The sequence below is a fragment of the Tursiops truncatus genome, chromosome 15 (assembly GCF_011762595.2).
Source record: "Tursiops truncatus isolate mTurTru1 chromosome 15, mTurTru1.mat.Y, whole genome shotgun sequence".
NCBI lineage: Eukaryota > Metazoa > Chordata > Mammalia > Artiodactyla > Delphinidae > Tursiops > Tursiops truncatus.
In genome coordinates this window covers 66395276-66467364 of record NC_047048.1, presented here as the reverse complement: position 1 = coordinate 66467364, position 72089 = coordinate 66395276, and positions in this window count along the sequence as shown.

Sequence of the window (72089 nt, the reverse complement as noted above, 5' to 3'; positions counted from 1 at the left end):
AGGTCTTGAGTCTTGTGAGGGAGCAAAGGAACAAGGAGAAATATGAGGATAACTTCTCTAAAATACCCGTTCCTTCGTTCTTCCATCAGCTATGATCAGCTGTTTGGCAGGAAGAAGAGAGAGGGAGACAAAGTGAATGAGAAAATGAATCATTGAACTCACTTCTAGGTCAGGGAAACATTTTATTGGATTTGTTTCGCTTTGATGCCAATTAAGCCCATGAGGTAGAATAGGCCAGTAAGTGAACCTGTGGGCTGGGGGAGTGGATACAAGATCTCCCTGTGGTTGCTGGGCCATGTTTATAATTTATTATTAACTATCTCTTCCGTGCCATGGTCTGTTGGACCGTTCCAGGGAGCCAGCTTCTGGGGCCAGGACTGTGGTTCATCCAGGCAGATCAGACGGAACATTTTATTTACTTCTTCTTTCCTTAAATCTAGTATGACTCAACGTGGCTCAAGGCAGAAGAAGTTTTCTCGACCTTGATTGAAACAGTGAACTTAGGGAGAACTCAGAGTTAGACTACTGGCTACCCTGCTTCACTTATCACCTGACAAGATAGAAAGATCTTGCTGGAAGGAATTCATACCTTTGATGCCATGGCCTTGTTCTAAGAACCTAAATAAACACTTTTTAAAAAGCTGTTCATCTACCATATTCCAGATGTAGTGTTACGCTCCCTGAGTTCATTCTTTCACTCAACAAATATTTACTGAGGGTTGCTACTCATCCTGTGCTGTGCATACCAAGCGTGAGATATGCAACCTTGAACAGAACAGACAAGACCCCTACTTTGGGTGATGGGAAAATAAGGAGTGCAGAATATCAGCAATATCAAAATACCACAGTTTCAGATCGTGTTAAGCTCTGTGAGGAAAATGAAGAAACAGAAGTGAGTGACCTATGTTATAAAATTTAATCTTCTCAAATCATCACTGTAGGCAGTGGCTAATATTCCTATGTTATCCATGAGGGAAGGGATGTTCAGAGAGGTGATTTAACCTACTGAAGTTCCATTAAAACAGACAAGAATGAGGATTTGAATACAGGCCAATATTTGCACTAGTATGTCAACCTAACTTATGCCAAAATAGTTTAAAATCTCAGTTCAGCCCCCAATTACGGCAAGAGTTCCCACTCTCTGGTCTTTCTTTTGCACTGTATGCAAAAGAAAAACTGCAAGGATGACATTTGCTAAACGTCATCCTTGCAGTTTCTGAAAGAGTCGCAGCGTCCTCTGCCCCCAGTCCTGGGCCCAGAATGGCCAAGAGTTTCCCCAGGTGTCCGGTGCTCCCCCGCGTGGCTCTGGGTGATGAATTTGCATGGTATGCAGATACAGCTTTGAGCAATGCTGACTCACGTAGAGTTGCTAATTCTGATTATATTGAGAAGACAGTTTAGTACTAGGCAAAACTTTTTGACTACTTGCTGAGCTCCTCTTCTAAAAAAAAATGATTTATTGAGGCATAATTGGCACACAGTTATCACACCTTATTTTTTTATGTGTTTGCTCATTTTAACATCTCTGTCAGTTCTGGTTCCGTTTCAATTTATTTTTCTCCTCATCGTGGATCATACTTTGTTACTTCTTTGTATGCCTGGTAATCTCTGATTGAACGCAAGACATTGTCCATTTTACCTTGTTGTAATTGGAGATTTTTATAATCCTTAAAATATCCATTAGCTTGCTCCTGGATCTAGTGAAGTTATTTGGAAACAAGATCTGGAATCTTGCTTTTAAGACACGTTAAATAGGATCAGAGATGTACTCACTGTAGGGCTAATTATTCCCCACTCCTGATGCAGGATCCATTTGTGTAATTTACCCCATACCCCATGAATCGTGAGGTTTCCAGTCTGGCTGGTCAGAGCATCCTGTGTGAGCATAGGGCACTCTTAACCCTAATCCCTTCTTTACATAAGTGTACTGATCACTACTCAGTTGAATGCTTGTGGGGAGCCCTCTGCAAATACCTGGGGTTCCCTCTGTGCAGCTCTCACTCCTTCAGTACTCTGCCCTATGAATACTGGTTGCCTGACTCTCCCTGGACTCTCAGCTCTGTCTCCTCAGCTGTCAGGCTACACCTGGGCTTCCCCTCCCTACACTGCAGCCTGGTAATTTTTATATTCCTATAAATATTCTTTAACTTTGTTCTAGAATGAAGTTAAATTACGTGGAAACATTATGGTCCTTAGAGGTCTTGTTTCTAAGATTTGTAAAGTGGGATCAGAGCAGTTCTCACTGTCAGGCAGATTATTCCCTAGACAGGAAGATGGGGCAATCTCGGGGCTCACCTCATTTTTTTAACCACCTCTCAAGAATCAGTGTCCTTTGTTGCCTTGTTGCCTCTTGCCTAGGTCTTGAAAAACATTACTGCATATATTTTGTCGGTTTTTTTGGTTGTTTTAATGGAGAGCAGAAATAGTCCCTCATACTTCATCTTGGTCTGAAGCATAAGTTCCCTCTCCTCATTTCTTTTTTTTTGTAAACAAAGATATAGCAGACCCCAAAGCTTTGCACAGGCAAAAATATAGGGCTAGAATTGAATGACTTTGTTTTGTTTGCTTTGTATTTCTTTTATGGTAAATTTATTTATAACAATCCATCCTGCTTTTCCATTAATGCTACCATCAAGAAGTTCCAGAGGTAAATGAATTTGTTTAAGTTTAAAAAGTAAATCCATTTAAAGAAAATAGTAAAGAAACAGCAGGACAATAAATCAGATCATTCATCACTACGGAAGTAAAGGGATAACTAAAGTCCAGGGAAGGTTGCTCTCATTGGCCCCTGATTTCCAACCTGACTCCATCTCAGCCTCCTGCACTCTCCTTCAGCTGAATTCTTCTTTCTGGCTTTGAGGTCCCCACTTCACTACCTAGACCCACACTGTGCTAATCTTTCTGAGAGCAAATGTCACACTGCAGTGATATTTTCACCCCCTGCATCAGCCTCCTTTGTTTTCCTCTAAATCTGCGCCACCCAGTCCAACAGCCACAAGCCACACGTAGATGCTGGCCAGTCCTAACTGAGATGTGTCATAACATGGAATACACGCTGGGTTTAGAAGACCGTATAAAAAAAGAATTTAGAATATCTCATTAATGACGTTATATTCACTACATGAAGTAAGAATGTTTAGGATAAATTGGGCCAAAGAAAATACGTTATTAATATTAATTCCACCTTTTCCTTACCTTCTTTATACTAGAAGTTTTGACATTATCTGTGTGGCTTGCATTTTATTTCTTTTAGATGGCATTGCTCTTGTCGTCATATAGATGCATCCTCCATTTACACCTCCCAAATGCCAGCACAACACCTGATAGAGAATAGGAGCTTATCAAACAGCTGTCAAATGTTAGTGATTGAATAAAAACTTAAATGAGCGGCTTTAACCGGATGGGGAGTTCAAAGAGGGAATATTGGACCCCAGGAGACAGCCGCAGTTTCTTCATCCCTATAATGGGAATAATAGCACATTCTTCATAGGAATACTGAAGATAAACTGAGATCATTTATGGAGAACTCTTAACACTGGACCTGGATCAATAGACATGTTCAAGAGAAGTTAGACATTATAGGGGAAATGTCTCCACTTAGAATCATACCATCTGAAAGACCCTAGCAGCTGTGTACCAAGAATGAAAAGAAAAGATTCTTTTTGCTGAGTTTTCTCTTGCTTGTTATGCAAATGTGCTTCATATACTTCCCAGGGCTCATGTATAAGAGCCCAGCTCTGTGGCTTATAACACCTTCACCTCCTGCCCATCCCCCGCTACTCACTGGTGTTCTGGTATCTTGCTCCCATAAGTCATGGGGTGTGTGTGTGTGTGTGTGTGTGTGTGTGTGTGTGTGTGTGTGTGTATCAGTAAAACACTTTCTTCCAGGTCTTATCTTATTGCTAAAAATAATGTACTTGTAAATTGCTTTATAAATTATTTATCATGAGGGCCTTCATCATGGAACAAGTGCTACAACGTACTGTGAAATGGGGGGCAGGGGGGACTGGCAAGGAAGGAGGGAGAGAAGGAGGCATTGGAATCACTTATAAATAATATATTCATTGGTCAAAGAAAGTTATCGCCTTTTATGAAGTGTTTGGAATCTGTCTTGCATACTAAGTGGGCGTCCTCTTGCAGACTCCCGGGCGATCGGCCCCAGCCTCCTTGTTGCTCCATCCCTGAATTTGGTGATTAGGAGGCCATGTATTTATTTCAGACAAAGCCACAATTGCCACGTCTCATCACCTGGAAATAAACAGCAAACAGGGCTGACTGGTACCACCGAGGAAATACAAAGATGTGTTGGCAGCTCCTGGGAACGAAGTCTGAGTCTCTGAGTTGGGCTCTGCATTTGGTATTCATCGCGTAAGTGCTTCACCTAATGATGGCATTTGGTATTCATGTGGATGCCACACGTACTTCCAGAGATGCTGGGCTCTAATTTAGCACGGGTTAATGGACACCTCTATTAAAGTGTTATCGGAAGTTTGACATTCACATAACCCAGTTTGAAAATCAGACAAAGCTAGACATTAAATCTGAAGGGGAGAAAATGTAGAAGTCAAGTATATAAATGCCAACTTTAGACAGAAACATTAATCTGCCTTGGAGAGGGACAGTGGGTTGGTCCAAGCGCTTCTTGCTCTTTGCCTTTGCCTGGCTCCTCCCGTGCCTAAAGCCTTGGCATCTTCCCCAACTGCCTTGGCCAATATTTCTGCGATAAGTGAGGATGAGGGAACAGAAGAAAGGGCACAGTTATATTAAATAAATGTGCCACTCACCTCCTAAAATCCCCACCATATCCTTGGCCCTTCTGCCTTAATCCTTTCAGTGGCTGTCTAAGTCACGCTTTATTATTCCCAGATAGAATGAAATTGAAAACCCATAGAACTTAACTGATTCTCGAAGGGTCACGCTTCACTAGTAAGTAGTAGGAAAGGGTGAGAACATTCACTATACTAATATTTGTTTTCTCTATTCATTAATTTAACGAATATTTATTAGGTGCTTATTTTGTGCCAAACTCACTTACTAGCCCATTGATGTTAGTGAACAAAGCAGACTCTTCTACAACTACTTTGGGAAAAGGTCCAGCAGTATTTTATAAACGTAAACTTATACTTACTTTATGACCCAGAAACTTCACTCCTAGGTATTTACCTAAGATTAATGAATGTAATCAGATACGTGTGGCCTCTTTATTCATAATAACCAAAGAACAAAGTAAATGAATATAATAGAATATGTGCAGCCCCTTTATTCATAATAGTCAAAAATAGAAAATAGCCCAAGTGTCCATCAACAGAACAGATTGTGCTATACCCATATACCCATACAATGGAATACTACTCAGCAATAAAAAAGAATGAACTATTGATATATGTCACAACTTGGAAGAATCTCAAAAACAGTATGTTGAATGAAAGACATCTTGCAAAAAAGAATACATGCTCTATGGTTCCATTTATATGAAATTCTAGAAAAAGAAAAACTAATCAGTATCGAAAAAGATCAGAATAGTAGTTGCTTGAAAGGTGAGTGGAGTTGAGGTTTAACTAAGAAGGGGCATAAGGAAACATTTTGGGGTGACATTAATGTTTCATGTCTTGACAGGGGTTTGGGTTATATAAGTATATGCATTTTCAAAACTCATCAAATTGTACACTTAATACTTGTGTATTTCACTCTATGTGCATCTTACCTCAAGAACAAAAGAAGGATCATAAATGAATATTGAGCTCTGGTTAATAATGACATACATGCTGCAGTGCTTAGAGGTGAAGCATACTGATGTCTTCATCTCAGGTTGAAATGAGGCAAGTGATAAGAAGGATGGATAGATGGATGGATGGTAAGGAGGATGGAGGGGTTGATGGATGGATGGAAGATGGATGAAAGGATGGAGGAAGGGATAGAGGGAAGGAGGAATGGATGGATGGATAAATATGTGATAAAAATAATATAGTACAATATTACTTGTGTGCTATAAGGGATGTGTATAAGGAGGTTCATGTTACTATTCTTTCAACATTTCTGTATGTTTATATTTTTCCATTGAAACACACTGAGAAAAAATATTTTAAAATAAACAAAAAGGCTCTTTCTTTGTGTTCATGTTGCTGACATTTTAGCAGTGAAAAAAAAACATAAACAAGCTAAATACATGGACAAATATAAAATTGCTTATTTTGGTGACTGTTATGAGGAGCAGAGATAGGATGCAGCATGAGAAATATATTGGAAATACTTGTTAAATGGAAGATCAAGGGAAACCTCTTTTGGGAAGTGGGGTTGGAAGAAGTGAGACTTGAAGTTGAGAAAGAAACAATGATGAAAATTGTGGGCATCCAGGTGAGACGGAGGAGCATGCCCCAAAGAGAGGACAGAGGAAGTGAAGACCCCAAGGCAAGAAAGCACTTAGCACATGGAAAGACCTGGACAAAGACCAGTGTAGAGGGAGTGTGGCCAACCAAGGAAGAACCAGTGAGAGGGCTTCCCTGGTGGCGCAGTGGTTGAGAGTCTGCCTGCCGATTCAGGGGATGCAGGTTCGTGCCCCGGTCCGGGAAGATCCCACATGCTGCGGAGCGGCTGGGCCCGTGAGACACGGCCACTGAGCCTGCGCGTCCGGAGCCTGTGCTCCGCAACGGGAGAGGCCACAACAATGAGAGGCCCGCGTACAGCAAAAAAAAAAAAAAAAAAAAAAAAGAACCAGCGAGAGATGAGGGTGGAAAGGGAGGGACCATTCAGTAGTGCATAGACCCTGATAAGTTGAGGTCATCCCTGGGTTAGTCAGAGCACACCTAGTGTATTGTGCTCAAAGCCCAGTGACAAAACAACAACAGTAATGATCGCTGCTATATACCAAGTGCCTCTTACATGCCAGGCACTGTCTAAGAGCTTGTAATTTAGATCATTTAACTTCACATCTCTCCAAGTTATATACTATATTTTAAATCGATATATACATATGCATGTCCCATTTTAAACTCGAGGAAACTGAGGTTTGGGAGAGGTTAGGTAGTTTCCCCAAAGTCACGCAGCTTGTCCAAGGTGGAGCTGGGATGTGAGTCTGAGATAATAAAGGGGCCTGGGAATGCTCAAGCTGCCAGTAGAGAAATCTCCCTGGAACCACAACTGTTCTCTTCCAATCTATAAAGCTATCATGGGCAAGAAAGATTTTATTTGTACCTTATAATCACAAAGATCTGAATCAACATCAATAAGACGATATTCTGAAAAAGCAAATTTGAAGCCAATGCTAGGAAACAAACAAACAAAATTGTAATGAACAGCTTTTCCCAGAGACGGAAAAAGCCACAGCAGAAGTTATAACTGATGAAAGACTTCCTTCCCTTGGAGCCACTGGAGCCCAGGTTAGATGGCCCCAGGACAGAGGGACTCAAACATCAGACATGGGCTGGACCTGAGGACTTTTAAGTACCTCCCAGCCCTGAGACTGTGGGACAACACATCAAGCTCTGTATGTGGCTACAGCTTCTCCAGCAGGTTGGCAGCAGCTGTCTTCCTAGAGCTCTATTAATAACAACTCCAGGGATGCCGCATACACAAACAACATTTTCCAGTTAAGACACATTTATTGCTGGCCTTGTGAGAATCACCGGTGAGACAGGAGTGCAGGCTAAATAGAAAAAGTCTGAACTGGCAATGCAAGCACAATTACAGCTCACAAGGGGGAATCAGTGAGACTTTCCTGAGTGGGAAAGCTGCCTAGCATTTGCTGGTTTACGATGTTATCCTATGGGGGGCTAAACAGATAACCTGGAAGTGCCCAGTGCCTAGGGACAGATCTCTATGGACTCAGAGATTTCTCTGGTTTTGGGAATATAGGGTGTATAGCAGCCCAAGTGGAAAAAATATTCAAATCAATTGTAGCCCTGAACTCAGCCAGGGAGGCCAGCCAGGGTTGTCATCGCCATTCCCATGTTGTAGGTATCTCTCTGTTATGTTTATCGTTTGCTGGCATCCTAACTCATAAGCGGATAAGAAATGAGATGGTCTGAGTGTGTGCTATGTTCCAGGTTCTGTGTTAAGCCCTGCATCGTGGCATTTCACTGAATCTTCACAGTGACTTTGTGAGTCAGCTTCTATTATTACCCCAGTTTATAGATGAAGACAGAGCTATTAAGTAACTTTTCCCAAATGTCACCATGGCAATATGGCAAAACTGGTATTCCAACCTACCCAGGTCAGACTCCACTGCTGCATGAGTGAATGAATGAATGGCAGCTTAAAGTAAAATCTTGAATTCAATAAACCTGAACCATTAGCTGGGGATTTAAGAAAAATAAAGAAGGGAAAATTATTTCAAAAAAAATAAAAAAGTTAAGGCTGAGGAAAGCAAAAGCACCACACACATAATTGCTTTATGCTTCCTAGTAGCCAAGCTGGAGAGAAAAGGAACGGATATAGGCTAGCTGGCTCTCGTGCCCACTAAAGGGAGGAAGGTAACTCATCTAGAGAGAGTAGCTAGCAACCTGTCCCTGAGCCCCGTGTGCATGGACATCTCTGAGTAAGGTCCTAGCTCCAGGGATGAGCAATGTCCAAGCTTAGAATCCTATGTCTTCCCATCTAATGCATGTAACAGCCTTCAAAAAATTTTCATTTTGGGTATGAAGTGTATTGTTTCTTATCCAGCAATTGTCCTGGCCTTCTTAGGTATGGTTTGAATTCAGTGACACAGAATGATTACCATTATCTGGAAAAGAGAGTTGGTGTAGGTTGGCCAACACATGCATGCATCTATGGAGCAAACTCTAGGGTTACAACAAGTCCAAGGCTGCTCTGTTTATGCTGCTCAGCCTCCCCTGGGGTAGAGGACCAAGAGTCCATTGTCCTACGGTAGAAACGGTCTAACTCTAAGTGCCCTGATAAAATCTAGTCCCCAGTTTCTCATCTGTTCAGTTGATTCCAAAGTAGGCCTTAATTGTTCTATCTTGGCTCTTGTTAGCAATACACACCATCTCCTTCATTTCTGTTCCAATGAGATGATCTCTGACTTATACAATATCATGGTACCTGTGTCTTGCTGGAGAAATGTTATTTGAAGAATTCAAGCAGTAAGTTGTTCCAGTTTCTGTAGAAAGAAAACCGGGGCTCAGGGGAGGTAAGGTACTGTCCTCAAGTTCATATACATTGTAAGTGATGAAACTGAGTTTCAAACCCAAGTATGTCAGACCCTAAATCTTCTTCCACTTCTTCCACCACCCTCTCTCTCTAATGAGGACAATTAATAGCCTACTTTTAATAGGTTTCAGCCACAGTGACAACCTAGGCTTCTCTGTTGAGGCTTACATTTTCCATGTTATTTCAAAGTATGTGAAACTAAAGGATCAAGCCTCACACCAGAGTTTATAGTCTATGTTGCTTTCACTTTAGGCAAGATGGCTACTAAAACATCAGGCAAATGTCTTATTTGCTCTATTTTTTTTTCTTGCACTTGTTATTATTGTATTTCCAACAAAATACTGCCCCTTTAAGAGTCAAGACCCCATGGTTTCTTATAGATTTCCCCTGGCAACTCTGAGATCCTGCCCTCTTAGCATCTGATTAAATATAAATAGGGAGGTAGGGTGCTCACTCACTTGTGGTCCTTTCCCTGGAAACCCCCATTACAAAAACATGGCTGAAGAAGGCTGGAAATAGGGCCAGCCCATTATCTATTGATTCTTAATAAACTGATGGATTATAACAATACTTGGATGATGAATAAGGATGGGTAGACAAGATCCTGTCTGTACCTAAGATCCAATCTGAACGAAAGCCAAGAAGCTGAAATGATACACCAGAGACCTGAGGAGACAGTGGGTGTCCATTTATACTAAACCCAGACAGATCTGAGTGGGGGACTCCCTGGCCACGTCTGAGGGGCTCCCTGTGTTTCCAGTCTGACCCAAAGCAATAGGCTTAAACAGGTGCTGTTACCAAACCCTTCCGTAGGCTTGTGCCCAAAACTTTTATGTCTGCCTCTATCTGTCTTTACAGCTCATATTATCTCACCCTGGGTCTAAGAATCAAGCCTCAAACCACTTTGTCACCTACTACAGGAGGATCCTAAGGTTACATTCTAGAAAGGACTATAGATGAGACAACCCAGGAGCTAGTTGGGGAAATCAGTTTCCTCTTAAGCGCCATCTTTAATGGGTTGGGACTGGCTGTTTGGAAGGCTGTGTTGCAGACTCTGAAGCTTTGTCCAAGCCCAGTGGGAAAGAGGCAGTAATTGATTAGTGATGTTTTCCACAGACACAGGCAGTAGGAGTGAGAGCAGCAAATGTGTCTAACATTTGCCACATCTGAGAGAAGTTCTCTGTCTTTCTAATGTAGACTAGAGTTTCCCATCCTTGCAATTAGTTAACTGCCTGCAGCAAAGCTGTGAGGCAGGCAAAGTCTCTGTCTCATGAAAGAAGAAGATTATGGTCAGGACTTGGAGAAATTAATCTTCAGACGCAACTTCATGAAGATGCATGTGGTTTCCAGATACACTTCATTGTCATGGCAGGTCTTACCCACATTCTCTCTTTCCTGATCAGCCTGAGACATGAACACTTAAGTTCATTTTTAACTCCTGGCTTCTAGGGTTGGCTCCTTTCCTAATATCTTTCTATGCACATGCTCAGTATAATTCTCTAATAACCTTCCATGCCCTGATCAAAATCTGCCTTCTCTAAGGACCTCAAAAATGTTCTCTAGGGGCCTTTATGTTCTCCAATCTTGGCACGGTCGGTAATGTCCCTTCACACGTATTTATTTCAGTCCCTTCACTCTGCAAAAGAGAAGTCTGAGATGTAGAAAAGGCAAGAGATTTTTGAGAGACCACGCAGAGATATAGTAATAGGAGAGCAGTGATGCTGACTCCTGACTTCTAGTCCAAGTCTTCCCAGTGTGATGTGTGTGACGGATCTGCTCCCGAGACCAGCACCAGAGAGCAAGTCCATTCCTGTAAGGTAACACCTGATACTTACGACACACTGTATGACATATTCTTACTGTCATAACCACAGTGGGACCCCCTAGGCAAAGACTTAAGCTATGTACCCTCGAGAGGTCCTGGTATGTCTGGGGAACCACTGGGGAAAACCATCATGCTTTAAATTTCATATAGTCCAAGAACTCACAATTGAGTCCAAGCCAGAACTTTGAGGCTGAGATCTAGGATATATAAGCTATCAGGAATAAAGACTGCCTCTGAATCCCTCAGCCAGCTCATCTTAAGGTAGAGAAATAACACCGAGGGAAAGTTCATGAACTACGTTTGTTCATTTGATGTCTTTTTTCCCAGGTGGCATGCAAAGACATTTGAATTCTTTTCAAAATCCCTTGTTTAACTGACTAGGTGATCGTCGTGTGGGCAGGAATCGGTCTATCTTCTTTTTTTTTTTTTTTTTTTTTTCGGTACGCGGGCCTCTCACTGTTGTGGCCTCTCCCGTTGCGGAGCACAGGCTCCGGATGCACAGGCTCAGCGGCCATGGCTCACTGGCCTAGACGCTCCGTGGCATGTGGGATCTTCCCAGACCGGAGCATGAACCCGTGTCCCCTGCATCTGCAGGTGGACTCTCAACCACTGCACCACCAGGGAAGCCCCAGGTCTATTTTCTTGATCACAGAGTTCCCATCCCCCTCTCAAGTGTCTAGAACAGAACCAGGCATGTGGCTGGTGTGGATGAGAGAACACATGAATCTTCGGGGAGAATGTGTGTGGGTTACATAGACTATAGGGGAAGAGACCTGATGCTGGATATAATCTAGGATTAGTTCAGAAGGAGATCATGGGAAGCCTGTGACATTGTACTGACATTGCACTATGACCACACAAAAGCCAGAGTGTGATGGGAAAAAGAATGGATTCAAGATGCAGTCTGCCTGGGTTCCCATCCCACATTTAACATAGGCTCTGACAAGTCACTTAACCTTCCTATCACTCAGCTTCCTCATCTGCACAATGGAGATAATAATAGTACTTACCTCCTAGAGTTAAGAGGATTAACTGAGTTAATGTATAAAGTGTTTGGAATGGTTCCTGAATTCTCTAGACTGTTTTTTGGGTTTTTTTAAAAATTTTATTTAATTTTATTTTTTATACAGCATATACTTATTAGTTATCAATTTTATACACATTAGTGTGTATATGTCAATCCCAATCTCCCAATTCATCCCACCACCACCCACCCTCCATCCCCCCACCCCCATTTTCATCCCTTGGCGTCCATAAGTTTGTTCTCTACATCTGTGTCTTTATTTCTGTCTAGGCTGGTTTTGGGAGGCTATTTAACAAGATTCAATACTAAAGAAAAATGAAAAGGACCTGATAGAGTAACAATAGAAATTTACCTATTTGTTCCCCAGCATTATTGGGGTGACAATTCTAATTTTAGTTTAGAGACCAGCCCCTTCATCATCCTGTCTTCAAGGTTTGGGAGGAGCAGGGAGTGAAGCACGTAACCCAGAGTGTCTTCTTTCCAGGCTGCAGTTAGGGATGGGCACATATCCTAAGTCTATATGATCAGGAAAATTCTCCAGACTATATGACTATGACCACCCAGGACTCCTTGCCACTGGATGTAAAGCTGGAAGGAGCAGCTAGCAGCCACTTTACAAGAGAAGGAGAGTCTGCCTGGGGATGGAAACAAAACAGAAAACACAGTTATTCAAGTTGAGACGCTATATATATATATATATATATATATATATATATATATATATATATATATATATATATAAAATATATATATATATGACATCATTTGACCCCCTCAGTTGAGCCACATCTAAAGGCTGTTACTCATGGAGTTTTCAGTTATATAAGCCAATAAATTTCCTTTTTGCTTAAGCCAGTTTGGATTGGGTTTTCTGTGCCTTACAACTGAAAAAGTCTTCGGTTACAGATACCTATGAGTTTAAGAGCAATGTCTGAGACTTTGGCTTTGGATACCACGTGTACGAACTACTGCCAAGCCTAACACCTTGAAGTGATTAATAGCTCATCAAGACTTTGGGTAGTTTATTCCACCTCTGGGGCACTCTATTTCTTGCTGTGGGAAAAATGGGAATGATAAAACCAACCTTAGGGGTTGCTTTAAGAATTAAATGGTAAAATATATAGAAAATGCCTAACATGGTGGCCTTCATATTTGGGGGCTCTCAGTTAATGTCTAGGAAGATTTCCCAGAAATGTGGGAGTTCATATGAAAATACATTTGTAATTCAGATCATAATTATTTCTACAGGAGTTTTAATTGACAAGATAACAGAAGAGTGTGCTGAAATTAGGGTGTGTTCTTGATGAAGGGTAGAAGTTTAAAAAAAAAACCAAAAAAGCAAAGGAGACAGGATGCAAATTATTTTCCTTCTAAGAGTGTAGCAAAATAATAACAAAGCATTCTGGATTTATCATCAACAAGTTTTATATTCTAAAGCAGTATTTGTCAAATTTTCCTATGAAAAATAATAGATAGTGTACTGGTTTGTAACACAGATTCATGGGCCCCACCTCAGACTTGTCAATTGGAATATCTAGGTAATAAGCCTGAGAATCTGCATTTTGTAACCACTAGCTACAAATGCTACCCTAAATGTAAGTTTGGGAAAGTGTAATATTCAAGATGTTTCAGGCATATCATGCAACTTTTCTTCCGACTACATCTCTGATTAGCTAAAGATGGTGTCACCATTTTAGAAATTAAGTAAACAAAAGAAAGCTGTGCAATTTTGTTAGTGCCAGAAAAAGTTGTAGAGGCTGGAAACTTGGTAGCTCCAACTTTTGATTGGGTACCCAGATTCTCCAGAAAGGAGAGTGGAAAATGCACTGTGTCCAAACATGCTCATTACGATGATATCTAAGTTAGGAAAACTGGAAAACACCCTTGAGCTAGACGTCATGATGCCCTACCCAGATGGAGCTGCAGGGACCTGTAAGACAGCCCTCAGCTATCTGCCCTCTTTGAGAATTTCCTCACCAGAAGTTAACTGCCATATCTGACATTATACCCCACAGCCAACAACTGATGCATATGGTGTATGAAGCCCCTGTCTTCATGCCCCAGCTTGAGACAATTCTGCAAGACCATCCCCACCTCAAACATCTTCCAGGGGTCAGCTTCCCCCTCTGTCCAATCCTGCTTTCTATCCCTACCTTCCATGGGGGTTGCACCCTCAGGAACACTCTGTAATCAACCTTCTGCTGCTAATCCCCTTCTTGGCGCCCACTTTCCCTGACAGTCAACGGGAACAATCCTCCAGATTTAGAAATGTGGAACTAGTTAGATACATCATTTTCTAGCCATTGGATGCAATACTTTGTTGTCATTCTGTGAAGAAAATTAATATGAAACATAAGTGAAAAAATATAATTGATGAAAGCACACGACAAAATTCCATGGAGGTCATAATTACTCTTATGTAATATGTAGCCACAGGGATGGGTCCGGAAAGAATGCACAAAAACTAAAGAGTTGTTTAGGATGGAGAGAGAAGATGGGTTATTTGAGATTTATCTTGAAGTGTTTGCCATCATTGTTATGACATCATTTCCATTGCAGAATGAAAGACAGAAAGGTACACTGAAGAATGAATCACATATTAATCTGATAAAGAGAAGTCTAAAAAATGGCAATAGCGCGTATCCTATCTTGTGGAGAATAGTGCATGGGGAGAAGAGTTGGATCACATGCTTATTGCTATGGTCCTCTGTCCTGTTGCTGTTATGCTCTCTCCTGGTTGGAAGATGGGGGGTCGGGGTGGAGGGAGGGAGGAGCTGTCTTAGGCAGCCAAGCAGGAAAGCTCAGCCCCATGACTGCCGGCCAGGTAGGTCTGCAGGAGGACTGTACCATCTACCTTGCTCACCTCTTTGTTCTAGCATCATATACCCTTTCTAAGTTTGCTCACAAAGTTACTCCAACTTATCCATCAGAGCATCTGTAAGTGCCCTCATTCTGAAAAACTAAATCAAACTTAGAACAATTCTTGCCCTTAGTCCTCTGGACCAGGGACAATTCTGGGTCTTTTTCTATAGTCTCCCAGACTTTAGTGGGGTTATGCCTGAGTTGTGTGCAGAGCTGACCTGTTCATCAATTCATCCTGAATCAGCTTCCTTCCCTTTCTTATCTCACTTCTCCACTCCCCTACTTCCTTCCTGTATGGTCAGGCCACTCAAAATGGCTATTCTCTTGCTCTCTGTACATCCCTGACCTGACCACTGCCTGCTTCACCTACACCCCACTCACATGATTGACCTTCCTACATCCTTGCCCCCAGCCCCAGCTAGTGATTGTTCTTATCAAAGGGGTGGTGAGAGGTGTGCCCCTTTGCTGGTTTCCCTGGTAACTAATGAGCCCACCTGACATCATCCCCTGCCCCAAGCGAAAACTGTCTCCACGTCCTGCCCACATTCCACCGCACACGGTGGGATGTCACTCCAGGACCTTGCTTCAGACATTTAAGATGCCTCATCCATTAAACCACTGACGTCTCTGTTGCTCTTTCTTCAGTCTTAAAACTGGGCAACTACAGGCCTTGCAAGCCTGGAGGGTGGAGCTCAACACTTCCCAACTCCCAGATTAACCTCTCCACTCAAATTCTTGTCTCAGCATCTCCTTTTGGGGGAACGCAGCCTAAGCCAATCTGCCCCCTTTCTTCCCTCATATCCCGTGTTATTAAAATGACACCCTTTGGGGTAGCAGACATTCACCAAAGGTTGCTAGCAACAACAAGGAGATGACATTGCACTGAATGTCAAGTGAATGTTAGTTGTTGTTGACCAAACATTCCTTGGCTGCCCCTGACACAGGGAAGTTCTCAATGGTCTGTTTACTCTCCCGAGACCCTGACGGACTGGCCTCTTCTAGAGCTTTCTTCCCTTTCTCAATCTTCCTCATCTCTCCTCTCTTTCCTTCCAGGTGGCCTATGGAAATATAAAAATTATCCCCACACATCGAGGCTATGCCTGGGAAACCTAAGTGAAATAAACATACCCCTTTCAACAAATTATCATCCCTGGGTTTCCTAAAACAAAAGCTATGTCTATTCTTGAGTTGAAAGCAATCACTTTTGTCTTAAACACAGTTTTTTCTACCTGTTTAGCATCTTTGGTATTAGCCTTTACTAGGCTCGCAGAAATGTCCCCTTTCTATGAATTCAATTACCATTCAATCTCTGACCCCAGGAGACAGCCACTCTCTTTCCCTGGAGGCATATTCTCCACCAGATGGATGATGACAGCCTCTCACTGAGCACCTTTCCCCAGAAGACCCTTATTAGTGGTACTCCTCTGGCAATGCCCTCTCGTGTGCCCTGCTCCCCCCGCCCCCCAGTATTTCCCCTGGGAGCTGAGTTTATCAGAGGAGGAGCTCAAGAAAGATTAAGAGAGGCACACCCTGGTGTGCCAGTTTCTCAAAAAATTAAACATAGACTTAGCATGGACCCAGCAATTCCACTTCTGGGTCTATACCCCAAAGAATTAAAATCAGGGACACAAATGGATATTTGTACACCCATGTTCATAGCAGCGTTATTCACAGTAGCCAAAAGGTGGAAGCAATGCAAGTGCCCATTAACAGATACAGGGATAAACAGAATGTGGTCTGTACATACAATGGAATATTATTCAGCCATAAAAGGAAGGAAATTCTGACACATGCTACAACACGAACCGAAGACATTATGCTAAGCGAAATAAACAGGTCACAAAAGGACAAATATAGTGTGATCCCACTTATGTAAAGTACCTCAAGTAGTCAAATTCATAGAAACAGAGAGTAGAATGGTGGTTGCCGAGGGCTGTGGAGAAGGAAGAATAAGGAGTTTAATGGGTACGGAGTTTCCGTTTCGAAAGATGAAAAAGTTCTGAAGATGGATGCTGGTGATGGTTGCACAACAGTGTGAATGTACGGAATGCCATTGAATGGTATGCTTAGAAAATGGTTTAAACGGTCAATTTTATGTTACGTATATTTTACCATGGCTTAACAATAAAGATAAATGAAAAAAAAAAAAAAGAAAGGCACACTCTCTTCACTGCTTCTGCTCCTCAGTAAACTGGTGACCAAAAATAGACCCCCAGCATTAGCACTGTGCCTGTCTTCTTAATTGTCTTGTTTTAGATGCAGATGTTTTTCACTTACAGACAGTGTTTTGGGGGGACTAGGAATACAGATTGTGCTGGTGTGGCATTTCTGAACCCAGTAAAACTTTGATTGGTTTGAATGGCGGTGCTCGGCTGAAGATAAACATCAAACCCAGGAAAGCTGCAGCCCTTTTCTTTTGCACAAGCTCTAACTTAACAAGACCTCTTTCAAGCAGGGATGCCTGTGGAATCAAGCATTTTCTTTGTTCCCTGAGATACTATTTTTTAATGCCTATGAGGAATGCGTGTGTGTTTTCTCTTTCATTTTTTTTTTCTTTTTAAATATTTTTTAAAAATGGCTTTTTGCCTACCTAAGGTGAAAAAGCAGAAATGATCAGAGTTAGTTACTGCTTGAGTCTCAGAAGGGATGAGGGGGGAGGCAGCCTGGCAGAATCTCTTACCCAAAATACCAAGGCAGAAGCACATTCCAGAGACCTTCCTGTTCATCTCTGCCCTTGTCCCTTGCTCTCACTCTTGATCAGGGCTGTTCTTCAAACTCTGGGGACCAGTCAGGACCCAAAGAAAAATGAAATTAGAGGGGTCCCCCTTAGGAAAGGGCTGGGTCTCTTAAGTTGAGAGTCCTGGGTTTGACTCCGAGCTCTGTTACTGAAGCCGAATCCAGCCTCTGTATCCCAACACTGAATTAAATCTTGGAGACAGAGTTTTGGGTGAAGTAGAAAAGAATAGTTTTATTGCTTTTCCAGGCAAAGGGGGCCACAGAAGGCTAATGCCCTCAGAACTATGTGTCCCAACCCGGGGGTGGCGGTGGGCGGTGGCTGTGAGGGGTCTCATAGTCCAGGGGCAGGGCTGCTGATAAGGATCAGGGTGCGGGCAGGGACCACATTCCTTCAATCCAGAGACCATCCGGCATCAGGTGATGATGAGTGAACTGTGACCTTCTCTGGAATAAAGAGTGTTTCATCAAGTCTTCCTTTTGGTGGGAATTCTAGTTCTGCAGAAGAGCTCAAAGATAATGTTATGTGTATCCCTTGAGGGGGAGCCAGGACCCTGCCCCCAAGGCTGCAGTATTGTTTCTTGACTGCTCCTCCCTTATCTCCACATCCCCTCCCTTCCTTGATTAGTAACTGTGTGAACCTGCCCTTTGGAACTCAGGGAAGGGGACACGGAAAGGCTTTTGTGCCCTATAGCTCCATAGGGTCCTGCTCTGTTTCATTACTTACTAGTTTTCTGACTTTATTGATGTGCTAAGTTCCAGTTTCAGCATCTGTAAAATGGGAGTGATAATAGTATTTACTTTACAATGTAGTGGTGAAGATTAAATGAGATAATAATGTGGACAAAGAATGTCGACTGCCTTATCAGTAAACAAAGGATGTTTCAAGCCTTCAGCCACTGTAGCCCCTGGCTGAGCACCCTGAGGGGATTCAGGATGGGGGGAGAAAAACAAGATAGTGACCCTAGATAGTTAAGGTGCGTATCAAAAGAATGATTTCAATGAGCCCAGACTGTTGCATCTTCCCATAACAAAGAAAAGGGCTGAATTCATTAACTTGAGATGTCCGTTTTCTCTTTAGTTAACAGTAACCTTTTTGATGTTCTTAGTACCTGTTTATTTTATTTTATTTTTTTCAAAAACTCCTATATATCCTGGTTCCTCCCTTACCTCTTTGGAACAGACCCTCAGAGCCATCTGAAAGACTGACTCCTGGGCTTTGGTCCTCAATTTGTCTGCTGAACAAAACATAATTCTCAACTTTTAGGTTGTACCTTTTTTCTCAGTCAACAATAATGAGAAAGCACCTAGCACACACCGTGGCACACAATAACATCTCAGTAAAGTTTAGTTCTTGTGATAGAAAGGGCATTTTACATTAGTAACTCCTGATTCTGAAGAGGAAAAGAAAAGCTTACAGTTGATCATGGAAGAAAGACTCTGTGCTTATAATTTGAAAAATCCAAACATGCCCTTTAAAAACACAGCTCACCCCGAAGGCTGCTAAAGAGATGTCCAATGGAATATAAGGAGGTGTATCTTATTTTCAAAAGGGTTACCTCATCCCTGAAGTTTGGCAATAGTGATTTTCCACACACAGGCAAGAATTTTATAGATTCCTTTTAATAACGACCTGCCAGGATCAGTAACAGTGACAGTATATCGTTTCATGACTCCAAATTCAACTCTTCTTAAAAGTACTGGAGCAAAATGCCAAACAAGTGTGGGATTTACTGACTTAGCTGTGGAGGAAAGAAATTCTGCAGATCAGATCAATACAGCCAGTAAAAACAAACTGCACAATCCCCATTTTCTGCCGGAGGTCTGTAAGTGAGGGCATTAGATGAGATACCTGAATTATTCCTGAACACTTCATCTTGAGTGGCTGGAAATGGTATTTTACAACCATTACAGGGAAAGACTATGATTTTAGGTCACGATGATTAAATTAAGCACCCTGTACAAAAAAGTTATAGTTAACGTTTTGCGGGGGGGTTCAAAAATTAGAATCCATAAGAGAATAGTTTTAATCGGTCAGAGTAAAGGGACAAACTCAAACTTCCAATTAATTAGTTCAATGACTTTTAGGAACCACATCTCCTGCAATAAGAAGATATAAATTTAGAATATAATTTTTTTGGACAACTGGCAGCCATATATGGAAGCATGATTACTCATGACTACTTTTAAAACTATTTTATCATTGTCATCACCATTATCATTGTATTTTTACTAATAATATTACTTTAGCACAAGAGCAATTTCCCTTTTGTCCACCTAGGGAACTAGCCATTTCGAAGATCTGACATGTATTACTGATAAGGGTATAAGTTAGTGGTTATTTCGAAGGATAATTTAGCCTTGTCCATTATAATAGAAAACCCATATTTGCTTCAACCCAAGAGTACTACTGCTAAGTAATTCTCTGAGAGAAATATTCAGAAATGTGGCCAAAAAATGAAAACAACCCATACGGTTCAATGAAACGTTGTGTGTGCAAATGAAAACATGAATATAATGTGAATGACCTTCATTCAGGGAATGGTAAAATAAACTGTACGTGTCCACAATGTTAAACATTTGGCAACAATTAAAACAAATAAAATAAGTATATACCCATAGACGTTAGACAATATCTATAATCAGCAGAATATGTTTAACAACTGGCTCTCCAGGGGAAAGAAAGCCCTGATTTGCAGTGTTTGCTGCTTCCCATGGTGTAAATATTCCCACCACAGCCAGCTTCAAGCTGTCAATGTGATGCTATTGAATGTGGAGTTGAAAAGAGATACCTGTGTTGGCTCTCATGAGTGGGTGATACTCGGCTCCAGTATCTCACTGTCAGTATATTGTTATGCAGGCTGATACAGGCAATATACTATACAACTAAACCACACATCACTGTGCACTTTTCTGTGTACATACACATCAAACTGGATAAGTGGATCACCTCTGGGGAGGGAAGTGAGCCTGCTGGTGGAGAGGATGTTAAATAATGACTTCCGCTTTGTATTATTTGAACACTTTTAAGCTGAAAATGTATTAACTGTGTTTTTAAACTACATTTAAAGAATAATGGCAATTATATGGAACATGTCCTTGAAAAGGTAGATGAGATTTTGATAAACTGGCCTGAGACAGGCTTGAACTCAGAGGGATTGATAGACAAAGATGGAAAGAGATTGGATTCGATTAGAGATAGATTAGATAGATTAAGAGATAGATAGTATAGATTGATAGATTAGATTAGATACAGGGGAAACCTAGTCGTGATATTAAAAAATCTCCTAGTATGTGATGTGCATCACAATTATAATGATTAGTACACACCCCAAAATACCTGGAATCTTCCTTCATAATAAATCCTGGGTGAATGTTCAAATCAGACCCAAACAGTAAAGGGTGATTCATAACTGGTTGATCATTACCTACAAACACCCCGCCATACACACTGACTGTTTCTCTGTTCTTTGAACACACTGTGATCTTTTCTACCTCAGGGCCTTTAAATTTGTTATAACGTTTGCCTAGAATATTCTTCCTTCATATTTTCCCAGGTCTAGCTCATCTCCATCTTTCAGGTCCCAGCCGAAATGCCTTTGTGTGGGTATCAGTGTAGTTGGGGCTAAACGATGGCTTGTCTTGGATACGGCACTAAGGAGCTCGGACATCATCCTGAAGGCAACAGGGGAGATTTGACAGATTTTTGAGCAGAAGAGAGATTTGTTAGAGACAGAGCTTTAGATAAATCATTTTTGTGGTGTTTTGTAGGATGAATCAAAAAGGGACAAGATCGAAGGCAAGAAGACTAATTACAAGACCATTGCAAAAGTCAAAATGAGATATGAAGATCAAAACTAATGATGGGTAAGACCGATTGAAGCACGACTTATGAATCAGTAAATGAATAAACATGCATAAACACACACACATGATTTTTGCACACATGCCTCAAACACAGAACATCCTTAGATCACAGCACAAGGAGAAAAGATGTCCAACAATGTGAAATGTGAAAATACGTGATGAGATCTGCGCCTTGAAGGTTTCAATTGGGTTTTTGGATTTTAGGTCCACTCAGCATTGAGTGGGAACAGGACAGAAGGACAGATCATCATTCCCTTCCTTTAATCTACACATGAAGAAGTCAGGTTTGCATCTGGAAATCAGCTCGTTATTGATCTTAACCTTGTTAATATTCATGAAGCTCTATCAAGAGGTAGGAGATTTTAACACGGTGGCCCCCACACTCTAAATCAATTCTCATTGATTTCAATAGGATTCGTCCGTCCAACATTGACATTGCCCCCTCCCGTGAAAACCTGTTCCCAAGGTCCTTTGGAACACATGAGTGGTACAAGAAGCTGGTCAGCCTTGCCTGCCATTGTCTGGACTTTGGGAGCACTCAGAGTGGAGAGAGATGATAAATATTTGAGCTGCATCTGCTCCTCTTTGGGGCTATGTGAGGCTGACTGTCTCCTAAATCCATTCAGCCACAAAGCTATGCTCCCCTCAAGTCCCAGCTACCCAGAGGGAAGATGGAGCCCTTCCTACCTTTAGGCACATGTCAATTTCGGGACAAGGCTGATTTTTCCAAAAGTTTAGATGCTACCTGTCCTTAAGAGCCTCTTACAAGTTCAGATGACAACCCACTCTGTCCTCAAATACAATTGAGTTCAGAGCAGAATCTCACAACCAAATCCATAGCTCTGGTTCAGAGTGTTTTATTCTCCTCAACCTGCCCAAGGAAAGGGCTGAGCCATTGCTCAGAGCAAAGGTTTCCTTTGAAGGGCTGGGAACCCAATTCAGGTGACTTTAATTTTGTTATATCTTTTCCTCATTTTTTCTTTTTATTTCTATATTTTTATTTTTGTTATTAGATTTGTGTTTTATTTTATTAATGAAAGTATTTGCCTCATGTACCAGGAAAATGTCCAAATGGTGAGTTGTAAGGCAGAATTAGCTCCTGATTATACTACAAGGAAGAAGAGTTATAACTGAACTTGGTAAAGCTTGTGAACACCAGCCACGTGACAAGAAACTGAAGGTAGCTTCTGGCCAACAGCCTGCAAGAAAGTGATTTCTGCCAACAAATACATAAGCAGATTCTTCCCCAGACAAGCCTCAGATGAGACTCCAACCCTGACTGACAGCTTGATTGCAGTCTTGTAGGAACCCAGCTGAACACTGCCTACACTCTGTACCCACAGAAACTGTAAGATAATAAATGTGTGTTGTTCTAAGCCACTGAGTTGTGTTAATTTGATACGCAGTAATACCTAGCCAACAGCATGCTTGTGTAGTTTACATTGCTGAAGGCGCACCACAATTTAGTAGTTGAGATATCAAATATCAGGTCCACCGAGAATCAATGATCAAACTCCACTTATTAAGAGAGTTTGGTAGATACTTGGCACTGACTTTACATATTCTAATCCTCCCCAAACGCTACGAGGTATATACAATCATTATCCCCATTTTTCAGATGAGGAGACTGAGCTACAAAGCAGTGAACTAGCTTTCCCAGTGCTACCCAGATTTATAATCATGGAGCATTGCTTCAAACTGGGTCTATCTAACTGCAAAGGATGCTCTTAAACACTGAACTGTCTCAGGTGCTAAAACCACACCACAGAGTGTGTGGCCCCAAAAAACAGATCAGGTAGGCCTGTGCCCATGTAGATATTTGTGCTAGCCTTGATGATCTAGGTATTATAGATGAGGAAACTGAGGCTCATGGATTTCAAACGTTTCATCATAGGTCATCTACACTGGATGGCACCAGGATTGGAATCTGGGTCAGTTAACATCAAAGCCCATGCCATTTCTATCTCTTTCACTGCTTTCTTGCTCGGTATAAAAGTATAGCCTGAACCTCCCCTTTATTTTTATTTATCATCCCAATTTAGCAAACTCCTCTGAACTGTTCTTTCGTGCATTCATCAAACATTTACTAAGCCTTTGCTTTGTGTCAAGTACATTTCAGGCCTTGGAAATACAAAGATAGATAAGACAGCACCTTTGTGTATGTTGTACTGGAGATTATTCTAGCAGCCAAGGTTCATCTATGTCGTTTGCTGTTGTAACATGGTACCTGGAACTTAGTAGATGCTATTATTTTTTAATCAGTGACTGTGCATGTTATTGGAGGGAAAGCCTCTTTTGCTCCTGCTTTTGGCAGCTGCTCCTTTAACTCCACAAGGGAGTGGTCCCTAAATATGCCACTGATTTTCACACCTCCAGACATTTTCCTATGATCCCTTTTCTCCCTTTCTACCCAGAATGCCCTCTCAATCCTTCTTTGCCTGTCTGCATAACTCCTGCTAACCCTTCAAATCCTTGGAATGACACCACCTTCTGCAGCAGGTACTCCGTCCTTTACCAGCACAATTAATCCTGCCTTGGTCACTTTTCCCCCAGCAATTTCACACATTTGATTAGAGCACCTAACATATTCCATTATGGTTATTAGTTTTCGAATTTCTTTCCTCTGTCAGGCTGAGAGTACTTTGCAAATCCAGCTCCCAACTCAGCACAGAGTAGCAGCTCAACGAATGTTGGATGAACTGAATTCAGTTCATTCATTCCACAAATATTTACAAATCCCATCCTCTGTGCCAGGAATGAGATTCGGGGATTCAGCAGTGAACAAAATATGCAAAAATCTCTGCCCACTTGGAGCTGATATTGTATCGATTCCACTTGAGATGCCAGGTTCTATTGGATCCTGTTGGCCAGGTTTTAATTAGCTTCCTTTGTACTGTCTTTCAGTCTGATGCCAGCCCCTGGCTACGTGACTTGGGATTTATCTTGGGAAGCCAGTTTGTGCAAACATCTCTCCAAGCCCTGGGAAATCCTCGAAAAGTCTTTAAATCGAGGAGACCATGTTGTTAACAGACATACCAGCACAAATCTGTCCAAATGAAGTTGTCTTCTCAGAAGCAGCCCCTGCGGGAAGCCATGCTCTCAGTGAGGCTGCCAATGTCTGGACTATTTTTGGACTCTTATTTTGGAGCTGTACATGGGATTTACAGCCCATTTGTGAACAGACTCAATGGGGGGAAATGTCCCTTTTCAAGGCTTCATTTGCCACTAAATAATGCCTAGCCATGTTTCATAGATGAGACAGGGAATGAGCTCACCAATCCAGCTTTGTGGAAGCCAGAAGGAGAAAAGGAAAAACCAGAAATGCATGCAGTTGTGTTTACTAGGCAGTGATACCATCTCTTAGCAGATGTTACCCACACAGCAACCTATATCCTGATCAGTAACCTCTCTTCCCTGGTTACAGTTTATTTATCCATTCCCCACTGGTTGTCATTGATGTATTGATATGTATTGGTATTGATAGGACGTCCCTGATATATGTCACTGTTGCAGTTGGTGAATCCAATGTTCCCTATTCACAAGCAGCACTTCCGAGAGTATTTGTGCACATGTGCAAAAGATTATTGAGGGTAAATACCCAGCAATTGAAGTTTCAGGTCATAAAGTGTGCACATAGGCAATTTGACCCGTTATTGCTAAACTGATCTCCAAATGAGATGTACTCACTTACAGTCATTCTGCAGTTTGTGAGAGCATCCCTTTCTTCACATACTCAGCGAAAATCGGCATCACATAATGGGTGGGAAATGTATCTCATTTTAACTTGGTATCTATGACTTATTAATGTGCTTGAGCATTTTTTCCTATATGCGTATTGGCTGTTTGATTTTCATATTCTGTGCATCCTCTGTTTATATCCTTTGTCCATTTTTTTCTAGTGGACTATTTCTCTTTATATTATTGATTTATAGGAGTGCTTTCTATATTCCGGATAGAAACTTTTTGTCAGTTATTTATACAAATGTCCGTTGGCATATGGGAGACTTTACTTCATTTTGTCAAAGTTATCACTTTTATCCTTATGTTCTGTGTTTTTTGTTCATTATTTTAAAAAAACCCAACAACCTCTCTACTCCAAGATCACAAAGTTATTCTCATAAATTTTCTTCTAAAAGTTCTATTATTTTGTATTTATTACTTGAAAATTTGATGTTTGTATATGGTCTAAAGTAGGGACAAAATGTTCTTTTTTTTCTATAAATATAGCCATTTTCCCCACAGAATTTACTGAATAAAACATTCCCCCTCACTACAACTCTTTATTATGCCGCCGCTGTTTTTCACCAAGTTTCTATGTGTGTTTAAGGGCTTTTTCTGCACTGTCTGTTCTGTTCCTTTGATTAACTTGTCTATCTCAGTATCACATTTACACTGCTTTAATTACCATAGCTTTAAAATAAATATTGCTGTATGGAGCAGCAAGCACCCCGCTTCTTCACAAGTATCTTAGCTCTCTCTGGACCTTTATTTTTCCAAGAATACCTTAGGATTAATTTTGTCAAGTTCCACCAAAAAGAAACAAACAAACAAAAACCTGTATGGATTTGATTCAATTTTCTTTGCTTTAAATTGACTTTGTTTTCCAAGAAAAGATAAAATATTCCTTTAGGGAAAGGAAGTAGGAGAGACACCTTTGGGTTTTAGGATATTGGAACCAGGAGTTTGCTTCCGTTTCTGTGCTACTATGAGAGACTTTCTCAGTGTCACCATCACATCCCCACACTGGATGCCAGACTGATGGGGTCAGCCGGCATCTGGACACATCTGCAGCTTGCCGCTGGGCTCCAGCTGCAGCGGTCCTGCCTCTCCCAGGGCCCAACCCCAAACTTGACTCTCAGTGTGACACCTCCCTGCCGAGGTCCTGAATCCCATTCAGCGTCCCCCATCCTTGCCTCAGCTCATGCCCTCGCCTGCTCGCACTTACAGTATCACATCAATGCCCTAATTATTCTCCCCAAAGTATCAAGCCCACCCATCCCCTCATCACACTGTTTCCAGACTGGTCTTCCAAACAGTTGGTCATGACATCTCTCCAGAGAGGCTGGACGTGACTTCTCAGAGCTGGGCTGATACAGTAGCCATTCATTCTAAGGACCATTTAAATTTATGTCTTAATGAATTACAATTCAAAACAATAAAAATTCATATTAGACACATTTCAAGAGCTCAGCTCCTCAGTAGCCACATAGTGTTGCTATCACACCTACATTTCTACCATCACAGAAGGTTCTAGCGGGCCGGGCCACAGAGACTCCTAACATCTCTGGTTCCCCAGAGTAAGAGCCAAACGCTGTACATGACACCTGCTGCTCCTGCCCTCATAGCCCCCACCTGCCCAATTCTCTCCCTGCCTGCCTGCTTGGATTACCATCTGGACATTTTCTCAGCCCTCCAAACACCTTAGACCTTCCTGATCTGGGCTCCGGGTCAGTCTGTCCCTGTAGCTTAGAAGGCCCTTCCTCCTCCAGCTTTTCTCCCTCCCAAATCGATTTCTCCCTTCAGGGCTCTGCTTAAACATCACCGCACCTCTAACATCTCCTCCTCCCCAGTCTTCTTCTCGCAGCTTCGACAACGCACTACCTACATCTCTATGGCACTCAGGCTCTATGTTACTAAACTAAGTTCACGCAGGACAGCGATTGTCCACACAGTTCCACATACCCTCGGATCCCAGCTCAGAGCCCTGCCCCTAGAAACTGTCAGTGCATAATTATGGAACCTAGTTAAGCACAAACGTCCCCCCACCTCGCGTGTTAATCTGCTCGCTCCAAGCACCCCTCTGCCCTATCCCTTAGCCCCTGCCTGCCCCCAACCCCCTTTGCTACTCACTCCCTATGTTTAATTCCACTTAATTGCAAAATGGTCTGCTTGGCTCCCTGTGCCGCCAAAAGTGTTTGTGTAAACAGCAGAGAGATCCTGTTCATTATAGAGACTTCCTCACATTCATTGCAGCCGGTTCCGGTCTCCTCTGATTGTAGAGGAGATAGGACCAGCCACTTGGAGACAGGAAGGAGTTTATTGAAAGGGAACACAGCAGCTCTGAAGAGAGAAAGCAAGATATACACGTGGTGCATGGGGTACATGCTTCTGTGCCTTAGGAGAGACAGAGAGGGACAAGGAGAGATGGAGAAAGAGAGAGAGGAAGAAGAGGAAGAGAGTAGGAAGAAGAGCAGAGGCACAGAGCAAAGTCAGAATAGAGAGAGACCCAGACAGAGACTCGTAGCTGGAGGTAGACAGACAAAAGCAGTCCCAGGAGCATACCATCAGAGACGATGAGTGGAGGGTAAAGATGACCAAGCTGCTACATGCCCCACCACCACAGCATGCTTGTTCGCAGGCAGCACGGGTCACAACAGGCATGATGAATAGAGAGCGCTGACACACAGAAAGTTGGAAAAGCCCTCAAGAGATCAAATAGAAACCAAATTCAACTTCAGCCACCAGAATCTTAAAGACCAGCAAGATCAACCCTGAATGTCGTTCATGTTTATCTCATCCTGCCCCTCTAAAAAGACCCAGAAAGAAGTTGGCGCTGTGGGCTGTGGTTCCTTTGCAGTTCCCTAGCTAGAGTTCTTAGCAAGAATCGATGTCTCTGCTGTGAACAGCACCAAATTGAGGCTTTAGTGCAACAGGCAAAGTATGACCAAAGCTTTTTTTCCCTAAATTTGTGACTTCTGGAGTTTTCAGAGTTTAGAATGTGCCAGATGAAATGATGCCTGGTCACTGGAGAGGGACAGCCTTTTAATGAAAGTGAGAGGCTGCTTTCAAGCCACGTAAGGAATCTTGTCCTATCTCTCTCCAGATTCCTCAAAAGTCTACTCTCAAGTTCTATCAGCTTAGGCATCAATCTGGGCAACTTGCTGCCTCATTTGCTCATCTGTTCACACACATTCATCAAGTACCTCGTGTGGTTCAGCATCATGCCAGGTGCTTCAGTGGCAAATGACACAAACATTCCTTGCACACATGGGGTTCTGTGTATAGTATGGACAAGCAGACACTAAAGAAAGAATCATATAAATACGAACTGCACAAGAAATATGGATGTGAGCAACAAATTAAAAGAGCATGGGGCCCCAAAAGAATTGAAAGCAGAGAATTCATCTTCATAAACTAGGGCTACCGTAACAAAATACCAAAGACTGGGTGGCTTCAACAACAGAAATTTATCTCTCATAGTCCTGGAAGCTGTAATTCTGAGATCAGGATGCCAGCATGGTCAAGTTCTGGTGGAACCTCTCCTCCTGGCCTGCAGATGGTTGCATTCTCACTGTGTCCTCACATGACAGAGAGGAAGCTCTGTGCCTCTTCCTCTTATTCTAAGGGCACTAGTCCCATTATGGGAGCCCCACCCTCATGACCTCATCTAAACCTTATTACCTCCCAAAGGCCCTATCTCCTAATATCATCACATTGTGAGCACACAAACATTCAGTCCCTAACAGAATCAATAAGATGCTTATATATGAATGTTCATAGCGATACTACCTACAATAGCCAAAAGGTGGAAACTACCCAAATGCCCATCACAGGATGAATGATAAACAAATTATGGCATATACATACAATGTAATATTCCACCTTAAAAAGGAATTAAGTATTGATGTATGCTACAACCTGAATGAAATTGAAAACACCATGCTAAGTGAAAAAAATACAGTTACAAAAGGTCACAAATGCTATGATTCCATTTATATAAAATACCCAGAATATGTAAATCCATAGAGACAGAACACAATAGGTGGTTGTCAAGGTCTGAGAAGAGGGGCAATGGATAGTAACTGCTTAATGGATACAGTGTTTCCTTTTGGGGTGATGAAAATATTCTAGAACTAGATAGAGGTGGTAGTTGCACAACATTGTGAATGTACTAAATGCCACTAACTCATTCTCTTTAAAAATGGTTCATTTTATGTTATGTGATCTTTACCTTAATAGAAAAAAAAAGGTGGCCCTAAGAAATGGAATATTATGGAATGACCTAATTTAAACTGAGAGCCAAGGAAAGGCAACTCTGAGGAAGTGGCATGTGTATGAAACTTAAAGGATGAGTAGAAGTTAGTAGGGGGAATAGTGGAGGCAGCAGGATGTGGGCAGAGTGAATAATATCCAGAAAAGCCATCGGGGGAGAAAGAGCTGCTTGGCACATTTGAGAATGAGAAGAGAGCCAGGGTGGCTGGAGGACAGAGAGCAAAGGAAACTGAGGCCGGAGGTAAAATCAGACAGTCAGTGGCATATCTTTATGGGCATTTTGGTTTTTGGTTTTTGGTTTTAGCATTGATGGGCATGGAAAAGAGAAGTGACATGATCTGGTATACATTTAAGATCAATCTGGCTGCTTTGAGAAGAATGGATTGGAGGTAAACAGAAATGGTATCAGGCTCTTGATTAGAATCAATCTCTCCTTCTCCCTCTCTCTCTCCTTTTCTCTCTCTCTTTTTTTTTTTTTTTTTTTTTTTTCCTTTTCTTGTTTCTATATATGAACAGAATCTGGGCTGAGTTTAGAATTCTTACATCTCAGCTTTTTTACCATGAAAGTTCTGTAGACGTTACTCCATTTTTTCCTAACATTTCCGGTGACAGAAAAGAAGTCTGGAGCTGACTGGATTTCTCATTCTTTCTATTTCTTATGTTCACCTCATTCCTTCTTCCTTTTTCCTTAAGATTAAAGCAAAATTATCAAGATGTAGCTAGGTATTTCACTCATGCTCACACTATGGCTTTTCCAAGGAATCTATTTTTTTGGCTCAGAAAAGTTTCTTCTATTACATCTCTTATTTCTGCTTTCTTCTTTTTCTTCTGGGATCTTTTTCAGAAACAAATTAGATCTGTTCCATCTCCATTTTTGTCTCCCACTCCTTGCCTCTTTTTACTCATCACCATCCTTGTTCTGGCTCTTTCCTCCGCATTCCAGGCACTCTTAATCCATTCCTGTTCTGCATCGCATATTTAACCATTGCAGTGCTGCCTCTTCTTTTTAGGATTCTTAAAACAGGTACTGAATTCTGTCCTTACATCCCTCTCTCCTAGGTAATTTAGTTTTTTTTTTTTACACTGCCTACATTTTGCCCATCTCTGTTTTCACTTAAATCTTATTATTCCGCTTCTCATCTCTGTTTTCAGAGACCCTGATTTCTACCACAGTATTGAAAACACAAGAAGACATTCTTGACGTTGTCTTTGTTTCTTACATCCTTTGCATATTGCATGCATTTTCTCAATCTTTTGTAATCTGAAATGTTTCACAGAGCTGATGTTGCTGCTTTAGATATTCATCATTAAGCCATGGGATGTGTAAGCAGGGCTGGTGTTTTTCCATAAACATTTTGAGTAAATTGTCTTTGCTTCCCCTTCTGGTTCCCTTTGGTTGTTCTTGGCTTCACAGATCTCCAACTGGAGGGCTTCTTCGGTGTAAATTTATAACACTCTCATTGTTATTGAGCAGCCGGAGGGGAGTTGGGAGGAAGCATGAGCTGTGAGCAGTGTTCACAGGAATATTTATCTCTGCAGCAATTCTTTCCATGCCTGGTGAAGCTGTTGTTGTTCTCAGTTCTGTGTTTTGCATTCACATTTTATTTGGCACACCCTCTACTCCAGTATAAACTTTGGCGATGCCCAGGCTCCTTCCTGGTGCTACTGCTTGACACTTGGAGGAAATGCCTCTATAACCCCCTGAGAGGGCTTTCTTTGATGTGGCAGCTACTTGATGTTGGGTCTTCTCAGTGCCCCAGGTTTCAGAAGCTTCTGATCTTTTTCAGTGCAGGTCACAGAGCCAAGGTACCACCAGGGGAGCTTCCCTCACCTTCAACAAATCCTACTCCTAATTAGGAAAACTTAAGGTTTTCCCCCAGCCTATGCACCCAATGCTTTCCATGATGCACAAGTCCTCACTATTGTGACCCCTTTTTTCTTCATGCAGCCACCACATTAATCCTGGATCCTCAAAGTGCTACTGTCAAAATGATGCTGATCCTTGAAGTTCAAATCCTTGAAGTTCAAAAGTTAAGCCCAAATTAGGTCATCCTCTTCCACGTGGCTTTTCCATGCACCCAAGTCTTACTCTTCCAGATAAGTGCATAAGATTCTATCAGAGCCCCTGTTTGTTACTTGTGATACTGAGGCAGGACATAGATGGGCCCCAGGATGAACAGTTTCTCCCCTGTGGACAGAAACTCCATAGTAGCAGAAATTTCATAAAAGCAGGATGATGGACGAGGCTGGGCCATGTCCAGATTAGAGATAATAGACCACATTTTCCTCGTTCTCAAAGTCAAGGAGACCTTCCCGACTACACTTTCACAGAAAGGTTCCTTGGAAGTCAAAAAAGGAGGGGGCGCCACCTCACAGTAAGTGCTGTCAACTACGCATATGTCTCTTCATTATAATCCATCTTGACTAAGAGATGCACTCGCACATATGGGAAGACCCTGAGATATACCAAATGCGGACTCAGAACCAGGCAAAGCAAGATGATTGGTCAAAGGAAACCCAGAAGAAATGCTCCATAAAAGTGATTCAAACTGCCGCAAGGGTGCGACTCTCTCTGAGCTCGCTCCTACATGTCTATAGGATACGTGTCTAACCACACACACAGTACCCTTTCTCCTAGTAAACACTTTACTTGTTTCACTACTTTCTGTCTTTGTGGGAATACTTTTCTGCAAAGCTGACTGGCCAGTGCCTTGTCACTAGCCACTGGTCCCTGGTGGTCTGGTGGCTAGGATTCAGTGCTCTCACTGCCACTGCCCGACCTCAATCTATGGCCGGAAACCAAAACCCTACTTCAAGTCACTGAAGGCTGAGGCCACCCAAGATCAATACGAATGCTCTTTTCTAGGAAAGAGTTATAAGTTGAACCTTTGGTGCCTTCCTCAGTTCAATGCCTTCTGCACTATGTCTACCCAAGCTTTCTCAGTCCTCCATAGTTATATTGGGTCATTCCTTAGTTTTCAGTTCTCCCCTGCCCACTCCTTCCCTTTGTTATTTCTTCAGTGGGGATTTGGCCTGAGGTGGGGTAGAGAGTTTAAAAAGAATTTAAGAAGAGATATATGTGTGTGCTCACACTGACATCTAACCCAAACATCTGGGACTTGGACTTACTTGATGGGTTTTGCTGCCATTGTGCTAGCATCGTATCTGTCTTAAGGTAACAGTATGTACTGGTGAGCACCTGTGCCGGGTGTATGGCCTAAGGCAACAGTATGCAGTGTGTTCAGGTGAACATATAAATATAACTCTCCCAATATGCAGACTTACTGAACAAACACAAAAGCTACCAAACTTAGAAAAGAAAAAATCCTACTTGGACCCATTTAGGTGATTAAATGTCTTTTTACTTTCCTTTTGCACCACAAATTTAGATAGCATACGAATCAAATATTTAAGGATTTAAAAGTAAATAGAGAAACTAACAATGGCTTTAAAAGGGTTTAAAGATGATTAAAAGACTATTAAAATGTACGCCAAAGTAAAAACTAAAGTAACACATTACCGGAGATTCTTATGCTCTGCCTGTGTTGCTTATTTTTTGGCAGGTAGCAGAGAGGCAGAGTTAAACTAATCTTCATTGTTTTTAAGGTGTAAGTGTTTCCTACAATAAACAAGCATAGATGACTTTAATAAATATAAAACAGGGAGAAAAATGAGGATGAGGGACACTGTTGTTCACCTAACAGGATAACCATATTGCTGATCACATTGAGAGCAGGCATATTTTCATCTATTTCAAGGCTAAATATTCAACCTGATATTATCCCCCCTCCTTTCCTGTTGTGTTCCAGCAAAATGGAATAAGACATTTGGGACCCAGGGAACAGTCCGTTATGAGTATTTGGCAAATGTGACCAGGAACTTGGAGAGATGGCCAGTCTGACTTAATGACAGAGAAATAACAAATTAATGTATAAAACTGTACAAAGAATCATAGCCATTTTCACAAGAGGCAGAACTACACTAGACCCTCCTATGTATTACTTACTCTCAGAACTTGTTTCCATTTTTCTTTGGGCTCTTACCTCTTGTAAAATATTGAATATAGGGGTGTAGGTATATAGTCTAGGAAAAAGGAGTCCACTACATAATGAAGACAGTGAGAAATATCTGATGGTGTTGTTTTTTTCATGTGGTTGATAAAATATGATTTTTGTGCATACACAAGGATTAGGGTTAGTGGTGAAAGTCTTGCATTTTATTGTCTCTGAAGTAGAGCTGTGAAAGCAACCTAAGCGTCCATCAACAGATGAATGGATAAAGAAGATATGGTATATATATATATATATATATATGAATACTATATATACATATATATAGGAATACTACTCAGCCATAAACAAGAATGAAATTTTGCCAACTGCAACAACATGGATGGACTTGGGGGGTATTGTGCTAAATGAAATAAGTCAGACAGAGGACAAATACTGTATGATATTACTTATATGTGGAATCTAAAAAATACAACAAACTGGTAAATATAACAAAAAAGAAGCAGACTCAGATATAGAGAACAAACTAGTGGTTACCAGTGGGCAGAGGGAAATGGGGAGGGGCAATAGAGAGGTAGGGGATTAAGAGGTACAAACTATGAGGTATAAAGTAAGCCACAAGGAGATATTTTATGACATGGGGAATATAGCTAATATTTTATAATAACTATAAATGGAGTATAACCTTTACAAATTGTGAATCACTATATTGTACACCTGTGACTTACATTGTACAACAGCTGTACTTCAATTTTTAAAAGTGGGCTGTGGAATATTTTCCTCTTGATTTTCTTAGGGTATGTCCAAGAAGCACACATGTCATGACATTCTGTCCTGATGTTCTTATTTTAATAACGAACAAAAATCAATGCCACCTTCTCCCAGACCAAATGGGCAATTGTCAGAATGGTGGTATAATTTCTGCTGAAACATTTGAGTTCTTCATTGTTGCTTTATTTAAAACCCTCCTTCCTTTAGAAAATGTCTGCTACTGTGCTGTGTGGAAAATGGTGATCATCCCTTTTCCTCCTCTTTGGACTGGGCTATGGGAAGTTTGTGCTCAGAAGTGGGGTCCTGTCCACCTTCCATCATGCAAACAGCCTGAGCAATGATTATTTATTTACAACAGCTAATACAATTGGTGGTAACGACTTCATAGGCAACCTTTAAGTGCAGGCAAGATGAAAAATTTACTAAATTGGAGAATAAAAATGCATAAGAAAATGTACAGAATCAATATTTCATGGCCTTTGCTTTACCTTGCTGTTCACAAATCTCTATCCGAGTTCGCATTAATATTTAAAGCAACAGTCATGCGACAAGTTCAAACTCTGGGTTATTTCACATTAGTTTAGCTTTAGAGGAGTTTTGTTGTTGTTTGTTTCATAAAGTCATGAGGAGCTGAGGAAGGGGGACACAGGAAGTCGTTTAGCCAGGTGACTCTAGCTTTGCTTTTTTTTTCAAGCAGGAAGACAAAAATGATGTCTGACATTCATAAAAAAGTTGTTTTAGTCATTCTACTTCTGAACTAAGCCTTACCAATCTTCCTGTTCAATCCTGTGCCAGATTTAAAAGATTATTTTTAAAACCTTGGAAAGCCAATTATTTTGTCAGAAATCAAACATTTATTCACTCATTAGTATGAGCTAAGCTCTAAGTAATATACATAAAACTTAATTGTCCTAAAGCTGCTCAACATCACAAGTTATTAGAGAAATGCAAATCAAAACTACAGTGAGGTATCACCTCACACCAGTTAGAATGGGCTTCATCAGAAAATCTACAAACAAGAAATGCTGGGGAGGGTGTGGAGAAAAGGGAACCCTCTTGCACTCTTGGTGGGAATGTAAACTGATACAACCACTATGGAGAACAGTATGAAGGTTCCTTAAAAAACTAAAAATAGAATTACCATATGACCCAGCAATCCCACTACTGGGCATATACCCAGAGAAAACCATAATTCAAAAGGACACATGCACCCCAATGTTCCTTGCAGCACTGTTTACAATAGCCAGGTCATGGAAACACATCGACAGACGAATGGATAAGGAAGATGTGGTACATATATACAATGGAATATTACTCAGCCATAAAAAGGAATGAAATTGTGTCATTTGTAGAGATGTGGATGAACCTAGAGCCTGTCATACAGAGTGAAGTAAGTCAGAAAGAGAAAAACAAATATCGTATATTAACGCATATATGTGGAATATAGAAAAATGGTACAGATGAATAGGTTTGCAAGGCAGAAACAGAGACACAGATGTAGAGAACAAACGTATGGGCAGCAAGGGGGGAAAGTGGGGTGGCGGGAGGTGGTAGGATGAATTGGGAGATTGGGATTGACATATGCACACTAATATGTATAAAATAGATAACTAATAAGAACCTGCTGTATAAAAAATAAAGTAAAATTCAAAATAAGAAAAAAGAAATATGAACATTTTGTGAGGAAAAAAAAAACAATTTGATTGTCCTGGAGAAGAACCGTAATCCCTAAATTCTCCATGTTTCCATGAATTTATGAAATGACACTCAGTGAATAAGCAGCTAGGTTAACGGACACACAATTGATGCAGTCTGAATACTAAAGGCAGAACATCTTTTGTGTGTGGTGTAAGTTTTGAGTAAATGCAGACAGAAGGATAGCAATTAATATCTCCTTTCTCGATGCTTTACCAAATACTTAAAGGGACATTGGCATAAAGTTCATAAAATCTACAAAATGTTACATTTATATCCAATGATTTCCTCATTTTTATTTGCTTATTTGTTTGTTTTGTTTGGGTCAGTACACAAGGAATTTGGAACTTAGTAATACAGCATTCATTTCACTACTTACCATTAATCTAAAGTCCCTAAACTATTTTGACTTACTACTTTGTCAAGATATGGGCTTGGATTGCACATGGATACAACTGGAATGAGAAAAAGAAACAGTCCTGTTGCTAGAGAGAGTCTTGAAGACCACCCAGAAACTGCTTCTCAGTGAAGCATTATTCTTCAGAGTGTCAAGTATGTGAGGATTTGTGAAGGTTTTGTATCCATGTCTAGAGATTATTTTACATATGGATGCCTTGGGTCATCTAAAGAAACCTAACTCTGACCAGTGCACAAATAAATACCACAAAGCAAGAGTACAAGATGGCCAACAGCCTTTCTGTTTGAGTCTTGAATTATTTCTAATCCCTGTGAGTCAAAAAGCATTAACTCTATGGTTTCAATGTTCCCCATGTCACATGTTTATTGTCTTCTAATCTAAGCCTGAAAATGGATGTTTTAGTGAAAGTTAGAAATCTATTCAAAGATTTAGAGTGATAGCACAATAATCCCAATGTAAGTTTTGTTGCTAATCATATGCATTTCCATTTTAAGCTCAAGGCAGTGATAGGAAGAAAAGGTGAGAGGTAGGATGCTAAGACCACTACAAAAGCACCAGAAACGCCTTTTGAAGTGTTCTACCCTACATATAATAAATTCAAGTTGTGGCACAAACTCAAGTAGTTTATAGTATATGGGTGGTAGAAGACAGGTAATTGAGGGTGTTTCAGGCTTGCTTGCCCAGCCCAGACCTCTGGATCAGAATCTACTGTTAATTTCCTTATCAACTAATTGAGGCATAAGTCACATCCATTTAAAGTGTAAAATTTAATGCATTTTGGCAGTCATCTACACACATGAAACCACCCTGACTATCAAAACCCTAAAAAATTCCATCACCCCAAAAGATCATGCCCCTTTGCAGTCCTTCCTTCCTTCTGCTCTGGCCCCAGGTAAACATTGGTCTGATTTTTTGTCACTATGGGTTAGTTGACATTTTATATAAACAGAATCACAGTATATGCTCCCCTTTGGGTCTGACATTTTTCACTGGGAACAATGTTTTTGAGATTCACCATGCTGTTGACCTTATTAGTAGCTCATGAAGTACTATTCCATGATGTGTATGTACTTGTTTTGTTTCTCCCTTCACCAACTGATGTCTATTTAAGTTGTTTCCAGATTTTTGACTACTATGAATAAAGCCACTATGAACATTCATTGTTACGTCTTTGTGACGACATTTTTTTGGGTAAATACCTAAGAGTGGAGTGGCCAGATCATATGCTATGTGTATGTTTAACTTTTAAGCAAATACCAGTTTTCCAAAATAGTTTTACCATTCTACGTACCTGCTAGCAGTGTATGTGAGAGGGGTTGAACCACACCCTCAATAACTTGGTATTCTTCTTCACCTCATTAATTTTGGTTATTTCCAGTGCTCTGTGGTGGTACCTTTTTTGGGTCTGCATTTTCCTGCTCACTAATGATGTTGAGAGAATCTGCATTTTGACAAGATCTACCACGTGCTTTACATACACAGTAAAGTTTGAGTAGCATTGATGTGGAGAACTTGAGCAGACAGAGAAGGTTCAGCGTAAGTGCTAGTAGAGGCCATGATAAGAGCCAGAAACTATGGTAAACTCAGTGATGAGTGATGACCACACATTAATGGTGACTCCAATCCGCATGGTTGGGTACTTTCTACAGCAGCGTAAGAACTGAACTGGCATGTGGTAGGCTTCTGTAATCTATCATTTATTTCTTAAACTCACATTTTTCTTCTTATTTTGGAAAACAGAGATAGTTTAAAGAGGAAGAAAACTAAAATTTTCTATAAATCTGTGATGTAGATGTAATCTTTTTATCTATATCTTTGATACTATATTAATTTCCTATTGCTGCTATAACAAATTACCATCCACTATCTTATTATCTTACAGTTCTGGAGGTCAGAAGTCTGAAAATGAGCCTTATGGGGCTAAAATCAAGATGTTGGCGGGACTGAGTTCCTTCTGGAGTCTCCAGAAGAGAATCATAACTTGCCTTTTCCAGCTTTAAGAGGCTGCCCACTTTCCTTAGCTCATGGCCCCATTCCAGCAACAGCATCACTCTAACCTCTACTCCCTTTTCTGTCACATCTGCTTCTTTGCTTTTGACTGTCCTACCTTTTTTCTTTCATTGATAAGGACCCCTATGATTACATCAGGCTCACCCAGATAATCCAGGATGATCTCTGATCTCAAGACCCTTGACTTAATCACATCTGCAAAGTCCCTTATGTCATGTAAGGTAGCACATCTTTGGGGGCCAGTATTCTGCCTACCATGCATGCATTTCTTTCCAAGCATATTTTTCTACCTAGTATGACAGTATTTAAATACATATTAAATCAGGATGTTTTGAAAATCTTCTCTCCCCTTCCTTATAAGGAGAAAAGCCATTTTTATGGATAGAGAGGAAGGCTGAAGAAGCCAAGAGTAGGTCAATTAATCCACAGGATAATAATACATAGCAATAATAACAGCAAGAATAATAACAGTTAACAATTATTTAGTTCTTTTTTTAAAATAAATTCATTTATTTATTTATGGCTGCATTGGGTCTTCGTTGCTGCATGCGGGCTTTCTCTAGATGTGGCGAGTGGGGTCTACTCTTGGTTGCGGTGCACGGGCTTCTCATTGCGGTGGCGTCTCTTGTGGAGTACGGGCTCTAGGAGCGCGGGCTCCAGTAGTTGTGGTGCATGGGCTCAGTAGTTGTGGCTCACGGGCTCTAGAGCACAGGCTCAGTAGTAGTGGTGCATGGGCTTAGTTGCTCTGCAGCATGTGGGATCTTCACAGACCAGAGCTCAAACCTGTGTCCCCCACATTGACAGGCGGATTCTTAACCACTGTGCCACCAGGGAAGCCCCAATTATTTAGTTCTTAAGCCAAACAAAATTCTATGTATTCATACATACTGACTAATTTAATCTTTAAAAAACGCTGCACGCTCTGGAATGTTTGTGTCCCCCCAAAATTCATATTATGAAATCTTAATTCCCAGGATGATGGTATTAAGATGCAGGGCCTTTGAGAAGTGCTTTATCATGAGGATGGAGCCCATCATGAATGGGATTAATACTCTTTTAAAAGAGGCCACACAGAGTTCCCTAGCCCCTTCCTGCATGTGAGAATACAGCAAGAAGTTCTATAAAACAGGAAGTGGGTCCTCACCAGCACCAACTCTGCTGGTCTCTTGATCTTGAACTTCCTAGTCTCCAGAACTGTGAGAAATACATGTCTATTGTTCATAAGCCACCCAATTTATGTTATTTTTGTTATAGCATCCCAAACAGACTAAGACAAACCTCATGAGGCTCTGTGTTAGTTATCATTCCCATTTTACAGGTGTGTAACTGAGGCACAGAGAGATTAAGAAACTCACCCAAGATTCTACAGCTAGGCAATTTCAGAGGCAGGATTCAAACCCAGGCTCTGTGGTTAAAGTGTTCATTTTTTTAAATGCACTGGGTTAGTCAAAGTTCTTCAGAGAAACAGAACCACTTGTATATATATATATATATATATATATATATAGAGAGAGAGAGAGAGAGAGAGAGAGAGAGAGAGAGAGAGACAGAGAGAGAGAGAGAGAGAGAGAGAGAGAGAGAGAGATTTATCATGAGTCTTGGCTCCCAAGTTTATGGAGGCTGAGAAGTCCTATGATTTGTCTTCTGCAAGATGGTGGCCCAGAAAAGCCAGGGGTGTAATTTAGTCTGAGTCCAAAGGGCTGAGGACCAGGGAAGCCAACAGTGTAAACCCCAGTCTGAGGGCTGGAGATGATATGAGTTATCTCAGCTCAAGTAGGTGAACAGGAAACAAAAAAGGACAAATTCCTCCTTTCTCTGCCTTTTTGTTCTATCTGGGCTCTTCAAGGTGTTGGATGACACCCACTCACATTGGGAAGGACCATCTGCTTTTTACTGAGAGCACAGATTCAGATGCTAATCTCATCCAGAAACACCCTCACCAGCACATCCAGAAATAATATTTAATCTGGGCACCTTTTGGCCCAGTCAAGTTGACACAAAATTAACTGTCACAACTTGACATGGCAATAACTGGAAAAAGATGAAAACAAGACAGAGGTGGAGAAGGATGGAGGAGGTTAGAGGGGTAAATGATGGCAGGGGCAGAGATGTTTATATGAAATTGGACTATCTTAGAGGTAAATAGAAGAGAGAGAAGAATAGTTTAGCTAGCTACTGGAGGCACTTGGATTTGGAAGAAAACTATTGAAAGGAGGGCTTTTAGGAATTTTTCCCGTATGATGAGCAGTGGACCTCTTTGCCTAGTATCCCAGCGAAACCATTATAGAGGTCCATATTACCTGTCAATGCATTTGGGGTTAGCTGTAGCTTTGTCTTGTTTTGCCTTCTGTTTGATACTGTAGATATTTTGCTGAGGTGAGCTTCAAGGTAAAAGAAGGGAGGACTAGTTTATCTCAGGGATCAGCTCTGGTTATTGTCTCTGCTGCTTTTGATTCACTTCCTGTTTTTTTTTTTTTTGAATGTTACAACAGGAGCATTTTCCTGTAATAAAAATATTTTTCAAAAATATGACTTGAATGGCCGCCTAACATTTGTCATCTGAATGCCTCATCACAGTTTGTGTGAGCGACAGTAATTGTGCAGGGCCGGGATGAATGGCCTCATCAAAGAGCAGGCTGTCCTTGCAAATCAGGGTGAGGCTCCTCCCCCTGTGCCCAGTTCAGAGAGTTCTCCAGCCTTGCAGTGTATCTGGAGCAAGGTATTTTCTGAACAGGGGGTTGGGAGAGAAGTAGTGACTGCCATGCAGCAGTTACTGCTTGTTCCCTGCATTCTCTGGGGCAACAAGATGGGCTTTTTCTCTCTCAGGGTCACGATCTGAAGGTTGTACACAGTGTCCGTGTTGTCAGAAAAGGCACACATGGGACTTTGTATGGGACTTGTCCAAGCTTCAGGGCAATTATAACTGAACTAACTTCCCTTGGGAAAGAAAAGGTGTCAGATGAGTAACCCCAAACCAGACATTCTCAGAAACAGAAATAAAGTAACCTGGTCACCATCCATATTTGCGTTCTCTTGCATGATTTCAATAAATTATCTTTTTTCATCGTCATGAGAAACCCGTGAGGGAGATACTATCCCTATTTTATGAACAAGGAAACTGAGACTCAGAGATTGTTGCCTAAGCTCACATGATAAGTATGTGGCAAGTTGGGCCTCAAGCTCAAATCTTTTGGATCCCAAATTCCATACTCTTGACCTTGGGTCCGGTGCCACTTGCATCAGGGCCTGATTTGAAGGACATGCAGGCATAATTTATGATGTGTCTGTGCTGCTCAGATCAGGGCTCCCCAACTCTTCCCACCATCCCCTCAAACCTCCATTTCCGGGGGGTAAATGTTTGCACCCCAACACCCCACCAAGGACCAGCATCCTCCTTGAGTGGAAGGGCAGTCTATAGACCCTACCACCTGGGCAACTACTGCTAGCCCTTCCCTGCCAGGCCTCTTCTACTTTCCCCATCTGTAAGGGGTCCAGGGTCCTGCCCAGTCTGGCTTTAAGTTTTTGTGCACCATACCAATCACAACCACACCCTCATCAGCTCACGTTTTGAATCTATTAATATACATTCTGCTTTGGTATTTAGAAATGGTTTGCAGGGTAGATAAAAAATATTAGGCATTTTTTGTAGTTAACATTTTAATAGCGCTCACTTAATTTCAAATAAAAATCTTTATTACATGTTCTGTAGCTGTATGCTTTTTAATATTTTTTAATTTTCAAAATTGACTATAAATTGTGTTCTTTATGACTAGAGATGGTAGCCAATGCTCATTAAGAAGGTTGTATTGTATCTTATCTGTATCGTAAATACGACAAGAAAAAAATCCAATATCATTGCACTAGAAGTCAAGAGTGCCAAGATCTTAGGAAAAAGTGGCAATCACTTATTACTTATTATAATTCATTAAGCTGGTAGGAAATATTTAGATAGTTAACTGGCATTTAACAAGATAGCTATAGTGAGTAAATGAGACATTAAGTTCTCTTCTTAAATGCCCATTAGGTTTGCTTTAGAAATTAATTGATATCTAATTCATCTGCTATCAACTATTTTACCCTTTGCCAGCTGAGAAGTTCAACATATTCATGATAAATAGAGGTAAGAGAAAGGGGAACTTAGACTTACTGAGTTCTGCATCGGTCTAATTTAAAAGACAAATGTCTTCATCGTCCCATCAAAGGGGCATCATCGCTGGGTTTAGAGGGAGAAGGCTTCTGACTACATGCCCAGCTGGACCTGTCCAAACCCTCAGCGTCAAAGGCCCATAGAAGGATGATGAACAAGCAACATATTGAAGGAGCCAGAAGACCCTTCAGTGTGGAACAAGTAAGATATCTGCACGTGTTCAGACTAAACGCATCTAAATGGCATTCAGAAATGGTTGTGGATGACATGGAGTGGGCAAGTGGGTTGTTCATAAATACCTGAGGGTCAGTCCTTGGGAACATGGGGGAGAAATGTTTTCTGTTCCTCTAGACAGTAGAGCAGTGGACTAAAATTTTACTTAGTGGACAGGAAGAGCTTCCCAGATTGCCCTGCAAGGAAAGATTCACTGCCCCAAATGCTGGGATTGCAGCCAACAGATTACCAACTTCTTCAATTGTCTCCTCCTTCAGGGTTTACCTCTGCTGCCGAGAGCTGCCCCCAACAAGGGCGCACTCCTCCTGGGACGGTCCCCAGCCAGAGAAGGATTACAGGAGGCATAATTTCGCCCCCACCATGGGACAACCCTAATGGGCCACATAGGCTCCAAAGAGACCCCCAGAATTGTCCAAAGCTTTGTTGTTGCATCACGGTTCAAACCTTCCCTTTGCCCAATCCTGCTTCTGTTCCTTCCCTTCCATAGGTATTGATTCCCTGTAAATATCCAACACACCAAATGGTTTCACCATCTGCTTTTGGAGATCCTAATTTGTAATGTATAAGGAAGGATGAGGGTGCTTTTGTCCAATATAAGTGCTGTTACTGCTTTGCCCTCATATGATGGACCATTAGGTTCCCTCAAGTCCTCCCACAACTATTTCTGGGAGTCACCAAGTGGTGTTTCATGGGCATTCCCAGTGACCATGGCAGAGTTTCAGCTCTCTTTGACCTTTCCTGTTCTGTCTATTGTTGTTGCCTCTTCCTGAAGTTAAGTTGCCTCCTTATGGCCACATTTTCTCCTGTGGCAGAAATTGCCAGCTGATCACTTAATCTATGTTCTTCTTTCAGGCAAAGAACTAGACTACATGCCCAGCATGGCTTGCAGTCAAGTATGGTCATGAAATTGAAGTCTAGACAATAGAATGTGGGCAAATGTGATGTGTGCCTCTTTCCGTCTTGACCACATCTCACATTTGATCCTCTGAGATCTCTCCTCCTCCACTGGCTGAATGCAATGACTCCAAGACCCAAGACAGAGGAAACCTGGGTCTCGACTTTTGGTCAACATGGAAGGTCTCCCTCAGGTGAGGAATACCCATTGCCTTAGTGAGAGAGGAACTTCTATTTTCTTAAATCACCAAGATTTGATGGTTTATCAGTTATAACAGCCAGATTTGGCTAAAGTAAGATAGCTCCCATCAGACTCCACTGCCTAAGGCCAGGGATTCTGCTGAGAACTTCTGCCACTTCTGTGGACACTTGTATTTCCTGCTGATCAACACCCCTGCTACTGATGAGACACAGAAGACCTAAGGTCTCAAAATTACTCCATGTTCTCAATACACAGAATTCAAGGACAGTTTTTAAGAATTTGGTGAGAATGTGTTTCCCTCTGTGTCATTATGCTTTGATGAATGAGCCTCAAAGTAGTGCTAGTCATACCCTAATACCGAGTGTCTTGAACCAGTTCTTTAGAATTCAATTAAAGCAAATATTCCTCTCCATGGGAGACTGACCCAAGAGGTAAATAGGATCAACAGTAAGCTCTACTCAGAATTTCCCCTTCCCTTTTGGCAACTAGACTTTGGGCTTGAATCATGCTCACTATTCCTGACTCTCTCTTCCTTCATCTTGAGTTTCCCCCATGAGGCTCCTTAGTCAGCCCTCACTGTAAGCAGACTTCTGAAGGACTAACCTCACCAAGTTAGGGTTCCATGAGGGCAGAGATCTCATGAGCCTTTTTCACCATTGTATCCCCAGTATCTGAAACAGTTCTTGGTGCACAGAAAATATGCGATGATGTTTGTCAAATGGGTAATGAACGTGTGACATTAAGTAAAGAGCACCACTTATGATCCTGAGAGACCTTTTACAGGTTCTGCACTATGATCAGTCTTGGGGAAGAAAGCGACAAGCAATAGAGTTTGTAGGATAGACAATCTTGAGAATTCGGTGTTTCTGCTGCACTCAGCCCTCTCAGACACCCAGCCTGATGGCCATCAGTGATGGTCAACTTCTTTTTAAACAAACTTTATTTTCACTGAAACAAGAAAACAGGTATAACCTCAAACCATAAATTATGAAGCATACTAGCCCAATACTGTAAAATCTGTATCACAGAGAAGTGAGAAATTGACATCTCACATTTCTCCCCAGACCTTGAGCACAGAACATATTTTTTGTAGAAGTAACAATTAGGGTGTTAAGAGCCTAAGCCAATGGTTCTTGGATTAGTGTCACATGGTCTAGGGAGGTAGTTAGGCTTCTAGAGCAGGGAATACATCCCTCTAGAAACTTCCAGGGAGGGTCTGAAGAAAAGACACTATGGAAACACACCAATTCCATTCTCTCTTACCAGCTTCCCAGATGAAGAAGCTGCCAGAGGCAGGGGTGGGTGGTGGGTGGTGGGGGGGGAGGCGTAAAGTAGACAAGAAGCAGCACAGAGTTTCTATGTCAAAGCCTTGCTACTCAAAGTGTCGTCTCAGGACCCTCAGCATGTGATGGTTAATTTTATGTGTCAATTTGTCTGGTCATGGTACTCAGGTATCTAGTCAAACACTATTCTAGATGTTTTTGTGAAGGTATTTTTTTTTTGTGGTACGCAGGCCTCTCACTGTTGTGGCCTCTCCCGTTGCAGGACGCACAGGCTCAGTGGCCATGGCTCACGGGCCTAGTCGCTCCGCGGCATGTGGGATCTTCCCGGACTGGGGCACGAACCCGTGTCCCCTGCATCGGCAGGCGGACTCTCAACCACTGCGCCACCAGGGAAGCCCGTGAAGGTATTTTTGAATGAGATTAACATTTACACTAGCAGACTTTGAGTAAAGCAGATTTTTCTCCATAATGTGTGTGGGCCTCATTCAATCAGTTGAAAACCTTATGAAAAAGACTGAAAAGAAGAGGGAACTCTGCCAGCAGACTGCCTTCGGGCTAGAATGGCAACCCTTTCTTGGGTCTCCAGCCCACTTGCCTACCCTACAGATTTTGGACTTGCCAGCCCCCAAAATTATGTGAACCAATTCCTTTAAATAAACATCTCTCTGTTCTGTTTTTCTGGAGAATCTTAATACAACATTCAAAGCAATATCTCTTAAGTCCCTTTCCCTCTGTGTCCTTCTTCCTACAACCTCTTGTCCTCTAGGAAGACAGGAATGTCACCATATTCTGAGACCCTAAATTAATAGTCTGTTTTACTCATCTGTAATTTTTCCTTGACTAACATATAAAATGTCTTATAAGTTGCAGTTTCTTTCTTCATGTAGCTGAAATGAAAGTTTCTGGGGGGTAAAAATTGCCTAATGTATGTTAGCACCAGTTCACAGCTCTTAGTGAAGCACCTGGCTCATTTAAGGTGATGTGAAAGTCTGGTAAGAGCTAGAATAAGTTACTCTACTCAATGTAAGAGAGCTGGCCAGGAGCTCATTGTTTCTTCTTTTATCAAGTCGTGACGATCTCTTATGGAATGCACCACAACATCTTCAGTGATGGGACATGGAAATCATGTAAAATCAATTACTCTCAACATCCTCCCAATAAAGTCTTGTCTACATGTCAACAATCAGCTGGAGCTTCAGTCAATTCAGCCAACTGTAGTAAGACAATCAATGAATTGACAGGTTGTCCCAGTGGTCCAGCTTCTGTCTTTCCATGCTATCTTAACATGGTCTTAGACTGTAGCACTCTGCATATATTACCTTTAGATACCCTCATTTGAACAACAACAACAAAAGAGAGTGTCTTATTCATCTCTAGTTCTCAAACACTTGTGAATGAAAAGATCACCTGGACATCTTGGTTTTTTGTTATAGTTGTTTTGGTTTTGTTTGGTTTTGTTTGGTTTTATCTTGTTTAACCAGGAGAATTCTACTGCTTACCATCTACTCCCTCATCTCATCCCAGGATTCTGACTCACACGGTAGGGGGTGGTTCCCTGGAATCTACTTGTTCTCCTAGATTATTTCAATGTATCTGGTCCGCAGATCACACTGAAAAACACTAAAGTAGAGAATATGGTTTTCTCAGCTAGAGTCATTGACAAATTGAATGAACCTGGGTTGAAATAGTTATGAGAGTAACTCACTGACATTTCCCCTGCATTTGAAAGGTTATTTCCAATCACTTTAATCCCCTGGACTCAGGGCTAGCTAGTCATTGCTTGTTGGTTCAAAGGCTTCCTGAAATATTGTAAAGTGACAAATTGTTGCTGTCTCCAAGATAAGAAATAAATCTCTGCTGGCAGTCCCAGACACAGGAAAAGAGACTCTCAGACCCTGTTCTATGAATTCAGCTCTTTTGGTCTTGATTATATCATTTAATACAAGAAGATATGAACAAAAATCATAAAGACCTAAGAAGGAAGATTGAGAAAGGCAGGAAACATTTAGATTTTCCGCTTGCTCCCAAGTCATAAAAGGATGCCTACTTGTACTTATTCAGTTTATTGACACTTTTGTGAATGCTAGTCAAAGTGCAGCTAGTCAATGTCATGTACAACACAAATCAAAACTTCCCAGAACCATGGCTCAGATTGATGAAGCCCTATAACAACCTCAATCCACCTAGAACCAAGCTCAATTCTGCAGGTTACACAAAACTCTGCTTATGCAAATTCTTCTCCTAGTATCAGACATAACGTAAGGTTCCAGAGAGTCAGTGAGATTCATATCACATAGTGAAATAGAATGTACAGGAATGATTTCCATCATTGAAGTAAGCATGCCAGGTAAGTGGCAGTGACCACAAGAAGATCTCTCACATTTCTGCTGCTCTGTTCATCCTCATCCAATCCTGTGTCATTTCTCTCTTTAACATATCCTAATTATGGCTCAAAAGTACCTATTCAAGCAAAGGTATAAAGTCCATAGGAAGTAGCTCTAAAACAAAGCCAGTGATTAGATCCAGGGTGATTGATAAATTCGAACTTCATGCCAGCCTCTGAAATATACAATGGAAGTGAGGCTGCTTCTGCTTACATGGAAGGAGCATAAATGTATTCTAAAGTAGGCTCAACTTAAGCAAAATGCTAAGTGCTTGAAACTTTCCAGAGCAAAATGACAGGAGCATCTGTAAGTGAGAATTAGGTCCAGAACTAGGACCATGATAAGTACCCAACAAATGCACTAAGCTTCATGATTTAACAAATACTTAGAGAATGGCTGCCCAGTGAGTTGGGGCATTACAGGGAGAGACAAGAAGGAAACAAAAAAGAAAAAAGAATGGGTCCCTGCCCTTGAGGGATAAGAGGATTTTGCATAAAGAACACAATGTGAACAAAGACACAGCATCAGGAGACTTCTTAGTGTGTCTAAGCTTCATAAATGTTTATTACAAAATGAATGAGCAATTGTCTGAATGTTTTGGGAAGGTTAATCTACATAGAAATTATGAGGTTGGTGAAAAGAGCTCTAAAGATGAGGATGAATCTTTGGGTTGTAGGCAGCAAATGACACCAAAGGGCACCATCATAAGACTGGTGATATGGGTCAAACTCTGAGAGTTTCTCAGGATATCTCATGCCTTGACCAATGCCATCTGGATCCTAATGCTATCCAAGACCCAGGCCCCAGCTACAAGGATCTCTAGCTAAGTCTCCATTCATGGCCCTGGGACCTCCACAATTTTTTAGGACTCAGTCTCTCATCCATTTATTAACTGATCTATTTTTGTCCTCGGTATCTACTGAGCGCCTTCTCTGACTCAGGCTCGATGCAAGATATAGTGATATAGAGACACTGAGCATAGCTCTTACCCTCAAGAAGCTCACAGTCTAGCAAAAGATGCTCTGTAGGAAACAGATATTACTTAAAAAAAAAACAAAAACACAAAACAAACACCACCACCAACAGCAAAAACCCACGGTACCACACAAGGCATCAGAACCAATGGAAGAAGGAGAGTTTTACCTTCCCCAAGAGTGTAATCAGATGCTAACTAACAAAGAGTAACCTCAGAAACCCTGTTGGACCACTGCACAGTGAAGGGAGGGGTGGTTAACAGTGGACATCACCGTTGCTTCTTAACCCCTTGGGCCTAAAAGCGCCACAGCTTCGTTTTAAACAGATTCTTATAATTTATATACAGTAACATGTACAGATCTTAGATGTTTACTTCAATGAGCTTTTTTTCAAATGAGTACAGCTGTGTAACCCAATGAAAGGATTCAGTTTTAGAGGGCAGAAGAGGATAAATGGAGGCAAGAAAGTGATCTTGTCACGGACATAGAGAACAAACTGGCAATTGCCAAGGGGGAGGAGATTAGAGGAGGGATGGAGAGGGAGGCTGGGATTAGCAGATGTAGGCTTTTATATATAGAATGGATAAACAACAGGGCCCTACTGTAGAGCACAGAGAACTAGATTCAATATCTTATGATCAACCATAATAGAAAAGAATATAAAAAAGAATGTTTATATATGTATAACTGAATCACTTTGCTGTACAGCACTAATTAACAGAACATTGTAAATCAACTATACTTCAATAAAACAATTTAAAAAATTAAAAAGAAAGTGATTCTGCTTGACATAATAATGCACAGCATTGACCCCACAGAATCGAAGAGTAACTTTGATATAGCAGGAGGCTGAGCCCCATATGGAAGAAATTGTGGATGGATTTTTTTAAAGAACTGGTGTACCTAATTTCTCATTTTAAACCATTTCAAGGCATTTTCTCATTGGACAAGTTTTCCTTTTTGCCAAAGTTCTGAAAAATCTACCTGTGCAGGACCTCGTTGTAGTGAGTTTGGTGAATGTGTGTGTGGCTCTGTCTGTGAGTCTAGGTTATCAGGGTGTATGTAAAGAGCAAAAAGGAGTGAGTCCCATGTTTAAGCCACCATCCAGGTGAGAGATTGAGGGATAACCTCCAAGTGTAGAACTAGGAACAAGAATCCAGTGAATTTTCCTTTGGAACACTTACCACAATAATCATTTCACATTTCTTTGTATGACCCTTGCTTTGATTGCTCTCTGACCCATCGTTCAGGTTGGATTCTCTGGAAGCAGGTTCTAGGATGGAGTTTGGGGTACACAATGTTTATTAGGAAATAGGGACCAACACGTATGAAAGGGAGGAGAAGGAGGAAGCAGGATTGGGCAGAGAAAGAAGTCAATTCGTGATGCAGCCTCCATAAAGCCTCAGCCAACCCTGCAGGGAGCTCCAGAACAAATAATGCCGGAGGCAGGCTGCCCCAGGAAGGGCATGATCTTGGGGAAGCAGCCCTCTGCAGAGGAGGCAGAAGCTGAGCTGGTGGTTCTCTGCTGACCACACTCCTCTCCTTCCTTGGAGGAATCTGGTTGGTGTATCTCTGCGTGGTCTACCACACCAGCTAAAGAGGACAAGCCACAAGAGGACAAAAGCGTGTCTGATTTTGCCCACCACTGCTAGCAGAGCATGGGACATCTAGTAGGCACTCAAAAATCTTTGTGGTTAATTAATTACTCAAAGCAAGAGCCATGAGCACATAACACCTCCATGAATTCTCATAAATGGAGACTTCCACTGGTGTTTTCTAGATGTGAAACAGCAGGGATTCCCCCCTCAGAAAAAATAATTACATAAATTTAAGATAGAAGTATGCACATTCTAGGGAAGTGTAGTAGAGGGACACTTACACCAGAATGGAAGCTTGAGGTAGGTGTCCTGTGAAAAGCTCTTGGAGTGGATGACTTTGAGTTGAGTCTTGAAAGATAATTTGAAATGTATTAGGTAAAAGTGGAGGTGACTGGATGTGAGTGAAGAGGTGGTGAAAGAAAAGATGAAAATAACTCTGGCTTGAGCAGGGAGGTAGATGATTTACCAACAACCACAGGAAATGTGCAGGAAGGAGGGCAAGTTCAGTGTTGCTCATGTTTGTTTAGACTGGGGCATCCAGTAGCCAGAGATGTGTGTGTCTGAAGCCCAGAGTTGAGATCCAGAGCAAAATCACGTAGGAAGTGATACCCCCTCCATTTCTCCAATTGAGATAAAAGCAGACCAAATAGGAAAATCCAATATGCTTACATATTTAGGGATGGGGAAGATTAATAGGGGTCTATTATTCAAGGAGTTTTCAGTTACGGGTGACTGGGGAAACCCGATTTGAACTAACACAGCAACAGCAACAAAATATTACCTCTTCCTTTCCCTCATTTCTGCATATCAGCCTCTTGCCTCTTCCCCTGAACAGACTCCTGCAAAATGTCAGTGAGCATCTCAGCGTTCACAAACCAGCGGTTCCGTGGCTACAGAGGAAAAGTTTTCTGTCAATTCAAGTTAGAAATGTCCAAGGAATGACTTTGATGATGAATCGCATGCTCTCTTTGAACTGACTGCTATGGCTGTGGGGATGGGGAGAGCCAGGACTAACCCAGCCTGGGCCATTTGTCCCTCTTATCAGAGTGGTGGCTTCAGTCACTGTAGCAACAGAAAGAGGGTGCTAGATGGACAAAAACTGCAGACACCACAAGGACTGAGAAAAGGCACAGCCTGAGAAGAAGGATATAAACACGGGAGAATAATGCCTAGCAGCTGAGTGAGTCTCACAGGCTGTTAAACACGTGCTCACACAAATCATCCCCCCCCACCCACACACACGCACACACTAAAAAACAAAAAAAATCATAGGGCTATGTTATGACTAGAGGGGTGTATTAGTTTCCTATGGCTACCATAGCAAATTAACACAAACCTGTTGGCTTAAACAAAAGCAATTTATCCCCTAACAGTTCTGGTAGCCAGGAATCCAAAATCAGGTGTGGATGAGCCGTGTTCTCTCCAAAGGCTCTAGGGGAGAATCCTCTCCTGCCTCTTCTAGTTTCTGGTGGCCCCAGGCCTTTCTTGGCTTGTGGCAACATCATGCCAACCTCAGTTTTCATCTTCACTTGGTCTTCTCTATGAGTCTCTGTGTCTCAAATCTCCCTCGGCCTTTCTCCTAGAAGGAAAGACACCTGCCATTGGATTTGGGGTGTACCCTAAATCCAGGATGAGCTCATCTTGAGATCCTTAACTTAATTATATCTGCAAAGACCCATTTTCTAAATAAGGTGACATACACAGGTTCCAGCGTTAGGACTTGGACATATCTTTTGGGGACCCACTATTCAACCCACTACACATAAGACACATCTATTTGGACATATTGGACACAAGGCAATACGGAGAGGTGGGGACTGTGGCGTATTGGAGGGTATATGTCCCATCCAAAGCCAGTCATGTTAACTCTGTGTGGCCAAATAAAACACATCCAGCATCTAGATAGGGTCCATGGGTGCCCAGTTTTGAACCCAGAGCTATCCTGGATGCTTCTTTTCGTGGGTGATACCTTAATAGTTATGTCACAGTAAATCCCTAAATTTCCAGTCACAATTGCAATGGCAGCTAAGGATGCCAGATTTTTCTTAAAGTCTGATGTTCAGCTCAAAACTGACTTCGCCATCCACTTCCTGCTTGGCAGAAACTGGAAGAAGGATTGTATCCCTTATGTAAAGTGACAAATGAGTAAGTGACTAGGGGCCACTCCAGTTCTGCACAAACCATAAACAAACAAAGCTCAGTGGAGTGGCTTCAGTCAGGACTGCATTTGTCACTACACCATCAGAACTGAGTCTTAGAGCTGCTTTTCCTGGCTGAGTCCTGGGGGCCACATCCTGGACCTTTCATACCTGCCTCAATGTAAAAAGGACTGATGTGAGACCTTGTGTTTGACAGTCAAAAAATAGTGAGTTCCTATGCCCTGGACCATCTTCTCTGTGTGTCTCTCTGTCTCAAATCTTCCTAAGCCTCTCATTAATAGCAAGCAGTTGGTATCATTCATTTTGCTTGTAGAGAAACCCTAAAAAGATAAGCACAATCCATGCACTGTGGAGAAGAGGGACTTGGTTAACAATTCAGAATCAGAGGAAGCTCTTTGTAAAGAAAAATTATTGGAGTGTAGCTGATTTACAACGTTGTGTTAGTTTTGGGTGTACAGCAAAGGGAATCGGTTATACATGTACATATATCCACTCTTTTAAAGATTCTTTTCCCATATCGGCCATTACAGAATATAGAGTAGAGTTCCCTGTGCTATAACAGTAGGTCCTTATTAGTTATGTTCTATATATAGTAGTGTGTATAGAGGAAGCTTTGAGAGGTTCTGCAAGAATTAGGAGAGGTCACCCACTAGAATGAAAACGCTCCCAGGGGCATGAATCAAGATTCAGAAGTCCAGGAGGGAAAGAGGTTCATTAGCATTCAATAAAAGTCTTGTCATGGACCGGAGGATACGGAACACTGGATTTCTCATCTGGCGGCAGGTGGGTGTCGGAGCTGGCTGTGGACCGCACCGTCTGTAGCCAGTTGGCGACAGCTTTCCTCTGTGGCAAATGCACAGCAAGCATGCAGTGTGATAAAATGTCAGTGACAAATCCAGTGCAATCAGGTGGGAAATCCCCCCTGAGTAATAACACCTCCTCATCACTCATCCCGACCTCCTCCCTTCCCACACGTCTGACGCAGAGAACTCAGCACTATTTTACCTTCAGCTCTGAGCTCTACACAGGTAAGCCATTGAAAGTCTTTTCTCCCAGAGCCCTGGGGCACTGAGAGGGTTAATCTTGTCATGTCAAGATTCTCCTCAGATGCCAGCCCAACTCAGCATCAATTTGACACAGATTTCTTTGGGGGAATCTGGGTTAATCTTTCTGGGCGGGCTGTCCATTTGACGGACGGAAAACAGTTCTGGAATCAGCCTGTACACCTCCTGCATGTCTCCCCCACTAGCCCCGTCTCCGGATGAAAAATTTAAAAGGGCAATTAAATTTAAAAAAAGCAATCTGATGTTTACAGGCCCTCATAGGTAATTTATAAATGCTGCATTCCAAGGGCCAGTTTTACTTAAAGAATTTAATTTGGAGAGAGGCTTCTGTGGGAAAGCAGGGTCTGTCTCCCATGCCCACGGGAGATGAATTGAAAAATACAAAAGGCTTGGCTGACATCGGTGGCGGCGCAGTAATGGCTGTCCAGTTTCCTAAGGATTTCTGTGTGCATATGTGTACGCAGACTACCTATGCAAGCGATGCTTTACTCTCTGTGTCTGCTTTTATATCTGTGTGCTAAATAAATTCATGGAGGCATAAATACTTAGGGATCCCAAAGATGCTAGACTTAAATGCAATGTGGTTTCCCTAATTGGATCTTGGAACAGAAAGATGGACACTAGTGAAAAAGCTGGCAAAATACAAATAAAGTGGGGAGTTGTTATTAGTAATGTACCAATGTTAACTTCGTAGTTTGGACAGAATTACCCTGGCTATATAAGATGTAACATTAGGAAAGGCCATGCTAGAACTCTCTATCCTTTGTCTTTGCTACTTTGCTGTAAATCTAAAATTATTCCAAAGTGAAAGTTTCATTTAAAAAGAAATGCTAGAGGTCATCAATCTAATATTTCTCAACTATTCTCTTGTCTGAAGATCTGAGAAATAACTATTTGCATTTGGCCAAGCTCATACAACCACCACCCAGTGTAAGGAGAGCAGATTGCAGCCCTGATCCCTTTTATTCTCTCTCTTAACCTTTTATGTGCTTCACAATTTGCAGTTACTTTATTAATCTATTCACCAATTTTGCATCTATTTCTCCCAGTAGAATGTAAGTGTTCCGAGAGGAGGACACGTGATTACTTCATCTCATCTCAGTATCTCTGCTTCCTAGCCGGGCACCTGGTATAGAGTATGCAGTAATAAAACCTTAATAAGTCTAAAAATGGAAGTTTTTGCATTTCATTTCCCTTCCCTCCTCGTAAGATCACCCACTTCTGGAATCAGTGGCGCTGGCAGCTGTTTAAACAGCTACCAGGCAACACTGCATCTAGGGAGGAGAGTGTGATGTCTCCTTTCATAGAAAGGGTGAGCTCCATGGGGGTAGGAGCATTTGTGCCTTCTTCCTGCCTGGAACGTTGTTGATGCTTATTAAACATTTTGAGGTTGAATGTCAGAGAAGTGTTGGACGTAGAAAAACAGGTGGAAGGGGCTGTGCGATGCCATGGGAACTGAAGGACAAATCTAGATGGGGGTGGGGGGTCAGAGACAAACAGCCTTGGGGTGCAGAAGGAGAAATGTTCTGAAAACTTGAGCATCAGTTTCCCAAAGGGAAAAAGAAGAGGAAAGCAAGATGCAGGGGTCTGGAGGATCCCAACCAGCGGTCAGGAAGGAGTACGTAGAATACATACTGTTTGCCTCACTTGACGGAACATGCAATGCATGTCTTCTCTACTGCACCCTCTCTGCATCTCCCATCATTCTTGCCTCAGAGAAGAAAACATCAGGCATTCTCTCAAGTTCCTTCCCTGTGGCTGTCATCAACTTAACTCCTCTTGTTTTCCACTGCTACTAATAAAGTCATTATAACAGAAAAAATGTACTAAGGATTTGTTATGTAAAAATTTTACATCTATTATCTCACTTAATCTTCATAAGATTAATATGAAGCAAAAATTATTATTCCTGTAATCTTTACAGATGAGGAAACTGAGAATAGGGAAATATAGTAACTTGCTTAAAGTCACACAGCAAGGAAGTTGCAGAGGGCAGGGTTTGTGCCCAGGTTTCTGTGATTCCAAGGTCAGCACTATTATAATGCTGTTGACCAAGACCAAAGAATCAACTACCTGTTCCAAGAAGGTGGTGCCTGGATCTTCGTCCTCCTCCTCAGGTATCTCTTATCTGTAGTTCTACTGCACCTATCTTAATTCAGTTGGTCGTGATCTCTTACCTGAACCATGACATTTGCTTCCATCAGTCTGTCCTCTGATTCTACAGAATCATCTTTCTAAACAGAAGTTCCAGTCCTTGTATCCCCTATCCAGATATTTTCATGAATCTCAAGTATCAATGAAATGAGAAAAATGTCCATCCACCTTAGAATTCCAGTTCTGCTCCTACCCAAACAATCTCTGGCATATTATTTAAGCAACATGAAACAGTTTTCTCACATCTAAAATGGAAATTATGATTCCTATTTAACTGCAAGGAGTAAATAAAATAACATATGATAACTGCCTAATAAAGCAAAAGTCCCACAGAAATGCCTTAATGAATTTATTGTATTTCTTCTAGAAGGCCAGTTACCTAATAGATCTTTGGGACTGAGGAGACAAAGGACATAAGAGAAGAATCAGAGAGGCTGGGACTTGGAGTTTTGCTTCAGATGCCAGGAACTCACTTCCTAGGATTTTGCAGCATCTTCCAGAGTCTAAACCTGTGTTTTGACTTGTCTTTTCTGAAACAATGGGATGCATGCAGCTCAGTGAATCGGCAGCTTTGATGGAGGAGAAAGAAAAGGAGATCTTCTACTTAGCAAAGGATCCAGGCTAGATCCTTTGGCTAGAAGGTCTTGGCTAGAAGGTCTCTCTTGGAGTGTAGAGACAGACTGAAAGCACATCTCAGCAACTAAACATGTGCAGCCAGGCCATAGACTCAGGCTTGATGCCCTAAGAGATCTTCATCACCATGCCTTGGAAGTCCCACACAATTTGTTCTTCTGGCTAGACCCCTCCAGGTAACATCCATGCCTGGAAGGTAAGTAATCTACTGATAGTTAAACTACTAATAAGTAGAGGATCATGGATCAATCAGAAATTTCAAATATTAGGGTCAGTATTTCAAAAAATACTGTAAAATGTGTACATTCACCTGCTACAAGTTTGCATGGGCAGGAGCCATATCAAGTCCATTGGAATTCCTGATTCCCTTATGTCGATCAAAAATTTTGATCCCTTGTTATGTGTATTTCAGTTAATAAAAATGAGGAGCATGACTATTCAGTAATAAATGCAGCTTCTTTGGGTATATGCAGAATTTTGCAAAACATAGTAGAATGGGTGTGGTTACCATAACACACGGGCTCATCAGTTTAGTGGAATTCAACAGTTTTGAGTCCTTCCAAATTTCATCTTTGATGCTGGGAATTTGAAGATTGATATGACACAGGCACGGTCCTCCAGAAATATCTCATCTTGTTGGGGAAACAGGTAGATGCAGAAATAGTATCTGTGTGACATAGCAAATACCAAGGTAGTTACATGTGTGAGATGCTACAAGAATGTAGAAAGAGAATGCCTGGCCAGGCTGGTTTGGAGGAGGTGTGGGAAAGGGGGCTTTCTGAAGGAAGTGATGCCTAAACTCGGTCATGAAGGAAAAGTAGAACTTGCCCTGCCAAAGGGAGGTTGTACAGGCAGAAGGAATAGCGTGAACAAAGAAGGAAGATATAAGAAAGTACAATACCATTGGTGCAAAGATTGGCCACAGCGGTCCCACAACCGATTTGAATTAATATTTATCATGGTAGGTCTCCATGGATTGATTCATTCATTCAACAAGCATTTACTGAGTGAAAGGCTATTCTATGCCAAGCCTAGCATCCGGCACACAGGATGAACAGCTCAAGTGTTGTATCTCAAGAAATTAACATTTCAGGAGACAGAACGATTGCAATACTGTGCAATAAGCTTGAAAGACCTCAGCCATAATGCATTCTGGATCAGGAGACTTATTTGATAGAAATACTTTGAAAATGTTTTTTTTATCTTGACACTGGATATGTGTCCATTCTGTTTAATTATTCCTCAGTCAATAATAACCATTCATATCACCTACCCTAACTGTCATTTTAAGTAAAATTTTTAAATACATCCAGAAAAAAAAATTGTACATAGCGCTCTCTCTTTTAAAAATCTATGTGGAGCTAAGTTATTATATAAATCCCAATCATGATTTTATATTTTTATATCTTTATATTTTATATTTTCATCTTTTTTTTTTCTTGTTTTTTTTTTTTTTGGCCACACAGTGCAGCATGTGGGATCTTTGTTCCCCAGCCAGGAATGGAACCCATGCCTCCTGCAGTGGAAGTCCAGAGCCCTAACCACTGGACCTCCAGGGAATTCCATTTGACTCCTTGATTAAGCCTGCACACAATCTAAAAATTTTATTATTTCTTGGATTTGTTTTTTCAGAACTCTTTTTTAAAATTTCTTTTCTTGAGCTAGTTTTATGCTGATTTTGCTAACCATTAAATAATTTCTCAAGTTGAACATTTTCCTTTAATTCTTGATTTTTGAATACTAATGCTATGGTTTTATGCCTAGTGTAGTTTTGACCATATCCCATGAGATTTGATATGCACTAAGTTCATTATTTTCTAAAGAGTTAATGTTAGTTTTTAAATCATTTGATTAATTGAGGAAGGGTTTTTCTTCTCCCACACTTTCCAAGTGGTTTTTATTTAAGTCTATTCTTGCAATTTCTAGAATCTATTGTACTCTGGTTAGAGAATATGAGCTGTTTAATTTCTACTCATTAGAATTTATTGAGGATTTCATTACGGTTAAGAATATGTTAAATTTTAGTAAATTTCTACGGATATTGGAAAAAATGTTTTTCTTTTTTATGGAAACTAATGTTAAATATTCATACATTCAGCCTAATAAATTTTTTAATACATCTTTATTGGAGTATAATTGCTTCACAATGCTATGTTAGTTTCTGCTGTACAGCGAAGTGAATCAGCCATATGTATACATATATCCCCGTATCACCTCCTTCTTGAGCCTCCCTCCCACCCTCCCTATCCCACCTCTCTAGGTCATCACAAAGCACCTAGCTGATCTCCCTGTGCTATGCTGCTGCTTCCTACTAGCTATCTATTTTGCGTTTGGTAGTGTATATATGTCCATGCTACTCTCACTTCACCCCAGCTTCCCCTTTTCCCCGCCCATGTCCTCAAGTCCATTCTCTATGTTTACGTCTTTATTCCTGCCCTGCCACTAGGTTCATCAGTACCATTTTTTTTTTAAGATTCCATATGTAAGCATTAGCATACAGTATTTGTTTTTTTCTTTCTGACTTACTTCACTCTGTATGACAGACTCTAGGTCCATCCACCTCACTACAAATAACTCAATTTTGTTTCCTTTTATGGCTTAATAATATTCCATTGTACATCTGTGTCTCTCTTTCTCCCTTGCAAACCTGTTCATCTGTACCATTTGTCTAGATTCCACATATATGCATTAATATACGACATTTGTTTCTCTTTTTCTGACTTACTTCACTCTGTATGACATTCTCTAGGTCCATCCACGTCTCTACAAATGACCCAATTTCGTTCCTTTTTATGGCTGAGTAAATATTCCATTGCATATATGTACCACATCTTCTTTATCCATTCGTCTGTTGATGGGCATTTAGATTGCTTCCAAGACCTGGCTATTGTAAATAGTGCTGCAATGAACATTGTGAATTATGGTTTTCTCAGGGAATATGCTCAGTAGCTGGGTTGCTGAGTCATATGTTAGTTCTATTTTTAGTTTTTTAGGGAACTTCCATACTGTTCTCCATAGTGGCTGTATCAATTTACATTCCTACCAACAGTGCAGGAGGGTTCCCTTTTCACCACACCCTTTCCATCATTTATTGTTTCTAGATTTTTTGATAATGGCCATTCTGACCAGTGTGCAGTGATACCTCATTGTAGTTTTGATTTGCATTTCTCTAATAATTAGTGATGTTGAACAGCTTTTCATGTGCCTCTTGGCCATCTGTATGTCTTCTTTGGTGAAATGTCTATTTAGGTCTTCTACCCATTTTTTAACTGGGTTGTTTGTTTTTTTGATATTGACCTCCATGAGCTGTTTGTATATTTTGGAGATTAATCCTTTGTCCATTGTTTCATTGGCAAATATTTTCTCCCATTCTGAGGGTTGTCTTTTTGTCTTGTTTATGGTTTCCTTTGCTGTGCAAAAGCTTTTGAGTTTCATTAGGTCCCATTTCTTTAATTTCGTTTTTATTCTCATTACTCTAGGAGGTGGGTCAAAAAAGATCTGGCAGTGGTTTATGTCAAGTGGTTTTCCTATGTTTTCCTCTAAGAATTTTATAGTGTCTTGTCTCCCATTTCGGTCTTTAATCCATTTGGAGTTTATTTTTGTGTACGGTCTTAGGTAGTGTTCTAATTTCATTCTTTTACATGTAGCTGTCCAGTTTTCCCAACACCACTTATTGAAGAGGCTGTCTTTTCTCCATTGTATGTTCTTGCCTCCTTTGTTGTAAATTAGGTGACTATATGTGCGTGGGTTTATCTCTGGGCTTTCTATCCTGTACCATTGATCTATATTTCTGTTTTTGTGCCAGTACTGTACTGTCTTGATTACTGTAGCTTTGTAGTACAACTTGAAGTCAGGGAGCCTGATTCCTCCAGCTCCATTTTTCTTTCTTCAGATTGGTTTGGCTATTCGGGGTCTTTTGTGTTTCCATATGAATTGTAAAATTTTTTGTTTTAAATCTGTGAAGAATGCCATTGGTAGTTTGATAGGGATTGCATTGAATCTGTAGATTGCTTTGGGTAGTAGATTCACTTTCACAATGTTGATTCTTCCAATCCAAGAACATGGTATATTTCTCCACCTTGTTTATGTCATCACTGATTTCTTCCATCAGTGTTTTATAGTTTTCTAAGTACAAGTCTTTTGCCTCCTTAGGTAAGTTTATTCCTAGGTATTTTATTCTTTTTGTTGCAATGGTAAATGGGATGGTTTCTTGCATTTCTCTTTCTGATTTTTCGTTGTTAGTGTGTAGGAATGCCAGAGATTTCTGTGCATTAATTTTGTATCCTGCAACCTTACCAAATTCATTGATTAGTTCTAGTAGTTTTCTGGTGGCATCTTTAGAATTTTCTATATGTAGTATCATGTCATCTGCAAACAGTGACAGTTTTACTTCTTTTCCAATTTGTACTCCTTTAATTTCTTTTTCTTCTCTGATTGCCGTGGCTAGGACTTCCAAAGCTATGTTGAATAAGAGTGGCAAGAGTGGACATCCTTGTCTTGCTCCTGATTTTAGTGGAAATGTGTTCAGTTTTTCACCATTGAGAATGATGTTTGCTGTGGGTTTGCCATATATGGCCTTTATTATGTTGAGGTAAGTTCCCTCTATGCCCATTTTCTGGAGAGTTTTTATCATAAATGGGGACTGAATTGTGTCAAATGCTTTTTCTGCATCTATTGAAATGATCATATGGTTTTTATTCCTTAATTTGTTAATATGGTGTATCACATTGATTAATTTGCATATATTGAAGAATCCTTGCATCCCTGGGATAAATCCCACTTGATCATGGTGTAAGATCCTTTTAATATGTTGTTGGATTCTGTTTGCTAATATTTTGTTCAGGATTTTCCCATCTATGTTCATCAGTGATATTGGTCTTTAATTTTCTTTTTTTGTGATATCTTTTTCTAGTTTTGGTATCGGGGTGATGATGGCTTCATAGAATGAATTTGGGAATGTTCCTCTCTCTGCAGTTTTTTGGAAGAGTTTGAGAAATATCAGTGTTAGCTCTTCTCTAAATGTTTGATAGAATTCACCTGTGAAGCCATCTCATCCTGGACTTTTGTTTGTTGGAAGATTTTTAATTACAGTTTCAATTTCATTACTTGTGATAGGTCTGTTTATATTTTCTAATTCTTCCTTGTTCAGTCTTGGAAAATTGTACCTTTACAAGAATTTGTCCATTTCTTCATGGTTGTCCATTTTACTGGCATAGAGTTGTTTGTAGTAGTCTCTTATACTCCTTTGTATTTCTGCAGTGTCAGTTGTGATTTCTCCTTTTCCTTTCTAATTTTATTGATTTGCATCCTTTCCCTTTTTTTCTTGATGAGTGTGGCTAAGAGTTTATCAATTTTGTTTATCTTCTCAAAGAACCAGCTTTTAGTTTTATTGATCTTTGCTATTGTTTTCTTCGTTTCTATTTCATTTATTTCTTCTCTGATCTTTATGATTTCTCTCCTTCTACTGACTTTGGGTTTTCTTTGTTCTTCTTTCTCTAGTTGCTTTAGGTGTAGGGTTAGATTGTTTGTTTGAGAGTTTTCTTGTTTCTTGAGGTGAGAGTGAATAGCTGTAGTCTTCCCTCTTAGAACTGCTTTTGCTGTGTCCCATAGGTTTTGGGTCATTGTGTTTTCATTGTCATTTATTTCTATGTATTTTTTTATTTCTTCTTTGATTTCTTCAGTGATCTCTTGGTTATTTAGTAGTGCACTGTTTAGCCTCCGTGTATCTGTATTTTTTACAGTTTTTTTCTTGTAATTGATTTCCAGTCTCATAGTGTTGTGGTCAGTAAACATGCTTGATATGATTTCAATTTTCTTAAATTTACCAAGGTTTGACCCAAGATGTGAGCTATCCTGGAGAGTGTTCTATGTGCACTTGAGAAGAAAGTGTATTCCACCACTTGCAGATGGAATGCTCTATAAATATCAATTAAATCTGTCTGGTCTATTGTGTCATTTAAAGCTTGTGTTTCCTTATTTATTTTCTGTTTGGATGATCTGTCCATTGGTGTAAGTGGGGTGTTAAAGTCCCCTACTATTATTGTGTCACTGTTGTTTTCCTCTTTCATGGTTGTTAGCATTTGCCTTATGTATTGAGGTCCTCCTATGTTGGGTGCATAAACATTTATAATTGTTATATCTTCTTGGATTGATCCCTTAATCACTATATACAGTTCTTCCTTATCTCTTGTAATAGTCTTCATTTTAAAGTCTATTTTATCTGATACAAGTATTGCTACTCCAACTTTCTTTTGATTTCCATTTGCATGAAATATCTTTTCCATGACTTCACTCTCAGTCTGTATGTGTCCCTAGGTCTGAAGTGGGTCTCTTATAGACAGCATATATATGGTTCTTGTTTTTGTATCCATTCAGCCAGTCTGTGCCTTTTGGTTGGGGCATTTAATCCATTTACATTCAAGGTTATTACCGACATGTATGTTCCTATTACCATTTTCTTAATTGTTTTGGGTTTGTTTTTATGGGTCTTTTTCTTCTCTTGTGTTTCCCGCCTAGAGAAGTTTCTTTAGCATTTGTTGTAAAGCTGGTTTGATGGTGCTGAATCCTCTTCTCTTTTGCTTGTCTGAAAAGCTTTTGATTTCTCCATCGAGTTTGAATGAGATCCTTGCTGGGCAGCATAATCTTGGTTGTAGGTTTTTCTTTTTCATCACTTTAAGTATATCCTGCCACTCCCTTCTGGCCTGCAGAGTTTCTGCTGAAAAATCAGCTGATAACCTTATGGGGATTCCTTTGTATGTTATTTTTTGTTTTCCCTTGCTTCTTTTAATAGTTTTTCTTCGAATTTAATTTTTGTTAGCTTGATTAATATGTGTCTTGGTGTATGTTTCCTAGGGTTTATCCTGTATGGGACTCTCTGCACTTCCTGGACTTGGGTGACTATTTCCTTTCCCATGTTAGGGAAATTTTCCACTATAAACTCTTGAAATACTTTCTCAGACCCTTTCTTTTTCTCTTCTTCTTCTGGGACCCCTATAATTCGAATGTTGGTGCATTTAATGTTGTCCCAGAGGTCTCTGAGACTGTCCTCAATTCTTTTCATTCTTTTTTCTTTATTCTGTTCCCTGGGTATTATTTCCACCATTTTATCTTCCAGCTCACTTATCCGTTCTTCTGCCTCAGTTATTCTATTATTGATTTCTTCCAGAGTATTTTTAATTTCAGTAATTGTGTTGTTCATCACTGTTTGTTTGCTCTTTAGTTCTTCTAGATCCTTGTTAAATGTTTCTTGTATTTTCTCCATTCTGTTTCTGAGATTTTGGATCATCTTTACTATCATTACTCTGAATTCTTTTTCAGGTAGATTGCCTATTTCCTCTTCATTTATTTGGTCTTATAGGTTTTTACCTAGCTCCTTCATCTGTGACATTTTCTTTGCTCTCTCTTATTTTTTTTTTTTTTTTGGATGGGTGGGATTGTGTTCCTGTCTTACTGGTTGTTTGGCCTGAGACTTCCAAAACTGGAGTTTGTAGGCTGTTGGGTAGAGCTATGTCTTGGTGCTGAGATGAGGACCTCTGGGAGACCTCACTCCAATGAATATTCCCTGGAGGTTGTTGAATTTTACTAAATTTCTATGGATATTGGAAAAAATTTTCCTTGTTATGGAAACTGATGTTTCCAAATATTCATGTATTCAGCCTAATAAATTTTAATACAAAATCCCATATATAGATTTTTGTCTTCATGATGTATGAAAGAATGAAAGTGTTTTGTTTTATCTCCCATATAATTGTATTTTAAATTTCTTGGTTTATTTTTTAACAGTTTTCTTTATATCATTTGATAATAATATATATGAAATATAATGAATCAAACTATTATAACATAATTTTCAATAATACATTTTATCAACATAAACTACCCATTATCCTCAATATAAACTACCCACAATCCTCACTGTATTGTGCTTTAAATTATACTTTGGGGGATATTAATTCTCTACCTCTACTTTCTGTTTGTTTGCATATGCCTGAAATATATTTTCTAATACTTTGAGTTTTAACATTTGTCAGTGAACTTTTAGATATAATTTTTGTAAGCTGCACAAAGTTGGATTATTCTTTAATTCAATTTATCTTTTAATAAAAGGATTTAAACCACTGGTACTTATTGTAATAACTGATACATTTACTCTCATATTCATTGAGTGCTTTATTTCTGTTTCTTTTGGGGAAGCTAGAGAATGAGATAATACCTGAAATTTCAGAGCTGTACCAGATGTTTAGCTTATAAAATGACAAATCTGCTATGGTAAAAATTTCCCTTCCTTCAGTCTTTGGATTAGACAAATTTTTGGTCTCCTCTATATTTACATGACCCTTGGGCTTACTTTATCAGTTAAATGAGACCAACCATTAATAAGTGAAGCTCACTTAATATCTTATGGTGATTTTAACTTTCTCACAAAGATATATGAAAACATAAATAATTTAAAAATTAAACTGATCTATTAGTGTTGGGAAAGAGAAATGATTGAAACCATATAATTGCTACTGAAGTATCTCATAAAGTCAGAATGCTTCAGTTTATAAGGGTATGGCAACTCTCACTAGAAGCCAGAAACTCATGAGGAAAAGATAAAGACCTTCTAGAGTAAACATCCCCAAATTCAGGAAGAAAACTGTCACCTCTGATGATACATCCTAATAAGGTTATCTCAAACACTGTCACGTGATTGTTGTGAAAGGCCATTGTGTAGAGGAAGCCCATGTCAGGAGCATGTCGTAAAATGATGCACTGGATAAATGTGACCTAAATAAGTCCACATACAAACATGCACACATTTGAGACAATCTAGACAAGTTTACTTTCTCTTCTCATTCATGTCCGAGTTTGACTGATGTAATCAATCAGTAATTGCTTATTGGCATAAAATAAATTTTATATTATTTACTTCTTGATTTTTTCATGTACATTATACTATAACCATAGTAAGAAAAATTATTTATACTTAACTCTATATTTTGCAGTTTTAGTTGCTTTTTTCCAATTCTTTAATACCATGATTTCCTTTTCATGAGTTTTGGAGTTTTTTTCTATGTGGAATCTTCTCTGCAAGGTTATTTATAGGAGAATTTTTTTCTTTTAAGTGAGTGTTGCCTTTCTGGTCATCTGTCTTTCTGAAAATGGATTTCTTTTGCCCTTAACCAGGCACTCTCATTTTATCTAAGTAAAAAATTGTTAAATCTCTGTGTTTTTTCTGCCTCAGAACTCTGTAACCATTGTCTAAAGCATTTAGAGTTCCCCAGAAGATCTGAGACCATTCTGGTGTTTGTTCCTTTCTAAATAATCTGTTTATTTTCATGCAAGAATGCTTGTAGCAAAATTTATTTTAACTTCCAAATTCGAAATAATTTCATTGGGCTATGTCTCAGCATTGTTGTCTTTTCATTATAATTATTATTTTTTTTTTGATAATACTAGCATGGGGAGTCAGACCAACTAACAAAGCCACTTTTCTAGACTTAAAAAGTTTTTTTTTTCTCCTTTATTTTGTCTCTCCTCTGTCTTTCCTTTCCAGCCTCCTAGAATTCCCCTTGGATCTGTCCTCTTTTATCTCATCACTATTCTTTATTTTTTTTTTCAAGATATTTGCTTTATTCACTTTCCTCTGCTTTGCCTAATGGAGATTAACTGCCTGATGGATAGAAGCATTGAAACAATGCAGCTGTCACAGTGGTCAAAATTACATTTTTGTTAATAAAAAATTTATTTTTTTCTTTCAACATATTTTCATGTCAGTATAATGCAATTCTTCTGAATGGAATTACTTATTTCATATTAAACCCATAGTGTATACAGTAATGCTTTATATCATAATTATAAATGAGCAAGCTTTTTGTAGTAGAAAAGCTTATTTTTAAAAATTTCTTAAAATTCTAAGAGAATTTCTTGAGCTTTTCTTCCCTTTCGGTATTCAGCTTTCTAGAGTCATGTTATCCAATACAGTAGTCACCAGCCACATGTGGCTATTTAAATTTAAACTTAACATTTAAATAAAATTCAATTAAAAGATGAGTTGCTCCGTCACACTTTTCAAGGGCATTGAGCCCCTGAAGCTACTGAAGTTACATGGGGCTAGTAGCTACCAATGGATAGTACAGATAGAGAATAGCATTGGCAAACTACAGTCCATGTGTCACATCCAGCCCATAGCTTGTTTTTTGTTAATTAGGTTTTCCCTTTATTGATTTATTTTAATTGTGGCAAGATACATATAGCATAAAATTTGCCATTTAATCATTTTAAAGTGTACAATTCAGTAGCATTTAGTACATTTGCAATGTTGTACAACCATCACCACTATCTAGTTCCAGAACTAAAGAACCTATGTTTATTAAACAGTCACTCTCCACCAGCTACTTCCTCCTACCCCTGGAAACCACTAACCTGCTTTCTGTCTCTATGATTTAGTTACTCACATAAATGAAAACCAGCCTTTTGTGTCTGGCTTTCTTCACTTAGCATAATGGTTTCACAGTTCATCCATGTTGTAACATGGATCAGTACTTCATTCCTTTTCACGGCTGCATAATATGTCATTATATGGATATATCACTTTTTGTTTATCCATTAAGTTGTTGATGGACACTTGGGTTGTTTCTACTTTTTGCTTATTGTGAATAGTGTTGCTATGAATATTCATGTACAAGTTTTTGTTTGAACTCCTGTTGTCAATTTTGGAGATATATAATTAGGAGTGAAATTACCAGTTTATATGATAATTCTATGTTTGAATTCTTGAGGACCAGCCAAACTCTTTTCCACAGAGGTCACATCATTTTACATTCTCACCAGCAGTGTATGAGAACTCCAATTTTTCCACGTCCTCACCAATACTTGTTCTTTTTCTCTTTCTTTTTTCTTTTTTTTTGTGTATAGTTATCCTAGTGGATGTGAAGAGATACCCATGGACTACTTTTGTACATCCCGTTGGCTGAAATGCTTTTTAGTCTTAAAGTTTTGTTTAAAAACATGGGGAATATGCAACAGACTATACGTGACCCACAAAGACTAAAATATTTACCATCTGATCCTTTACATAAACAAGTGTGCTGACCCTTGATATAGAACATTGTCATCATTACACAAATAGCTGTTGGACAATGCTCTGAGTATGTAATGGGCTGGTTAGTAACTCAGTTGTAGTTTTAAATTCAGCAATCTTATGTTTCATCTGTATCCATTCTTTACTAGTCTTATATTGTCTCCTGCCTCCTCACACTTTTTAGATATACTATCCTCTGGAATATTGCTGAAGATGCAAATTCTAATTTTTTTGAACTTTTCTTAGAGTAACTATTTAACATGGAGATGTTTGCTCTGAACCTTCAAATAGGTCCCCTTTATTGACATGATCTATCCTCTCCTATGCTTGAGAAACTTTCCTGCTGCTCATCCTGAGAACCAAGAGCTGAGATAGATTGGGCAGATGGTGTAGATTCATATCTGGCTTTTTCAAACAAAGAACAGCTTAGATTTGTTTTTCTTTAAGATTGCCAGTTTAGAAATCCAATAGTGTGGTACACATGGAAATGGGGCCCAATAAGTTTCATCATTTCATGATTAGGCTGGACAGTTCCCCTCCTTTATTTGGAAATGGCCGAAAGTTAATTGCACAAGGCCCACCCTCCTTGACAGGCACGGTTATGCAATTGGGAGTTAGCACTGGTAGTGCCAAAGTTCTTTGTCCAGCCTCCTTGCCAAGAATAAGTTTCTAGTGCTTGGCATGACCACCCAGAGTGACCGGTGGGGCTCAGATGAGCCTCCCCAAATATCCATGCTGTTCCCTTCCAATCATTCCTTGTTGATTGATAAAGTTGTTCTACCAGCTGCTTTTCCAGGTCCTGTCTAAACAGACTCTTGCTTCACATGTGGGAAACAATTGCTAGGGTATGTTCATCCTTCAACCCTTTCTCCTCTGAACTATATCTGCCAGGAACCCTTTGACAATTCTGACATATAAATGGCACCTTTCCCTCATTTTCATTGCAGACATACAATTTGTCATTGCATCCTGATGGTAATTAATAGGACTATGGATACTGTGGAAAGCTATTCATGCTCACAATGTCATTTATCCATAAATCCTAATTTAGATTTCATCTTTATAGTTTGGAGGAGAGTAATTTAGAAAAATAATGCATTAGTCTCAGTTAGCTATACCTTTAGAAACCCTAGAGGTTAGAAACACCAGGATAGAAACCAGGCAGCGCCCACCTTCTCGCACAAGCTTAGCCCAATTCCAAGAAAAACTGCCCACAAGAAAATCGAAACCTTTAAACTAGTAACAGATGTTGCAGATGTTATAAGAAGCATTGTGCTTTCCCAGTACCCAAATTTCTAGCTGAATTATGAAGAGGAATCCATCTTTCATCTGCATGTGTGACAGCGTGTAGATGAAACATCGGTCTAAGACAGTAGGCACTAAACAAATATATGGGGGAAGATGTCTGGCTGGCTGACTTGCTGAAAGACTGGGTTTTTCACTTCTCATCCAGATGTTTTGGCTTTATGGAGGCATCGGCAGGGTCTGCCAAGCTGATGTGTGATCTCTGAGTGAAGGATGATACATGAGTACAGAGCATTATCCCGGCAAATGAGTACACGGCATTGTTGTATGTGAAATGAGGTCTCACTGGCTGCAACCAAGGCATGTGACAGACCTGCCGGTCCACTTCCAAGTGCTTCTGACAGATGAGCCCCCATTTGCATACATCTCATCATGACACATGCTGAAACTGTTAAGTTATTATTAGTACTGATAATGGAGTCTTCACCAGGAATGTATTCATATTCTTAATGTTGTCACTGCAGATTTTTTTGCTGTTAAGGAAAAAGCCTATCAGGCATAAATATTTATGCCCGGATGGATGTCAGATTCTTTCATCAGGAAGGGGATTGGTCTTAATTGAATCTTGGGGACAAATGTAGGCTCAGCATTGATTATAGGGCTCCATGTGAGCAGAGCTTTCTCAGACTCTGCCCAGCATTCCAGAGGCATGATCCTCTGTTAGGAGAACAGGTAAGTTCTCTCTTAAGGGGTGCTGGAAACTTAGCTGTGTTAGGGAGCAATTGTTTGGGAAGAGACTGGGCAGGACTTCACAGGACCAGACAAAGGGAATGCCACCTGTCTAGAGCTGGCTTCCAAAAGGCATTTTACAAATAGAGATTATTTCAAGCAGGCACAGGGCTGTAATCGTCCCAGGGCTGTAATTCTCCCAGTGGCTGTTGTTCTTTCATTGTCTGTCTGCTGCTCCAAGACAGACACGATGCCTGAACAAGATGGCCCTATAATATATGGGGGATGAATAAATACACTGATGGTAAGAAGTTGTGTTGGGGAAAATCCATAAAGCAGTTGACTCTCACTTACCTAGTCAGTACCGTTGTGATATTAGCTTCATTTCATAGATGTGGAACATGTGTGCCAGGTCCTATGCTCCACAGTGATAAACAGATTTAAAAGGTTCAGAGATAAAGAAGATACAGCCGAGGCTTTAGTTTACTCACAGCCCAGCGGAGTCTGGACAGATGAGAAAGAAACATGTCAAGCAGGGACAGAGGCTGGCACAAGCTAAGTGAAGTCCAGGAAACTGGATTCTGAGAAAAAGAATTGGGGCAGCGCCTGTGATAGGTGACCGGGTGGGCCAATGTCCCGGGCAGGAGGAGCCACAAGGGGGCTTTAAGCTGTCACGGGATTCCGAGAAGGTCGCTTATTTCACAGCAGTAATAATAAGTCCAGGAGGCAGGTAGCTCAGTGAAACAGACAAAGTTCTTCATTTGATTTAAGCATTTGAGGATCTAAATGCCATCCTGGCCACTCTCTCACTTAGAATCTTGGTTACCTGACCTGTAGAATGGACAGAATAATACCCACCTCAAAGAGTCACTCTGAAGATTGAAAGAAATTGAATATGTAACGTGCTAGACACATAGGAATTACTCAATAAATGCAGACCTCTTTACTTTCCTGCAGATGGCGCTGGGCTCCCCGTGTGATGTACGGAACAGAGACTCCGGTAATGGGTACCATTATTTAATTCACGGATCAGGATGCAGGAGGAAGAAGCTGATGCCCTCCTCTGTATGCTCACAAGACATGGACTACACGGCTCCTTATCATGTGCCTTATTAAATTGTTTTATGTCTTATTCAAAACCAAGTGACCTATTTGAGGGCTCTTACTCCTGTATTCCCAGCACCAAGTGCAGGACCTGAGAGATAGATGGTGCTTCATAAAGCTTCCTTGCTTGAACGACTGGGTGGATGGAGTCATGAGTGGGCTGATAGGTGGGGAGGTGGGTGTGAATGCTCTTCTAAATTGTCACACCTCAGTCCCTTCTAAGTAAAGCAGAGGACATCGTCAGATACTGGTCCCTCCAAGTTTGACGTATTTGCTGAGGGGGCCTGAAACTAGGCTGATGGGACGCATTTGAGGTCTAGGTATTAGATGAGGGATCCTGGCTAAGAGGAGCCAAGGAAAACCAAGGTCTCCTTCCATATAGGGAAAAGCAACTTTCACTGCCCCAGATAAAAATGATCCAAAAATGCCACAGTCTACACCAGCCCACAGACTGAGCTCTATTCCCCTTTCATTTAGCCCTTTTTTTCTTTGGTAAAACACTCTAAAAACCATCTTCAGAAAGAAACTCATGATTTGCACTTTCAGACAAAAATAAAATGAAGCACCAAAACAAGACCCCCAAAGTCACATTTGCAAGCGAACTGGCCTTTGGGTTGTTGGCAATTCCCGGAACAGCCCAGGCCAGGTGTTGGCACCCTATGATGTCACAGCCCCACAGCTGGATTTTTCAGAGCTGGGCTGGGAAGAGCTGTGCACTGTTTTCTTCTCATTTCCCAGCTCTTTGGTACTCCCAGATGTTTTAATTACAGAGGAAAGGGAGCGGATGATTCTGCCCATATGTCTCCATTCCACACAAATAAATCTCCTCGCCGTCCTGCACAGCTCTGTGGCGTTGCGACTGTCCCACCGAAACGGATGCTGTCGGGTCTAATCACCGTCTTCAATCCTTCAGTGAGCGTGTTAATTCCGGGAACACCGGCTGGGACTGCTGTCCCAAGGAAATAATCTAGAAACAATTAGACACCGTCGCAGCAAGATGCCGCCCCTCCTCTGGGGAGCTGGGTGCTCACCCAGTCTGATCTGGGAGCAGCTCACAGGGAGTTGAGTAGGAAGAGTTAGGAGGCGGCAGGGGGCGTGGGTGTCAGAACACAGGGCAATTATTTACAGCTGGGACTGTGGCATCCCCTGCAGCCCCTAATACCCTCAGGCACTAGGTCATTATCCATGGCATGCCCAGCTGCAAAGATGCCCTACCCTCTTAGGAACTTTGGGAGGAACTCAAAGGAGGTGTCCCAAACATGTAACTATAGTGTATACACACACACACACAGATTACAGTGAACTTTTCCAAGGAAACAGCAAAAGCTGGCAGGCGTATTTAGCATTCTGATTCAGTTTCACAAGATGCTAAATTTGCTTTTAATCGGAGCATCACTGATTAACACATAGATTAAGAAGAACAAACCCAGGGAAATTTTATGTGGTTTGGGGTCACCAATAGAGTTCTCTTTTCTTGACAAGGCCATCATGCCTAGGAGTAAATACAGAGGAAATTCCAAAGGGATAAATGTGTTTGAAGTGTAACACATATTGGAATGAAGCAAACACATCTTCTGTGAACATCTTGATGAAGTTTTATAAAATTTCACACCCGGGTAACCCTGCGCAGATTGAGCTCTGAGCATCGCCAGTGCACCCGAGGCCTTCTTCCTGCTCCGACCCAGTCAATACCCACCTCAAAGGGAACAGGTAGTCTAACTAACCTCTTTCTGAATTACATGTAAATGGAGTCATACACTCTTTGGAGAGCGGCTTCTGTTGTCAAAAAGATGTATGTGAGACCCATCCTTCTGGTGGTGTGTAGTGATAATTCTCTCAATTTTCCTCTCTCTCTCTCATTGATAG